This window comes from Pinus tabuliformis, chromosome 6 (genome assembly GCF_031772625.1).
Source record: "Pinus tabuliformis cultivar Carrire ecotype Pingquan chromosome 6, CPIR1, whole genome shotgun sequence".
Taxonomy (NCBI): domain Eukaryota; kingdom Viridiplantae; phylum Streptophyta; class Pinopsida; order Pinales; family Pinaceae; genus Pinus; species Pinus tabuliformis.
Window position 1 is genome coordinate 1,665,654,742 of NC_142292.1, and position 72,089 is coordinate 1,665,726,830.

Sequence of the window (72,089 nt, forward strand, 5' to 3'; positions counted from 1 at the left end):
CCAATTTTTCTTGCCTAACACAACAATAATTTCAAAGATACAAGCTCTGCATAATTGTTTGTTCTAGATCCTAGGTCAATTTTGGATTTAAAGTGTCTTTGGCTATTGAGGTGAATTATTAGATCACCCCCGCATCATCCCTAAGTATTGGATCCTCCATCAAAGTATGCTCATGGGATTTATGGATTGTTTTTTTCTTCTCTAATAACCCACGGAGCTTGAGTCGACTAGGAGTCTAGGATTAAAGAGTAAATTGCTACAATTTCATAGGCTATGAGAAAGGAGCCAAAGATTTGTCTCTAAAGATTTCTTTCTTTTTTTCCATCCATATCCCCCACCTTATTATGGTGGTACATTCCTTATTCTTTAATCTCTCACATCATTCCACCACATTCTCCAAGATTCCCCTATTTTTATACCTCTCCATTGAAATTTGAAATCAAGAAGACTCAACGAAGCTTCCCAAAATTTAAAATATGGTTAACCATTTATGAAATTATGGGTAACTATTTCTTCTTCATTTTTACACAACACACGCCAACCTAACCAATGTTTTTTTTCTTTTCTAAAGATTATCCCATGTTGGGACTTTGTTCCTAAGGAGACACCAAAGGAATAACCATGTCTTAGATGGGCATTCCAGTTTCCACAAAGGCTTCCACCACCAAAGTAGGTGGCCCCAAACTCTTCTTTCAATTTGATAGCTATAACCAAATCTTGTGGAGTAAAATCCTGGTGGTGCATGCACTCATCTGAGTCCATCTTCCTTATCCCTAATATTGACATGTGTTCCTTGTAATTATTTAATGTAATCCTTCCATGAAGCTTCAAGTTTTCATTTATATGTAGTTGTTCCATCGATTTCTAGTCTTGAAGGCTAGAGTAAGGATCCCTCCTCATCTGCTTCCTAGTGTAGGTAAAGGATCCCTCAATAATTTAGACATATGAATAGATCCCTTGGGAGTTCATGTTATGCTCTACACCCCACCCAAGGGTCAATACAAATTATAATTTTTTCTCCATTTCCTATGTGCCAAGAAATTCCACCCTCAATAACCCTGAAGGATTCCACTATAGGTTTCCAGAATATTGAGGCATTTGGAACACTCTTTTCCATCCTTCACTCCCACTCCTCAATTGAGAGTAGGTAGATGCATTTTATTTTGACCACTGATGTCCATAGGTTTTCCACAGAGATTATGTACCACCTAGATTTAGCTAGAATAGAACTAGAAAAAACAAGATTATTCTTAATCCCCCAACCTCCCCAAGCTTTTGGTAAAGCTATATTTTCCCATGCCACCCAGGGGAGAGCTCCTTCTTGCATTTCTCCTGCCCTTTGGGAATTCATGTGAGGGCTATCAAATATACAAGAATTTCCAGTAGGACTAATTCAATCAGTACCATCCTCCTAGGTCTCGAGATCCATTTAAAACTCCAATGTTTAATACATTTTTCAATCTTTGCAAAGATTCACTTCCATTCATGTTTTTATAGGAGTCATATTTTAGGTGGAACCCTAAGTATTTGAGACTATCCTTCATAAGTTTTGCTTCGAATGGAAGGAAATACTATGCCCTGTTGATTTATTCCTATGATAAACCTTCATTTACCAAAGTGGAATTTTTCTCATTTATACACATACTAATAGCTTCTAGGAATGAGTTGACAGTCTCTTTCAACTGCTAAAGTTCCCTTATGTACCCATCATTGAACAAGAGAATATCATCTACAAACAGGAGATGCATTATGAATATGTTTTTTGTAACACCCTTCCCTTGTGTGCTAAATTATTGTAAACCTAAGCTGAGTTAAAGTTAGGTGTGATATCCTCCCTTTTGTGTTAAATGATTGTAAACCTAAGCTGAGGAAAGCTAGGTGTGATACCCTCCTTTATGGGTTAAACTATTCTAAACCTAAGTTGAGGAAAGCTAGGTGACATGTAATATGAAAAGAAAATGTGCTATTACATAAATTAATAAAATAAATCACTTGGAGGTTGGAGCACCAAGAGAGAGGATATTTTTGCCAAATCCCATTGAGGAATGGGATAAACATGAATCATTCATGATAAAGCTTCTAGATGTGATTCTAGATAAGCTTGGATGGATTGGAGATCTATCAGATGGATGGGAGATAAAGATCCATTAGACATAAAAGCTTTGCAAGAGATAAAGGCATGCTTTTATGAGGAAAAACCTTGTGCAAGATAAAGACAAGCTTTTATGAAAAATACCTAGGAAAATGGAAAAGTCCATAAAATCGGGATGTTGCTAATGGAAACTAAATCATGAAAGAGGGTATTAAATACCCAATGCATTGATCAATTGAGGACAGTTGATCCTTGTCAAGAAATTTGGCTCGGGGGGAGTCCAAGGTGATTCATGGTTGGGTGGTGGTGCTCCTCCATCCAAGTGATTGTTTTACATGGATTCACATGCCTAGAATCTTTTGTATGTCAGTGTCTTACATTTCATGTGATTGTTTTATTTTATTCAGTATTGGATATGTTGCCCCGGCTTGTTTTATGTGTTAGTATGATGCTATCTATATTTATGTTATGGATTCTATTCTTATGCCTTTCAATGAGTAGGATATCAAATGAATCTAATGGATATCTTCATTGTGTTAGTGAAGAGTCCTTTAATGTTATATAAAGCCTCTTTTTAACATGGAAAATAGTGGTAGATGCTTGCAAATCATTATCATATAACGTAAGTAAAGGAATAGTCTATGATGGTTAGATTATCTATTGTATAGATAGTCAATGAGTCTAGATTGTATTTTGTGTGTTTCTTAGAACTTATCTTATTATGGAACCAATGGAATCTTACTATGCATGTGGTTAACTAATTGAATAGATTTTATATAGTTTATGCATGCATATGGTAATTAGGCATGAGATATAGATGCATGCAGAACCGTTAGGAGGTAAGTTCTATATAATCCAATAGACGAGGATTTCATTACCATGCATGTCACTAGAGGTTTGAGGACTGCATGTTATAGCTCCTTCTTCCTTCCAACTATAGTTGTGTTATAGAAATCATTCGATGAAGATAAGATGATGTGTCTATGGTATAAAGCTCCTTCCTAAAGGTGACATAGCAATTTGACTAGGGGAAAGGAACATCGAACCTTAACTATGTCTAAGAAAATTTAAATTTCTTTTAGGGGATTTGGGCTTATTTTCCCAATAGGCCATGGAGGTTCGTTACAAATGGTATCAGAGCATCAAGTTCAAAACTTGTGGCCTATGGGCCAATATACCTCCATAGGCTATGGACAAGTTTAAGCCTGAACTTGGCCTCACTACCACAAACTTTGCAAAGGGGTTATGGTATAAGTGTTAAATCTGGACTCCTTAAGATTTAATCTAAATATTAAAAATGTTAATTCCATATGCACAGTTATGGTTTCATACAATATTTATGTCTGTCATAAAAACGAATTCGTTAGGAAGGGACAACATAAATATATAGGTGGAACTGCTAAAGGGTTAAAAAAACCTATAAGGTAAAGTTAAGATTTAAATATGGGAATATATTGAGTTTACGAGTCCTTAAAAACAAAAAAATCAACACCCTCCCATATGTAAATTATAGATCGATATATTACGGATGTACATGTATGCATGATGGTATATATATGGTCTAAAAGTAGATAATCATAAACATCATAAGGATGATGAAAGCACTAACAATTGAATGGTAAAGTAATGTCATATGAATCTGCACTACTAAAGTAATGTCATATGAATCTGACTTGGCGAGGAAGGAAAAATCATATTGGAACCTAGAGAAGTCACAAAAACAAGAACCTGAAAGCTACGAAATCATTCAATTTCAGAGTATCTCATCAAGTGGAAGAACTTACCTACAGAAGATTCCACATGGGAGGACAATAATTTTATACAGAAGCATAAAGAACTACTTAAGCATTGAGGACAACACTTTTTGAATGAGAGGGGCATGTTAGGTCCCTATACTAATAGTGTAACCCCTTATTGTTATTAGTACAACCCCCTTATTATATCGTTGTGCCATGTAGTCCCCATATTATTATTATTATTGTGCCCTTACATTATTATTCTTATGTCAGCTCTGATTATATTATGACCCCTTAGACTCCTATATATAGGAACAAGGCCTTGTCATTTGTATCATCTAAGAATTGTTCATTTGTGTAATGTAAAGGAGGTTACCCCCTTGAAGAGGCTTATTTCTAAGGTGTTGATCTATATTTTCTATCTTTTTGTGAATTGATTTCATATCATTTCGTATCAGAGCTTTGGATTCTAGGGTTTCGCTACTTCAAACAGGTCATCGTGGCATTTTCTTTATAACTTTTTTTCTGCAATGTTTCAGAAGTGAAAAGAACAACCCATTTTATACAAAATTGTGTTGGGCATCCGATCCAAATTTCAGATCTTTTCTCGCTAAATTTTTGGAGATATGATCTGAGGAAGTTAGAGCTTAGGCAAGCTCCAAAATTTCATCTAAAACTGGTCATCGTGGAATTTTCTCTATGCCATTTTTGCTACAAATTTTCAGAAGCTAAAAAAAAAAACCCATTTGAGAAAAAATCAGTCTAAACCTCGAGTCTAAATTTTTTATCTTGGATCACTATATTTTAGGATATATGATCTGAGTAAGTTAGGGTTTTTGTAGACTCCCGAATTACATATTAAATAGGTGACCTTGGGAAAATCATCACAACTTTCTCTCTAAGCATTAGATTGAAATTTCGTAAGAAGTTACAGTAAGAGGACAGACTGTAGTTGTTTGTGTGTATTTTTCAAATCCGAAGCTCAAAATAGTGACACATGGCACTTCATACGAGTTCACTATTCTGAAAAGGTATATAATCAGGTCATCTTGGGAGATTGTGCATAACTATTTCTTGGAGAATACAATTTTGATCAGACTGGTGGCACTTGAAGGAGGAAACAGAGGGCTACTACAGATTGCAATTTTAGAACTGGAAGATCCAAAATTACAGAGTTACAGTAGTTTCAATATTGAGCTCCTAAAATCAAGAAAAGGCAATATGAGGAAGTTTGATGGCAAGGATCCGGTAAATTGGATACTACAAATGGATCAATATTTTGATATACATGAGGTTCAACTGTTACAAAAGGTACGTATTTCATCTTCATATTTAGAACTGGATCAATTTTTATGGTATAAAGGGATTTTTTCTCGTAAACCACTTGTTACGTGGTCAATTTTCATGGAGGAAATGATAGCATATTATGAGGATACAAAGAGAAACACCTTCTTTAGCAAATTTATAAATCTCAAACAAAAGTGTTCAATGATAGAGCACACTGAGGACTTTAAAAAATTGAATATAAGAGAAAATGATATTCCAGAGAGGTAGAGGATTGATGTCTCCATAGGGACTTTAAAGGATAACATTCAACATGAGGTTCGTCTTTGGGAACCTGATTCACTGGAGAAGGCATTCAGGTTGCCAAGAAAAGTGGAAAGCAAAATTATAGCAACAAGGAATTCTACCCCTCACAACTATAAACATGGAAGTGTTGTTTCTCCTAGCCTTCCACAATCTACAAGGGTGACACCACAACAATTGGAAGAAAAAAGAGCAAAAGGACTTTGTTACAATTGTGATAACAAATACATTAAAGGTCATAAGTGTACTGAGAAGAAATTATTTTACATTGATTGTGAAGAGGAGTAAGAAAAGGACCAAGAAACATCAAAAGAAGAGGATATACACCTAGAACCAACTCCAGAGAAAGAAGAAATGAATCGGACCATATATTGTAAAGAATTGGAAAGAATTACCACTCCTCAAACTGTCAAGATAGAAGGACATATCAAGAAGAAAAGGGTTCAAGAAGTGAAAGATCAAATCGAGAAAGAAGAAATGAATCCAACCATATCTTTTAATGCATTGGCCGAAATTACTACTCCTCAAATTATCAAGATAGAAGGACATATGAAGAAGAAAAATGTTCAAGAAGTGAAAGACCACATCGAGCATCAAGAAATGAATCTGACCATATCTTGTAATGCATTGGAAGAAATTACCACTCCTCAAACTCTCAAGATAAAAAGACATATCAAGAAGTGAAAGATCACATCAAGCACCAACAACAAGTTCTCCAACTTTTAAAGGATAACGCCACTTTGGTACAGAATTGAATGAAACAACAGGAAAATCAACATCACAATGAAAGAAGTTTTGATGTATGTGATTGGGTAATTTTACAAGTACATCTCAAGCAAGCTATTTATGAGAAGAACATGTTGGAAATACTACATGCACTTAAGAAATGGTGACCTTACCTAATGGGAAGACACTTCAAGGTAAACATGGATCATGATAGTCTTAAATACTTTTTAGAACAAAGATTATCTTTAGAAGAATAGAATAAATGGTTCACAAATATTTGGGTTATGACTTTGAAATCATCTACAAAAAAGGGAATAAAAATGTTGTTGCATATGCACTCTCAAGAAAGGATGAAGATGTGGAATCATTGCTTTCAGCTATTTCTATTATCCAACCAGATTGGATAAACGAAGCAAGAGATGAATGGAAGAAGGATGAAGAAGTTTGAAAAGTTACAGAAGATCCCAATTCAAGCAATATTCCCAGAACTTGAAGAGGAAGGAAAAATCATATTGGAACCTGGAGCAGTCACGAAAACAAGAACCCGAAAGCTACAAAATCAATCAATTTCAGAGTATCCCATCAAGTGGAAGAACTTATCTACTGAAGACTCCACATGGGAGGACAAGAATTTTATATAGAAGCATGAAGAACTACTCAAGAGTTGAGGAAAACACTTTTTGAAGGAGAGGGGCATGTTAGGTCCCTTTACTACTAGTGTAACCCCTTATTGTTATCAGTACAACCCCTTATTATATCTTTGTGCCCATGTAGTCCCCATATTGTTATTATTATGCCCCATAGAAGCCCACTATTGTTATTGTTGTGCCCTTACATTATCATTGTTATGTCGGCTTTGATTATATTATGACCCCTTAGACTCCTATATATAGAAAAGAGGTCTTGTCATTTGTATCATCTAAGAATTGTTCATTTGTGTAATGTAAAGGAGGTTGTCCCCTCGAAGAGGCTTATTTCTAAGGCCTTGATCTATATTTTCTATCTTTTTTTGAGCTGGTTTCATAACAATTTGTATTGCAAATTGCATGTCAAGATCAATGGAATAGTTCACCTAATCCTTAGTGGAACCTTCCTTGAACATATGTCATTTGACTCTATATTATAATACGTTGGGTATATGTTTTAAATGAAGATATGATTCAAGATGTGTCTTCATCACAAAGCCAATGTAGGCTACTAGAAAACCTAATTTATGTGATAACAATCCTAATACAAATTTGTCTTACAGCACTAGTATTAGCACATATAAGTGTATATATGTTATACTTCGCATATTGCAGAGCAGTGATTTACTTGGTTGTAGGGAGCATCTACTGGGTGAGAATCCTGAGCTCTTTGTGTTTATAAAGAGAGGATAGTGTAGATTGCAAGTCTAATATCGCCATCAAGAACATAATAGGGAGAAATCTAGCCAACCTTCAATAATTTCTGAGAAGCCATGTTCACTGGCACCCGTTTTCTCTAACCGAAAACATGCAATAAGATCTTCTTCACTTTGTTTGAATTGTCGCAGGTGATAACCATGTTCAAAAGATGGTGCAGTGACAAGGATCACCATGAACAAGATTCGGTTGAGAAACAAACAAAGGTAAACAAGGAATATCAGTTATCATTAAGGTTGGAATCATGAGGGATTTGAGGTGAAATTCACGGACTTTATGTGCAGGAGCTATGATAAAAGTCAACATAAGAGTTTATAATCCACAAATAATATATTCTATCAACATTAGCGTATGAAATCAGGGCTGCTATTGGGCCCATGTCTGGCCATAGTTGTTGTTTTGTTCAGATTCATGCCTATGACGATATTTGAAAGTGGTGACTCTTAGTTAAAATCTGGTTAACTAAACATGGGCAATATTGATGCCAATAGATGTTTAGATCAAGAAATAGAAGAGGCATTGATTGGTGGGGATATCAACTCGGTATGTAGCATGGATAAGAAGCTCCTCAATGGAAGAATGATCACCCTCCCATCCTTCCACATGACTCGATTCTTGTTACATAAGTCATGATCCTTTATTTCCTCCCGCACTAGTGGAGAAAGCAACATTTTCTTTGATTTCCATTGGAAGGCATGAACGCCAGCTTGGATGATTATAAACTATGTTCTTTGGGTAAAGTAACCACACACACTGGATTAAAGGAGAAATGGTCACAGCACTGTGGTTTCCTCTGTTCGCTTCTGCTTTATCGTAGGTATGCGAGTGGCCACCAAGCCAACAATATGTTTTCTATCGAAATATTGAAGAAAATCTAGTTTTTCCATTATGGTTAGTTACAGGAAGTAAGTTAGGATAATGATTATCCTCACCCTTAGTTAGAGTAAATTATCTTATCCCTACAATACACATAGATAGGGAAAGAAAAGCCGACTTTTTGGCTTGTGAATATAGCAATGTTATCCATAAAAAGCTGGTAAAAGAAGAATGTGTCATGGTGTGATAGTAATATAGTATAAGATTGTTATTTCTATTTTTTAAGCAGAATATCACCATGTTCGAGCAAAACCAAATGATGGGCTGCTTTCCCAGCAACATTTTTAACATTGTTCCTTTCATTAGATAGGGTACCTATCTGGTGGCGATAAGATGACGATTATATGTGGATAAAGATGACCATACATCATATCTTATTTCGGAGTCATGAATGGATAAGAGTGGGAAAGGAAAATTCAAATCCATATAGACAATAGTGTGGTAACACTCCTATGTGTTAGAGTAATGCATAAATAAGTTAGCTCAGTTTGGAACGAGCTATCTCGACCTCAAGCTGTGAGAGTCGAGCCTAAGTGAGGCCATAAGTAAGAGAATTCTTACCTTTGACTGTAAATATGAAATATAGAGGATCATGCAATTGGTCATGTGGAGGTAAAAATGGTGTGAATATCCTTCCTTTGAGGTTCATTCATTATTATAAATATGTATCGTCATTGTTAAAATATCAAAACTACAACATACATTTTAACAATATTCATATTCAACATATATTGTAAGATTTCATTTTTCTCCAACCATTAATAGGTGAATTCCAATGATTTATCCAAGCCAGAAAAATGAGGATTGAGGCATGGTGCAAGGAAATTTCCAGTGATGGATTTCAATGAACGATTAGAGTAATGAATGCCAAACAGCATGCATGGAGGAAAACACTATGGCGGTAATTTTTGATCTGCATATTATATGTTAAAATCATGTTTAGATCACTAGAAGCAGTTAAAAAGATCAAGTAAATATCATGCTAGGAATTGAAATTTGGCATTGCAGAACTACGTATCTTTTCTAGTTTAGACTGGCATGACTGGGGGAAGAGATTAAGAAAAAATATGAAAAAAATTTTGCGTAATGAGAGTGGAGCATTTTTTTTCTTAGTATCTAATTCTAAATGTGAGTTTTCCATGATAGGAAAAAATCCATACCATAAATTCTATTACAAGGAGATCTAACATCACAAATGTGATGTCTGTAACCATTTTGGATGTAGCGAGTAGTGGAAATGAAAAAAAAAATGTTTTTAAAAATCTAGAAGCCAAAACCAGGAGTCACGTATCTTGATTCATGTTTAGAATTCCACTTTAAATTATGCGGACATGAAATACAATAGCTAATAAAATTTGATTTCTTACTTTTGAAATCCCCCACAGTAAATTTTTTGATGCATTTAAAATTGTGGTTTTTATATAAGAATGACTAGATAGTCACCTAATGCTGTAATGAAATTGATTGTTTCAATGCATTCAGATATTGTTCTAATTTACACAAACCATATAAGATACTTGGGTATCTATAGTTCAATGATCAGTATCGTGAGATAAGATTTTTGATCTTTTAATATTCTACTACAAACAAAATCTATGGGCCAAGGTCCTTGAATGCAATAAAAAAAAAATCAAACTCATGCATTTATTAGCCTATCTTGACATCCATGAGCATACATATGCATTGAGAGCATTAGATTAAAGAATGGAAACTTGGGAGAGTGTTGATATTTTTTCCATGTAAATGGTGAAGCATAGAAAGATGGCACTATTAATATATAGCGTAGGACATATTTTTAATGTGATAACATTAAATGTGTTTAGGTTCGCATTGAGTTTATTCCTTAGTGTAAAAATTAGAGGCATTGGAGTGAAAACACTGCATTATTTTCTTAATATCAAATAGTGCATTCATTCTCTAATAGAGAAACATTGGCATTTGGGGTTTTATGCTCTAATTCATTGCAATGTTTATTCATTGCTACATGGTTTATTTAAGTTCATTAAGGCAGTAAAATGGTTTGATATGTTGGTCAGAAAGATTGGAGAAATATACAAACTCATTGTTTTACTATTCTCCTATATAATTAATGCAAGCTCTTTCAGACGTGGTAGAGGTTAAATTACGAAATAAGATTTTCAAATGGCAGTAACGAATGATGTATGGATCTATTATAACCTGAATGTAATTATAACCTATTCATGTTATATGAAGTATAGGAGCATTGATTTCATCAAGTGATATTCATAGTTGTGGCAATTATGGAGAAATTCATATTAGGAAATGAAATTTTATCCATGAAAAGAAACAAAAAGTGATATAATTCATATTTATGAGAGTTAGTGGACTTAATAAAATTGTTTGTCAACGATGTGGGTTCTTTTAGTCCATTTTTAAATAATAATGCATGCAGTAAAGCATATTGGCAAGTGTGGCTTGCATTTAAGACATGGACATTGCTTGGTTTCTTTTACGATAAATCTTCTACCAAAATTAAGCAATTAAACATTATTAGCATGTGTGAATTATTAGTTAATTATGATAATCCACAATTAGATGAAAACTATGAGAAATTCTCATATTTTAAACAATAGATTAATTACACCTTGAAAGGGTTACAGTCATATTGGAGGATTAACTGAGTAGTTATTAATTTCTACTGCTATATGAAAATTCTTATAACTAACTCATTAAGGCCTACTTAACTATCTTCCATAATAAACAAATGGCGAAAAAGGAAGATGCTATATTGGGAAGATAAATGCCATAGAATATTATACTTGTGGTGAGAGAGATGTGATGATGGTATGATAATCATTCACTCTCAAAATGTTTTATAGCATAATAAACTGTGGATACAGTGCAATTAACAAGGTAACTGGTTAATAATTACTATCATGTCAAAGGTTATGCACAAATTGTAGTCCACTACTATGTTTTTATCATAACATCTAATGTAAATATGGTTATCGAAGAGGTCTTACCTTGTTAGGTACTGACCATGAGCCTCTATAATAAGTATGGCCTATTGGTAAGATATGGTTAGTAGATGGTTTTTGAATGTGTTATGTATTAAGAGATGGTTATCTCAAGATGTTTATTGAGAAATATTGTGAGCATTTTAAACATTGATGTAATTGACATATATCATCAGTTGGCATCAATAGAGGAAGTCCATGTTGCATCATTGTTTTATTATTGCATGATACATATAGTCATGCATTTTCATGGATTGTTTGGTGTATTGTTATCATAAGCCTAGTTAAGGGGTCACCAAGATAAATTTGTTGTGGAAAGAATCATGCTAAAATCTACACATAATAATGAGGCATATTGATTTTCCATGTAAACACATGGGTGTACAATATTATAGCCTTATAGCAATATTGTAGTTGTCATTTGATTGGTGAAAGATTTCAAGCATCAATGGCATGAAAGAGTCTTGAGTTTAATGGATTGTTGGAATTATCTTGCAACCCATGATGAATTCCTGTATTGGTCTTGGTTTGTTGGGAAAATTACATAGAAATCATTGTACAACAACCTTAAAGATGTGGCTATTCCAATACCTATAAAAGGGGAGTAATCTGCAAAATAAAAGAACATGATTGACATACTAAAGTATTGATCCAACAATTATTAAACTATGAGTTAATAGTCTACTTAAGATGAAAATATGCATGAATACATACTATATTACTAATATTGTGTTACAATCACATGAAATCTGAAAATGATTTACACTTGAGAAAACTTTCTCTGATTACATAAATGAACCATGCTCATACAAATTCCTTTTCAAATGAGTAGAGTTGTTTTAATTGCTAGAAAAAAGATAAAATAATGTTTGGTGATACTAAAATGGAAGGAAAATATGTGGACAAAGATTTTGTCATGCAGGTGATACCATGGGAATGGTATGATGGGCTATAACATAGATGGTACTATGTACAACAGTACATACGGTACCTGTATGACTACATATGTTGCATGTTTGAAATATGATATGTATATCAGTGTGTATAATATACATTGTGTGCAGGTATGCCTGAAGACATTGGGTAGATGTCTGGCGAGACAACCAACTAGTTGGTTGCACAGAAGATGCAAAGTAAGAAGTGGTTCAAGGATAAGTAACCATGGTTAAGTTTGGCATACATACATATATGACAAATATATATATTTCTATGTGAACTAATTTGTTATGCTGTTGCAGACATATTGAATTGGAAAATATGCTAACAGATGTGTTATATGTAGAGAAACTGCAAGAAGAAGGTGTTAAAAAAAGAACAAAAAGGCTTTGAAGAATGCTAGAAGTGGACATGCACTCTTCAGATAAAATGAAAAATGAGAAATAGCTGCTTTAGTAATATTAAGTAACATATTATGATATGTATCATAGTTAAAATTTTGCATCTATAAATTCTCATTAATGGTTTGAAAACAATATTACAGGTATCTATGAAAGGAGAACACTCATTGATACCGATGTAGCTATAGAAGAGGAGAACTCTTTGTGACTAATTTATCTATGGAAGAGGAGCACTCTTTGTTAAAAATGTAGCTATGAAAGAGGGGTACTCCTTTTGACCTATGTACATCAGAAAAATTGCATCGAATGGCAGAGCCATTGGAGTTATTGATTCAGAAACCAGCTACCTATGAATGAGGACATGATGTAATTATATAGCAAGGACAATGTAAAATTTACGGGGGTGGGGGGGCAGTATGTAACACCCCTCCCTTATGTGATAAATTATTGTAAACCTATGATGAGTTAAAGCTAGGTGTGATATACTCCCTTGTGTGTTAAATGATTGTAAACCTAAGCTAAGGAAAGTTAGGTGTGATACCATCCTTTGTGGGTTAAAATATTCTAAACCTAAGCCGAGGAAAGCTAGGTGATATGTAATATGAAAAGAAAATGTATTATTAAATAAATTAATAAATGAAATCACTTGGAGGGTGGAGCACCAAGACAGAGGAGATTCTTGCCAAATCCCATTGAGAAATGGGGTAGAGATGAATCTTTCATGATAAAGATCCTAGATGTGATTCTAGATAAGCTTAGGTGGATTGGAGATCCATCGGATGGATGGGAGATAAATATCCATTGGAAATAAAAGCTTTGTGATAGATAAAGGCAACATTTTATAAGGAAAAGCTTCATGGGAGGTAAAGACAAGATTTTCCAAAAAATACCTAGGAAAATGGAAAAATCCATAAAAGTGGGACACCGCTAATGGAAACAAAATCATGAAAGAGGGTATTAAATATCTAGTGCATTGATCAATTGAGGATATTTCATCGTTGGCAAGAACTTCGAATTAGGGGGAATCAGAGGTGATTGATGGTTGGGTGGTGGTGCTCCTCCCTTCAAGTGATTGTTTTAGATGGATTCACATGCGTGGAATGTTTTGTATGTCGGTCTCTTATCTTTCATGTGATTATTTTATTTAATTCAGTATCGGATATGTTGCCCCATATTGGCTTATGTGTTAGTATAATGCTATCTATATTTATGTGATGGATTCAATTCTTTTGCCTCTGAATGAGTAGGATATAAAATGAATCTAATGGTGATCTTCATTATGTTAGTGAAGGAACCTTTAATGTTATATAAAACCTCTTGTTAACATGGAAAATAGTGGTAGATGCTTGCAAATCATTATGGTATAATGTAAGTAATGGAATAGCTTATGATGGAAGGATTATCTATTGCACAGATACTCAATGAGGCTAGATTGCATTATGTCATTTTTTTTAGAAGTTACCTTATTATGGAACTTATGGAATCTTACTATGCATGTGGTCAACTAATTTAATATCTTTTATATAGTTTATGCATGCCTATGGTAATTACGCATGAGATGTAGATGCATGCAGAACCGTTAGGAGGTAAGTTCTATATAATCCAATAGACGAGGATTTTATTACCATGCATGTCACCAAAGGTTTGATGGCTGCATGTTATATCTCCTTCTTTCCTTCCAATTGTAGTTGTGTTATAGAAATCAACTGATGAAGATGATATGATGTGTCTATGGTATAAATCTCCTTCCTGAAGGTGATATAGTAGTCTGATTAGGGGAGAGGAACATGGAACCTTAACTATGTATAAGGAAATTTAAAAAAAAAATTAGATGATTTGGGCTTATTTTCCGGATAGGCCATGGAGGTTCATTACATTCGTGGCTACCTCAATCTATTTCACATCTCCTCTGCATTTTGGTGCTAGAATCAACCAACTTAAACCTTTAGTAGACAACAAGAATAGGAGGGGTGATAAGGGCATCCTTGTCTTAGGCCTCTTTGAGTATGGAGGAAATGGGAAGCTGCCCCATTTATTAGAACTATGAAACTCGCATTTGTGACAACCCCATAACCCAATTAATAAAATAAATATCAAAACCAAAACGGCTAAGCAGTAGTCGAAGATAGATTCGAATGATTATGTCATATGTCTTGGACATATATTTCTTTTGCTATCATACATTTTCTTCCACTCTTTTTTAGGTTGTGCATTACTTCTTAAGCAACTCCTATGGCCTCATGAATTTGACGCCCATCTAGAAAACCAAAATGTTCCCTAGAAATGTTCTTTGATAAAATAGGCTTGAGGTTAGTAGCAATGATTTTGTCTATTATTTAATAGATGTTGTTGCATAGAGATATTGGTCTAAATTCCTGAAAAGATTGGGGATCATCATTCTTCTGGATTAAGTCCATGGATGGTAGAGCTGAAAGGATCCTATATTTGACCCTAAATCCTTGATTCCTCCACTATAGTGGGCTTCTATGGGGCACAATAGTAACAATATGGGCACTACATGGGTACATCAATATAATAAGTGGGTTGTACTAATAACAATAACGGGTTACACTAGTAGTATAGGGGCCTAACAAATCATCTCCTATTAGCTCAAAAAGTGTTGGAAAAACTCAACATTCCATCCATTAGGCCCTAGACTGTTATCTTTTTGCATGGATTTGATGACACCTTCCACTTCCCATTTTGTTATTGGGACAATTAGATGGTCATTGTCTTGCTCCTCCATGAACCTTGGGAAAAATTGGGAAATATATATTACTTCTACAATTTGTGCTTCTTTAGGTTCTCTTTAAAGGGTTTTGAAGTGGTATTTCCCTAATGAGGCTAATTCTTTAAAGGATTTTTCTATATACGACCATTTGTTCTTTCCATTTCCCAAATGGTATTTACATCATTTTTTCCTCTAGCAGAATTTAAAAAAAACATAGAATTTTCATCAGCACTAGCTAACCATATAGCTCTACTTTTCAATCTCCATTTCTCTTCTTTTTCCTTTAATATATTTCTTTTGTAAAATTTCTTGTTTCTTTATTATTTCTCTTCTTTCTTCTAATTAGTACTTGTCCCCCTCTAGGCTTTCCATTCTCTCCAATTCTTCTTCAATACCTTTTATATATTTCTCCTCCCTTAGCCTTTTTTGTTTCACCCAATTGATAGTTGCAGGTTACATTCTTTTGAGGTTATCCATAAATTTTTGGGATATGGAGGGTATTTGATTTTGGTTGTACAGATTCCAAGAAGCCTTTATTGTCTCATTCTAGGTCTCCTCCTAGATCCAAGAGGGATTAAACTTGAATGGACTTCTAGGCTTCCCACTGCTTCCTTTTAGTTCAAGAAAGATTGGGAAATGGGCATACTTTGTGCCCGCCCCCACCCATTGTTGGAAACGTGATATTATGTTACTCAAGTTTTTAGCCATGAGGAAACGATCCAACCTCTTGGGCACCCAAGCTAAGTCTTTGTGTTTGTTCCTCCAAAGTGGTTTATATTTGATTAGGTTTATATCTATCATCTTACTATACATTAGTTTTCTTATGAAGAAATCAACCGAAGGATAAACTTGTGCCTAAGTTCCCCATGTTTCAAATATACCCAAGGAGAAATTTGAATCCCATCCCACCACCACATCTGGGCCATTCTTGAAATATTTTGAAAAGAGGGAGTTCCAGAAAGAGACCCTATCTTTGCATGGGCCATAAATACTGATAAGATAGAGGTACATGCTTAAATATGAGTAGACATCCATGTCGAGAACAAGTTATAAGCCCCAATAATTTCTGAGCCTAAAACAAATAACTTTGAAGCCCATTTCTAGACCCACTTATCTTCCCTTCGCATCAGAGGTCATGAACAACCATCCTAGGAGAAATTTATTGAGTGAATCCAACATAATTTCCCTATTGCCTAAGGTTTCCTAAAGAATTATAACATCTACGACCGAGTCCTTAATAAGCCTTTTAATTGCTATCTTCTTGTAGGTGCTAGAAAACCCTCTGGAATTGAATGGAAAAACCATCATTTGGAAACCCCCCCAAGTTCTTGTGCCACTTTAAGTTCCCCTTTCATAGAAATTTTTTTCCCATTAGCTATATCATTTTTGGCTTTTAATTGGGCTTTAGAGATATTAGATGTTTTACCTCTAGTTTTCAGTGTTCCTATTGGAATTGGAACTTCTACAAGTCCCCCTACAAGATCACTAGATACCTCGTTCTTATCCCTGAGTTGAATATTATATTGAGAGGCCAAGGAGGACATGGGAGGGGATATAAAAGGCTTCCAGACATGATGGGGTATAACATGATGGTTTATAATAGGTATGGAGGTTATAATATTGTCTGAGCCATTTGACAGACTACAATGTAGAGAAATGTCTGTGATTTTCGTCCTATCAGGACCAAGACTTCAACCAACATCAATAAAGGAGTAAATAATAGAGGAAAAATAAGAGAATGGGTGTAAGATACTACCCAGTGGTTAAGGGTGAGGATCGAATGTTTTTTAGTAGCCTACACTTCAACTTGACAATAATTCCTGAGGACCTATTAGTGCAATATATCCTACAGAGTTTCAACTTCCACTTCTATCACGATGGGACAAATATCCCTCTATTCACCCACTTCTTGAACCCTATTGGCCTCTTTTTCATCGAGCTCTTCAACCCCTTCCTCTCTTGCAATGCTTCATTGCCTTATCCTTCTTAAAAATCCCGAAGGATAACCCTAAGCTAGATGGCTATGTTTGTGGCACTGCTATAAATGGAAGGGAAGTTATTCATAATATATTAGCTGAGATTCCATATACCCTTGAAGGTGCAGATCAATTTTCTCAAACAATCCTTCTCTCAGGTCCAACATTACTAGAATTCTAGCCACTATCCTGGTTCTTGTAACCTTGAAAAACATATCTACTTCTAAAAATAGACCCAATTTGTTTTTGATAGACCTAAAACCATCTTCTATCCAGAGTTGAGGAGGAAGGGATGGCAAGTGAACCCACACTATCACCTCCTTGAGTTTTTCTCATTTTTCATCGAAAAGGGGAGTCCATTTTTTGAATAAAATTGGAGAGGAACAAATAATTAGTTCTACTCAAGAACCCTTTCTAAAGCCTCATATTTGTTAAAATAAACCATCAACCATCCACGAGTTAAGTTCATAACCTCAGATTCATTTTCTAGGGCCTCCCCTCCAAGGCTTTGATATCCACTTTGCAATATAACTTTGTGTGAAATATTATCCTTTTCTCTCCCAACAATGATTAATTCAATTCAAATGTCAACCCTAAGGACTAAATTAGGGTTTTCTACCTTTTTTATAGTACATTTTCCCTTCCTCCTCTTCGATCAAATCTTTGGGAGTTCTCTTTCTCTACATCTCCTCACTGGAAATATTTCCCCTAAGATTAAATCTGACAATTTGAGGGTTATTTTTGTTGTGGGCCTCCTTTTTATAAAATTGGCCTTAAAAGCCCCCAATTCCCTTCAAAAATTTTCTCTCCCTCTTAGTGTTATCCAGAGATATCCATTGAAGCCCCCAGGAGGCCAATCCTTTTATAGTGCCCATTTTCCTTTCTTGAGATCACCTGACTAGTATGTCCTTCAAGAATAGCTCCTCTCACACTTAAAAACCCTATTATTCTCCACCCTTTGTCACTAAGAAATCTACCAACCTATCTTCTCATGAGAAATCCTTTGAGGTTCCTTCTAGTCAAGGGTATCTTACAACTGGGACCTCATTATGTACATATTTCAAAGAGAGTGGTCGAACGAATCATTAGGTTGCTCCCTTTCCCATAAAACTCAGAGAGCCAGGAATACAATTCTTTAGGTGCTCATTGTCCCATAAACCACAACTCTTGACTATGTCTTCTAAACCACCCGTAAACACAAGATCCTTAAAGTGAATGCAATAAATTTCGGTGGTTTTGTGGAACTTACCAATATTTTCATTTCTAAGAGAGATTGCTCCCAATATTTCGCTGGTATAACTTAAAAGTCATGTTGAGGTATGACTGCTTCCCATAAAGATGCCATTTTGAGAGAAACCTTACCATCATCCAAAAAACTAGATTCGCCTTCCACTAATAGCTCCTACCCAGAGAAAACCATTGCGATAACTGGGGATCTAGCTAGAAGCCTCACCTTGTCTAGGTTTTGTTGAGTAAGCTCTAGTCCCAAAATCATAAAAATATCATCTGACTCAAGTTCCAAGTTTGAAAAACTCTTTAGGCCACCATTTTCCCTCTTGTGTAAAACATATTTTTACTTCACCACCTAAGACCTTCCTCTAGCAACCTATGCCTTTTTCGCAAAGTGAAAATATCGAAGGTATAACTGTTCTTTTCCAAAAGCTAAAGGCGATTCACACTACAAATGATGTTTGTGAAAACCCTGAAGCCACCGTCTTCCCACCTCTTACCATGCGTAGATAAAGTTCTAATGCAATCTACCAGCTGTATTGTTAGAAAAACCATGTTGCAATAAACCCTAGGAGTCTACTATAGGAATCCCCAAGCCCCATTTTTCTTCAAGACATTTTTTCCATCAATATCAATATAATTATTATTATTATTATATATTTATTAATATTAACATTAATATTAATGTAAAATCCATAGCATAGACATCCATCAAGGTATATCAACCACATTTACTAATGTGGTCATGTATGTGATTGATATATGCCTATCTGCATATATCAATCATTTTTATTAATAAATGTGGTTGATATTTTATTATATTAAACATTTAATGCATATTTTAATATATTAATATTTATATTAAATTAATTAATATATTAATATTTATCTTAATATTTAAATTAATATTTATTTATATAATACTTAATACATAATTAATATATCAATATTTGAATATGTTTATTATGAACATTTAAACATGTTTTTATCCCATTATATTCTAACAAAATTTGGAGATGAATCTCATAACTACATCTTCCTACTTATTTTTTAAATATACATGTATTTAATTTATATGTTAATACTTTTTATAAATAATAATAATAATTTAGAATAATATTATTATTTAATTAATATAGGCTAGATTAGTATAATGTAATATTTATGCAAATAGTCAACCCAAATAATGAAGAGAATAAAGAAAAGTTTTATTAATTTTTTATTAAAATCATGAAAAGGTTTTGGTAAGCTTAAACATATGTAAATATTAATTGTTGGCATATTAAGTTCTAAAGATCATATTGATATGTTAATTTTTAGAAGGAAATGTGAGCTTAGTTGATTAGGTTGTAGTTTACTGATTGGATGAAGCGTTCTCGTGTTTCGAATTGTGTGGGGTGAACTAAATTGAATTAAGTAAACTCAAATGATATGGTTAGGGAAAATTTTAAGAACCACTCTAAATTTATATGTATAATAAATGGGCGAATCCCCAAGATACATAGGAAAAATGGGAGCTAATTTTATCAATAATATAATATGTGTATATAATTTTTTTGGTGAATCTCTCACTAGATTATATTATCTTGTAAAGTCATGGAAAATCTTTCACTAAATTATAAATCTTGTAAGATCTTGGCAAATATTTCACCGAATAATAAAACATTTGTTAAACTATGAAACCATATATGATAATAGGAAAAAATATTCATTAAACTGTAATATACTAACATACATGTTTGGAAAAAAGAAACATAATTTTCTCTTCCTACAAACAATGTTGCAAGTTTAAGTGGCCATGTTTGTCAAGGTTCTTACTGTAGACTCTTTCATATCCTTCTATTAGTTTTGATAATATTCCATAACAAAGTTCTTGTAGGTTTTTATCTTGACCACAAGTTTTGTCAAGGTAGGAGAGATTAATCTTTTCTCTACCACTTTTTTCAAACTACCAATTTTGTCAAGCTATTAAATTTCTTTCTTATTCCATAGACTCCAACCACGACATAAAAAAAAACACATCAAGTTTGTTTACCCCAACACACAAACAAGTAGCAAGCCCCAACTATATAATATAAGAAAGTAGTAGGAATCCCAAATGCTTGAAGGGGATCTAATCGAAAGAAGTGACCATTGTTAGAAGCCTTCCAATCACTCTATAAATGTAGATTTATTATTATTTTAATTGGAAATCTTCAATTAAATAATAAAATTTAATTACGTCTCTCCCATTCTAAATTTCTTATTAGCATAATTCACTACCTTCATACATCTTGCATTTTATAATAGCGTTGTAACATGTGGATTAATTTCCCTTTTTGGTGCACAATATGTGCCTTTTAGGACAATATGGTGCAGCGGCCCAACCCCTACAGATCATTACGACAAACTAAGAATAGAAAAGAAGATGAAAGGTTGTACAAACCAACATATTTTTCAAACAACTAATCCAAAATCAGTACCTTAACGTTTTCATGAAGATATCATATTGAGAACGTTTGAAAAATGGTGGGAAATCTGGGCAGCGACTATCTCTCTTTTACAAGGGTGATGTAGAAAGAGTGACAAGATTTCACTGTTTTGAATTTTTTTTGTTAAATCAGAAAAACCAATATTAATGGAGATATTGGTATTTTTTACTAAATTTTGTGAAGTGACTAAATGTAGCTTTTACCATTCACCTTAAGATGTTTTTTACAATATAATTTTGTAAGTCTATTTAATATCTTCATGATCATAAAAACCAACCTATATCCATCTTAACTCCACATCTGCCACTCTTAGATGGATGAAATTTATTTATCCCTCTTAGCACTTGGTAGAACCAAAATTAACATGGATCTAAGTTGATATAATTTCCCCTCTAAATAGTTTATGCTCACATGAATACCATGGTATTACCATGGGTTATCATAAACGAGCTTAAAAACTACTATTAGTAATTTATAAAATTAATAAAATTAATAATTGATTTTTTATTTTTTTTTTCATTTATTTTAACTAAGTTAAAATGTTTAAGTGACATTAAATTACAAGATCCATTTTTACTCTTGATCTACCAAGCCCCGAGAGGGATCAAATATTTTTCACTCTATGCTAGTTTGCAAATCACGATATTTGATCCCTCTCGGTGCTTAGTGTATCTAGAGTAAAGATAAATCTATGATGGTTTAATTCCCCCCTCTAAATAGGCTACATTCCATGTGAATACCATGGGTCAATACCATGTGCAATATTTATTTTTATTAATACAATATTAGGGTTAATAATAATTTTTTGCATGGTATTAATAATAATTTGGCCCATAGGCTTCACCTAAATATAACACATTTTTTGAGTGTTCGTATTTTATTTATTTACCATACCTCTGGTTTATTTATATTTTTATTAATTTACCATACTTCTTTTATAAATATCCTATTTGGCCCATAGGATTCACTTGAATAAAACCTCTTTTTTGAGCATTCTTAAATAGAAAGAGGGTTATGGACTAAATATAAAAAGAGGTTTTATTTATTTACCATACCCCTAGTTTATTTATATTTTTAATTATTTACCATAACTCCACTTTATTTTTATTTTTATTTATTTACACCATTGTGTTTTCATAAATATAAGATGACTTATGGAGTAAATATAAAAAAAATGTTTTATTTATTTACCATACATCTAGTTTATTTATATTTTTATTAATTTACCATACCTATTTTATAAATATGGTGTTTCGCCCATAGGATTCACTTAAATAAAACCTCTTTTTTGAGCCTTCTTAAATAGAAAGAGGGTTATGGACTAAATATAAAAAGAGGTTTTATTTATTTACCATACCTTAAGAGTAAGTATAAAAAGAGGTTTTATTTATTTACCATACCTCCACTTTATTTATATTTTTATTTATTGGAACCAAATACAACCTCCCAAACCACCTCCCAAACCAGAAAATGGGTGATTGCAAATGAATTTCACATTACAAGGTAGAAAATTAGGTGATTGTGATGGAATATAACCTCCCAACATAGGCAAATCAGGTCAAATGAGTCTTTTCATAGTTTATCCGCCCCTTTTTTTGGCTAAAATGAAAAAAATATTTTTTTTCTAAATAAAAGTTGGGCTAAATATATGAAATGGGTGTTTTATTAAAAAATTGCCCCTCTAAAATGAAAAACCCCTTTCGCCCTTGGGCTAAAATTCACCCCTAAAATTTACCATGGATATGGTGCATATTAACATGCTTTCTAAGTCGAGGGATGAGGGTTTGGATGGGCATTGTCAATCATAGCTAGAGTTTTGTACGCCTCTTCAACTTTCACGTTTTTTAACAACAGTAGGATTGACACTCCTTACACACAGAATAATGTTTCCTCAGGCTAACAGCTTTAGGTCTATAATCTTGATAGTGTAAATCGTATTAGGAGAACCCATATGGAAAACCATGCAAATAACTAAGAAAACTTTCATTGGAATCTACAAGGGTGGTTGACCAAGAAAAATTACCAAAATTGAGTATTCAATATTTTTTTGTGATAAGAGCTTCGTTACTTGAATTTGTCTCACCTCTCTTTGATGCTCTGGCATGGACAAGCTTCGATATATATTTGGAAATATAGTGAGACAAAATTTCTGCAATAAAAGTTAGGTTTGTTAATTTGGCTAATCATTTTTTCAATAGAAAAAAAAAGTAACAGCTTCATTAATAAGTGTTTGATGCAACAAATAGTTGATATCAATCCTCTATAGACTACATGCATATTCTTCAAAGGATCAATAAAAAACCTTACGAGAAAAGCGAGGATAACCAGCTAATTTGGCGTAGATACATGCATAGAAGTGGACATTGAAGCAAGAATCTAGAGCTAAGTATTAACAAGTAAACTCATATGTAAGCTTGTCTATTGTTAACATTTATTAAGTTATCAGACCTGTTGTCCCAAAACACTAAGAAGAAATGCTCTTTTTGTACTAAGATTTTTTTGGTATAATTTTATCTTTTACATTAACCACTATAGTAAAATAGTTTGAGTTAGGACCTCATTATTCTCTTTTTCACTAATCTTTATAGTAAAATAGTTTGACCTAGAATTTTGTAGAAAATTACATTTTTCATAAAGAAACAATGAAGGTTAGATGTATAGGTGAAGATTGAGACAAGTCCAATTTGTAAGTCATACTTTTAATCCTTTGCAACACTTTATAGGGGCTATAATACCTTGATCCTAATATTTTGTTCCTTGAGAAATATATGTTTATATGGTTGTAATATCCCAAATGTACAATCCCTCACTTGAAATTCCCTTTCACTACCATGTTAATCTCGTTGTTGTTTCATCCTCTTCTACATTATAATGAAGTTATCCTTCAATGGTTTTGAGAAACTCTTGTTATATGGTCCTTCATTTCTTGATTTTTTACAATCCTTTTGTTGACAGTGCTGGATCCACTAACATGTAAGGGTATCTCCCCAGTAAGAAGTCACAGTTGGACCTCAGACCATTTGGTGGAGGAGTCCTAGTAGTGGGTCGTACGATAATTCCTTGACAGCGATTTCACATGGAGGCAAGTAGGATAACTCTATTGGTAGCAAGGGTGTTACAACTGTAATGAGCCAAGGAAGGTGCATGAGAGGATCTAACACATGGGGGTTGAGAAGAATGCACCCCTTGGAAACCTATGATAGAACACAATTAAGAAGGGAACACATGAGCGAAGATGCATCACAACATGGAAGGCAAGTTAGCAAGCAATCCAAAGTGATGGTTAAACCAAAAAATACATTTCAGAAAAATTCATACATACATACATACAAATATAGATATACATGCATGCACAAGAAAAACATTACATATATCATTTAGGGTAAACCAGATAGCATAGAATACAATACAAAATATGCATGAAACGTGCTAGATCTTGTTATATGAAGAAGTGTAATTTCCAGTCATACAATAAATCCATGTCCAACCACTAGTTCCAATAGCAGAACATTACAGCCACAACTACCTGCTCCTCCAAAAAGATGTACTAGCCCTGCGTAGTGGAGAAGCCAAGGCTCATTACAATATTGTACAAGCTCTCTCTAAGATAGTCCTATCAGAAGCTTGTCTGACCAAAAGCCTTTACAATGAGTTATGAGGTTCTATTTAGAGCGAAGGGTGGGGTGACCCTTGACATTCCCCTTTGTGACAACTCATCTACCCTCATGACCCTTCATCTACTCTATGAATGTTACATCCAACTATCGACACTTGAACTTCCACTTAACAAGACGTTACATTACAATGCACATGTGTACATGTGAGACAAAATGGCTTGAGCAAGCCATGCAAGACATCACTGACACTCAGTTTGTTGTGGTGAGACCAACTCTTTGAAAATCTTGTGATGGTGAAGGTGGTGAGTTGATGCCAATCTTGGTCATCCGTGATGGTGTGCATGCACTCCATGATGACATCTTGCTGAAGAAAATTCTTTACTCCATTGCATATGGGTGCATTAGTGTGGCTAATCCATCCAACTCATCTACTAACATGTGCATGGTCTTCTTGGGTGTGGCCGCACCGACAACAAGCTAATGCATAGTGTCTATGTTGATCTTCCAATGTGTGTTAGTGGTCATGCGATCAATTATCAACTACATGTTCATCTCCAGTTGAAATTACTTCTTCTCTTTGCCTTGGTGAGTGTACTGAATGGGCGGCATCACATGCATGCACACGATGACATGCATGCTACTGAATTCCCTTACATGAGATCAACAACACTGCTCACCATGTCTACTCTATGCCATCTAATGGGATGGATCTATAACTTGTATGGGGAAGTTTCATCCATGAGTGCATGTTGCACCCCCTCGTGTGCCTATTTCTGCTGCAACTCATTCACTTGTCTATGCAGCTCAAGTTCTTCCTCGAGTTGATGCTTCAGCACATGTAACTCCTTCTTTGTTCCATTCTCTGTCTTCACATGATCTTCATGTTGCTCCATCACCTAATAGCCTAGGTATCTAAAGTTGTTTTCACCACAAGTGGATTTTCTTGAGCTTGCAACTTTGTTCTACCTCTGTGTTGTTAACAACTTCATCTTGCATTCGTTGAATCCAGTATTCTCTCTTCAACTGTTGTTCATGATGTTTCTCATTATGATACTGCTTCTATCATATCTTGATGTAGTTATCTATGAAAAACTTGATGTGTTTGTGGGTAGGCAAGTCCATAGACACTTGATCTACTGCATCCCCAAGAGTGCTATGAATGGTATCTTTGACTCTCCTCTCTTGGAAACCATTGTACTTGTACTATTGAGAGGAAGATGAACACCTGTGATACCTGGAGACATGGAAACACTCATGGAAAGAAATTCGTCAATCAAAAACCAAAACGAACTTGAGAATTGACTTGAAATAGACATATGTGACTGATCATGAAGGTTGCACAATTTTCGTTGGGAGGTTGGGAGACTGACTACCAAGACTACACAAGGCACAATCTGGGTTACTGGGAGGCTAACTAACTACTGGAATTGCACAATAAATAGTCTGGTCTGGCTGCTAACTGTTGGAATTGCGTAATGCGCAATATCAGCTAGCAATGGTTGTAGGCTTAGTGACTGCATTATGCAATTTTTTGTGCCAGCGGTCACTGTCCTTCAAAATTGTGCAATGCATGATTGGAGGAAATTCATTGGGAAAAAATGCACATTTTCCTTCCCTCTCAGGATAGCGCAATGTTGTCTTGGTGAGGCAGAGTCGTGGGCAAGGGTGCCCAAACTCACCAATAGGCAACATGAAAAGTGAATGTGAATGAGAATTCATGGTGATACTGAGTGTAAACATAAGTGAATGATTGTGCATCCAAATGGTGAATGAAAGATTCAAAAAATAGAACAACATGCATGTGGGTGAGGCAGGTCACCAAATCGATGACCATTCGTGAAAAATAGTTTCATGCATGCGACATCATTGAGATGTTAACAGAAAATGAAATTGTGCTAGTACAAGCTAGTATGTATCAAAATGACAACAACTGCTCACTGAAATCAAGAAGACAACATTCATACGAAGTGAAACACAAAAAGTGCCAGAAATGCAACACAAGACAAGGAATGTAGGCTTACATGATCTAAATGTGTTGAAGGCTCCTAGATGCGATGTGGAATGTCATAGATGCAAGGTTGATGTCGGGAATGAGCTCTACAATATCTGGTTCATGAGTTTTGATCAAATCGAGGTTGCAACGTGCATGACACGAATCTAGGGAAAGTGACACTTGGTGGGAGGTTTCTGAAATGATCCTTGCATGTAACCTCCAACTGCTAAAAATATATCCTTGAAACAAGGGATGCCTTTGCATGCTGCCTTGGGAGAAGCAGCCAATGCATGCAAGTTAGTTTTGCTCGGTCCTATAGGGAATCGGTCAACTGAATTGCACATGCAACAGTCTACTCAGCTAGGAGGAAAAAATGTGCATTCTTGGGAGGGAGTTGGGATGGCTGCTGAGGAGATTTGCACATTTTTGGGCAGAGCACCTGACTGTTGCCCAGGATTGCGTAATTCTTGGGCTGAACAGCCCTACTTGGAAGAAATGTGTAATTTTCTGGATGAAGCCTAACTGACATAGTTGCGTAATTATGGAGCCTAGCAGGTGTCCAGAAATAATTGTGCAATTTCTGGAGGGAAGATTGGTTTCCCTCCAGAATCCCTCAATTAATTGAGGGACCTGCTCAGCCTACAACTGGACCAAGTTCGGAGGAATAGCTTGTGAGGGGAATGTAACAACCTCTGATGGAAAAGCTATCATTCTGCAAGAAAATCACTGAAGCTTGTGTACTTGATGAAGCAAGACATGCTAATGTGAAAGGTTGGTATGAAGGCTCCAAAGCGAAGCTAAGGAAAAATTTTGGAGGGTGGTTGTAGCCACTACAATACTTGGTGACACACTGGTAGAACTCTAGCTCTCTGAATGGACCTTGTTCGTGAAGAGAAAGCCTAACGCCTTAGAAAGTATTGTTGACTTCTTAGTTCATCTTGGTTTTACACTGGCTCGATTGTAAGATGTAGCATTTGCAAAGCTCTTGGTCAATTGACACACATTCCAAGTCAAGGAAACACAGTTGTTTCGATTGGGGTTGAGGGGTATATTGATGCACAATAAGTATAGTCGTAAGAGTCTTAGTTTCATCTCTGGTGTTGCTCCACTGCTAGCGGGCCTGGATAGTACCCCGGCAGAGTCACATAGGAACGTAAGCATGGATCTACTACCAATGAGCCTGGTCAGTGCCTCGATGGAGTTACTTGCATCACCTCTCTCCAGGAAGCCTTTCTCTTCTTCGCCTTATTTATTTTCATTTTTCCCATCATTTTACTTTTTCATTTTTTATATTTTTCATCTTCGTAACTATGCATAGCACTTATTCATTTCATAGGCAGAAGAGGTTATTCCTACAGGGAATTATTTTATGTATACCTTTGACGTGATTTTCAAGGTTCCCCCCTAATCTTACTCTACCTGATTGAGCTGACAAGGATTAACCCAAAAAAACCGACTAGGGTAGGTGATAATAGTTAGTGCACAAGCGTTTTGTTTTCACCAATGTTCACTTCGAACCGTACGCATTTTGAATTGATCTATCATGGACTGAAGATAACAAGTTCTTACATAAGAGAGAAAACAACAGATAACCAAATGTTGATATTTGTACATGTCCTCTCATACTTTACCCAGCTTGTTTCATGAGTCATACATGGTTTCATGTGAAAATAACCTACGAATGAAACAAGAAAACAAAAAAAACAACAAAGAAAATAAGAAGCAAAAGCAAAAGTGAAAGCAAAGCGAGTAATGATCCAGGTGGATATTGGTGGCCACCTACCAAGTCCACCTGGACCCCCACCATTGTCTTTCTCAGCATTTTCAGTTTCCTTAATTGTAGCACAACTTACTATTTTTAGCAGTTTTTCGGGTCCTGAACCTCCGGAGCCGTTTTGAGGCCCTAAACGACGTTTTTTGGGGAATCCGGGGGCAACATGGGTCCATGTTGCCCGTTCCAACAATGATAGTGCTCGGATAGATCTTTCTAATGAGCTATTGTACGCGTCAAACGGAGATCATATGCCAAAGTTACGACCCCGGGAAGTTGATGTACCAACTTACCCCCAAACGGGGCCCACAGTTTGGCGTTTCATCTCCTAGGGTTAGGTTTTGGAATGTTAAGGGTTTTCCATTGTTTCTCAACAATAAATAGGCCTTCGAGCCTCATTGTAACACAGTTCAGAGGCATGCAGCCATCACATCTCTTCTCAGAGATAAGCTACCATCGCCCTAGCTGGTTTATTTCCATTTCTGGTTGTAAGCATATTTCAGTATTTTCCATTAATGAAATGAAGTATTATTTCCGCTACATCTTTGTGTATATGGTTATCTCTGTAATTTGTTGCGTTCCTGTTTAAATCCAGATCAGTGGTATTAAAGCGGTCTGCTTTTTCTCTGTTTTTCTTTGCATGTCCCCAACAAGGTCGGGATATAAGGAGTTAGGGCTTGAACTGGTTGAACCTTTGCAAGACCAGCCTCGCAAATCCCGACGGCCTCCCATGGCGGACGAGAAGAAAGACGAGGGGGCAGGAGATCCCATCAAAATCTTGCTCGAAGAAGCCCTCGAGCGACAACGGAACGCGATGATGGACAACTTTGCCCAGATCCTTCAGCGGCTACCCAGAAGCAACGCATCGGCTTCCAGCAGCTACTCTGGAAATGCCACACCCTTTAAGGTACATGTTAATTTTGAAATCCCCATATTCGAGGGTCAGATAGACGCAGATGCCGTAGATAAATGGTTAAATCTGCTAGAGGGTTATTTTTCTGTTCATGAATTTTCGAGTCGGGAAAAGATTGTTTTTGCTCTCCTCAAAGCAGCCCCCCACGTCAAGGACTGGTGGGAAACCTACTGCGAGCAGAAGGATGAAAGTACTGGCTCACTATTTTCAGCCGCACCCACCTGGGATTCGTTCCGGGATGCCATCAAGGAGCAGTACTACCCTGTCGGGAGCTATGAGGATGAATACATAAAGTGGACCACGCTGCAGCAGGGAAGGGACCAAGACGTGCCGGAGTTCACCAATCTTTTCCATACCCTTCGCACAAAGTTGGGTATCAAGGATTCGGAGCAACATTTGATACTCAAATACCGTGGCTGCCTGCACAAGTACATCCAGGAAGAAATACAATTCCTAAACATCCCCTCGCTCGGCGCAGCATACCGGTATGCCGTCAAGGTCGAGCAGAAGTTTAAACAAAAGAAGCGAGACTTTGGATCTGTGAATCCAAAGCAGGGGAAAGGTGCCCCTAAACCACAGAACAAAGGACAAAGCCAAGGCGGGACAGCCCAAGACAACCAGCCGAAGCTGCAAGCAAAGAACAGCGCCGCGAAGCCGAGAAAGGACACTGGAAAATGGTGCGAGTTCCATAAGAGCTCCACTCACAACACAAATGAGTGTCGGGCCAAGCAGTCACTGGTGGCTGAGCTAAAGGTTTCAGAATCAGATGCATGTTCCGACTCTGAGTCAGAACCCGATAAGGGGTATGAAAAAGGGAAGCAGATCATTGATGCGGACCCCAGCGCCACTGTTGCTACCGCAAAGATCCAGAAAAATGAACCCGAAGATCCAGAGGAGGAGGAGCGTCTCTTCCACTCCCAGATGTGGGTAAAGGGCTCCCCGATACAGTTCATTGTTGATAGCGGGAGTCAAAAGAACCTCATTTTGGCAGAGGTCGTGAAGCGATTGGGCTTACCGACCACAGCACATCCACAACCATACACCATTGGGTGGCTTCACCAAGGACGAGATCTTCGCGTGAGCCAGCAATGTCGCCTTCCATACAACATCAAGCCCTTCACGGATGAGGTATTGTGTGACATTGCTCCCCTTGAAGTTTGTGATGTATTACTAGGACAACCATACTTGTGGAAGCGACATGCTGTGTATGAATCAAGGCCCCGTGCTGTTATTATTACATTGGGAAATAAGTTGTTCAGGATACCAGAGGTAGCACCACCTGCCGCCCTCTCTTTGATTACTGCAAAACAATGCAGTAAGATCATTTCCAAAACCAAGAAATTTGTTTTCCTGATGATACGCCCTCAAGGAAAGAAGAAGACAGTGGCCGCGGCCTCCAAACGGGGCCCCTCTGCACGACAACTACAGATGGACAAGATTGTGGAGGAGTACGAGGACATCTTCACCTCCTCGGCAGGGGTTCCTCTGCACTGTCAAGTCAAGCACTCCATCGATCTGACCCCAGGTGCGCCGCTACCCAATGGACCAATTTATCGGCGCTCCGTTCTGGAGAATGATGAAATCAAGAGGCAGATTCAGGAGCTCCTACAGAAAGGTCACATCCGTCCGAGTTCATCGCCCTGTGGGAGCCCGATCGTGTTGGTACAGAAGAATGATGGGACGTGGAGACTCTGTATTGACTATCGGGCGTAGAACAAGATCACTGTCCGTAATAGGTACCCGATCCCGCGGATTGATGACCTCCTAGACCAACTAAAGGGGGCGAAATATTTCAGCAAGATCGATCTGAAGTCAGGATATCACCAGGTACCAATCGAACCCTCCGATGTGTGGAAGACTGCCTTCAAATCCAAGGAGGGCCTCTTCGAATGGTTTGTCATGCCTTTCGGATTGACGAATGCTCCTGCAACCTTTATGAGGCTAATGGATGACATCTTGCGGCCATTCACCAACTCCTTTGTAGTAGTATACTTGGATGACATTCTGATCTTCAGCCAGAGTTGGGAAGAGCACCTCCACCACATCCGACAGGTTCTCCAAACACTGCGGCAACACAAGCTATGTGCCAATTTGGAGAAATGCACTTTTGGCATGACCCAGGTTCAGTATCTGGGATACATCATTGATGAACAGGGGGTGCATGTCGATCCAGCCAAGATCCAAGTCATTCGGGATTGGCCCTCTCCAACCACTCTAACAGAGCTCCGCAGCTTTCTAGGTCTTGCCAACTTCTACCGCAGGTTTGTGTTGGGGTTTTCTCATATTTCTTGGCCCTTGAGTCAAGTCACCAAGGGCGGGGCGAAAGAAAAATTCTTTTGGTCTGAATCTCAACAGAAGGCATTCAGGGAGTTGAAGGATCGCCTCTGCACGGCACCAGTGCTCGCGTTACCAGATTTACAACAACCATTTGAGGTCGAGACAGATGCCTCTGACTATGCTATTGGGGCAGTCCTTACTCAACATGGACATCCAGTGGCATATCACAGTGAAACACTTTCAGACACAGTCCGGAAGTACCCCACTTATGATAAAGAGATGTATTCCATTGTACAGGCCTGCCGACAATGGAAGCATTACATTTTGGGGAAGGAAACGGTCATCCACACAGACCACCGACCTCTGCAGTTCATACAGACCCAAGGGAAATTGCAGAATGATCGCCATCAGAAGTGGTCTACATACCTGCAACAGTTTCACTTGAATATCAAGTATAAAAAGGGCAGCACCAATAATGTTGCAGATTGCCTCAGTCGACCACCGATCATGGCGCTAACCACCGTGCTCAACTCTTGTGGGCACGAGACTTCTGATTGGCCACTTCTCTACAAAAGCGACCCAGAATTCGGCCACACATACCAGACACTCTTGGAGGGTCGGCAAGTTGCAGATTTTCACCTCCAGGATGCCCTATTATGCCACCTCGGTCACCTTTGTGTTCCTTCAAGCGAGCGTGCCAAGATGATTTGGGAAGCACACTACAGTCGGGCTGCTGGGCATTTCGGGGTCGAGAAAACAGTGGCAGTACTGCAAAATTATTTCTATTGGCCGAATCTTCGACAGGATGTTGGGAAGTACATCCGATCATGTACTGCCTGTGCCATTGCCAAACCGACCATTAAGAAGCACGGCCTCTATACCCCGTTGCCTACCCCTAGTCGACCTTGGGAATCCATCTCCATGGATTACATGTCAGGCCTTCCTTCCACTAAGCATGGAAATGACTGTGTTTTTTTGGTCGTCGACAGGTTCTCGAAGATGGCCATTATGGTGGCCTGCAAGAAGAATATCACAGCAGAAGCCACTGCTAAACTCTTCTTTGAACGAGTGTGGGTGCACTTTGGGATCCCACAGTCTATCATCTCAGATCGGGACAGTCGGTTCCTCAGCACATTTTGGTCCAGTCTCTGGTCAATGCTGGACACCAAACTCACAAGTCCACAGCCTTCCATCCTCAAACTGATGGCCAGACAGAGGTTGTCAATAGGATGATTGTGCACATTCTGCGCATGTATAACTCAAAGCATCCACGCACATGGGACGAGAGCCTCCCCTATGTTCAGCACAGCTACAACCGAGCTCTTCACAGCTCCACTGGCCATAGCCCTTTTCAGGGGGGTTTGGGATTCCAGCCACTATGCCCCATTGATGTGGCCATGCCACTTGCAGCTACTCACATGAATTCAGCTCATGTCCAGTCCGAAACAGATAAGGCCACCAGCTTCATTGAGCGCATCCAACATATTCGCCAGCAGGTCCATGACATTCTTGAGAAATCAAATGCCAAGTACAAGCAGCGACATGATCAACATCGGGTGCCACACAAGTTTCAGGTGGGCGACAAAGTCTGGTTGCATTTGCAAAAGGAACGCCTTACTGGAGCCTATCGGAAATTGAGACCACTCTGATATGGTCCTTACACCATTACTAAGGCTATGGGAGACAATGCATTTGAGCTCAGCATTCCCCCATTCCTTGGCCTGCACCCAGTGTTCAATGTGGACCGCCTTCGGCCATACTTTCCACCATTGCTAGACACATCCGACATTGCAGAACAGCTCAAACCCACAGAATTAAATCCAGATTGCATGGAACAAGCTGCAACTGATCGGATCATGGACACACAGATCAAGAACACTCGCCAACAGAATATCCAACTGTATCGAGTTGTCAAAGCAGGCCAACTCCTTCAGCAGGGCAAGTGGCTCACCAGGGAACAAGTTCAGCAGAAGTTTCCTCATCTCATGGAGGAGCTCAACGCAATGGGGACCATTGCTTCCTAAGGGGGGAGGAATGATCCAGGTGGATATTGGTGGCCACCTGCCAAGTCCACCTGGACCCCCACCATTGTCTTTCTCAGCATTTTCAGTTTCCTTAATTGTAGCACAACTTACTATTTTTAGCAGTTTTTCGGGTCCTGAACTTCCGGAGCCGTTTTGAGGCCCTAAACGACGTTTTTTGGGGAATCCGTTCCAACAATGATAGTGCTCGGATAGATCTTTCTAATGAGCTATTGTACGCGTCAAACGGAGATCATATGCCAAAGTTACGACCCCGGGAAGTTGATGTACCAACTTACCCCCAAACGGGGCCCACAGTTTGGCGTTTCATCTCCTAGGGTTAGGTTTTGGAATGTTAAGGGTTTTCCATTGTTTCTCAACAATAAATAGGCCTTCGAGCCTCATTGTAACACAGTTCAGAGGCATGTAGCCATCACATCTCTTCTCAGAGATAAGCTACCATCGCCCTAGCTGGTTTATTTCCATTTCTGGTTGTAAGCATATTTCAGTATTTTCCATTAATGAAATGAAGTATTATTTCCGCTGCATCTTTGTGTATATGGTTATCTCTGTAATTTGTTGCGTTCCTGTTTAAATCCGGATCAGTGGTATCAAAGCGGTCTGCTTTTTCTCTGTTTTTCTTTGCATGTCCCCAACAAGGTCGGGATATAAGGAGTTAGGGCTTGAACTGGTTGAACCTTTGCAAGACCAGCCTCGCAAATCCCGACGGCCTCCCATGGCGGACGAGAAGAAAGACGAGGGGGCAGGAGATCCCATCAAAATCTTGCTCGAAGAAGCCCTCGAGCGACAACGGAACGCGATGATGGACAACTTTGCCCAGATCCTTCAGCGGCTACCCAGAAGCAACGCATCGGCTTCCAGCAGCTACTCTGGAAACGCCACACCCTTTAAGGTACAAGTTAATTTTGAAATCCCCATATTCGAGGGTCAGATAGACGCAGATGCCGTAGATAAATGGTTAAATCTGCTAGAGGGTTATTTTTCTGTTCATGAATTTTCGAGTCGGGAAAAGATTGTTTTTGCTCTTCTCAAAGCAGCCCCCCACGTCAAGGACTGGTGGGAAACCTACTGCGAGCAGAAGGATGAAAGTACTGGCTCACTATTTTCAGCCGCACCCACCTGGGATTCGTTCCGGGATGCCATCAAGGAGCAGTACTACCCTGTCGGAAGCTATGAGGATGAATACATAAAGTGGACCACGCTGCGGCAGGGAAGGGACCAAGACGTGCCGGAGTTCACCAATCTTTTCCATACCCTTCGCACAAAGTTGGGTATCAAGGATTCGGAGCAACATTTGATACTCAAATACCGTGGCTGCCTGCACAAGTACATCCAGGAAGAAATACAATTCCTAAACATCCCCTCGCTCGGCGCAGCATACCGATATGCCGTCAAGGTCGAGCAGAAGTTTAAACAAAAGAAGCGAGACTTTGGATCTGCGAATCCAAAGCAGGGGAAAGGTGCCCCTAAACCACAGAACAAAGGACAAAGCCAAGGCGGGACAGCCCAAGACAACCAGCCGAAGCTGCAAGCAAAGAACAGCGCCGCGAAGCCGAGAAAGGACACTGGAAAATGGTGCGAGTTCCATAAGAGCTCCACTCACAACACAAGTGAGTGTCGGGCCAAGCAGTCACTGGTGGCTGAGCTAAAGGTTTCAGAATCAGATGCATGTTCCGACTCTGAGTCAGAACCCGATAAGGGGTATGAAAAAGGGAAGCAGATCATTGATGCGGATCCCAGCGCCACTGTTGCTACCGCAAAGATCCAGAAAAATGAACCCGAAGATCCAGAGGAGGAGGAGCGTCTCTTCCACTCCCAGATGTGGGTAAAGGGCTCCCCGATACAGTTCATTGTTGATAGCGGGAGTCAAAAGAACCTCATTTCGGCAGAGGTCGTGAAGCGGTTGGGCTTACCGACCACAGCACATCCACAACCATACACCATTGGGTGGCTTCACCAAGGACGAGATCTTCGCGTGAGCCAGCAGTGTCGCCTTCCATACAACATCAAGCCCTTCACGGATGAGGTATTGTGTGACATTGCTCCCCTTGAAGTTTGTGATGTATTACTAGGACAACCATACTTGTGGAAGCGACATGCTGTGTATGAATCAAGGCCCCGTGCTGTTATTATTACATTGGGAAATAAGTTGTTCAGGATACCAGAGGTAGCACCACCTGCCGCCATCTCTTTGATTACTGCAAAACAATGCAGTAAGATCATTTCCAAAACCAGGAAATTTGTTTTCCTGATGATACGCCCTCAAGGAAAGAAGAAGACAGTGGCCGCGGCCTCCAAACGGGGCCCCTCTGCACGACAACTACAGATGGACAAGATTGTGGAGGAGTACGAGGACATCTTCACCTCCCCGGCAGGGGTTCCTCTGCACTGTCAAGTCAAGCACTCCATCGATCTGACCCCAGGTGCGCCGCTACCCAATGGACCAATTTATCGGCGCTCCGTTCTGGAGAACGATGAAATCAAGAGGCAGATTCAGGAGCTCCTGCAGAAAGGTCACATCCGTCCGAGTTCATCGCCCTGTGGGAGCCCGATCGTGTTGGTACAGAAGAAGGATGGGACGTGGAGACTCTGTATTGACTATCGGGCGCTGAACAAGATCACTGTCCGTAATAGGTACCCGATCCCGCGGATTGATGACCTCCTAGACCAACTAAAGGGGGCGAAATATTTCAGCAAGATCGATCTGAAGTCAGGATATCACCAGGTACCAATCGAACCCTCCGATGTGTGGAAGACTGCCTTCAAATCCAAGGAGGGCCTCTTCGAATGGTTGGTCATGCCTTTCGGATTGACGAATGCTCCTGCAACCTTTATGAGGCTAATGGATGACATCTTGCGGCCATTCACCAACTCCTTTGTAGTAGTATACTTGGATGACATTCTGATCTTCAGCCAGAGTTGGGAAGAGCACCTCCACCACATCCGACAGGTTCTCCAAACACTGCGGCAACACAAGCTATGTGCCAATTTGGAGAAATGCACTTTTGGCATGACCCAGGTTCAGTATCTGGGATACATCATTGATGAACAGGGGGTGCATGTCGATCCAGCCAAGATCCAAGTCATTCGGGATTGGCCCTCTCCAACCACTCTAACAGAGCTCCGCAGCTTTCTAGGTCTTGCCAACTTCTACCGCAGGTTTGTGTTGGGGTTTTCTCATATTTCTTGGCCCTTGAGTCAAGTCACCAAGGGCGGGGCGAAAGCAAAATTCTTTTGGTCTGAATCTCAACAGAAGGCATTCAGGGAGTTGAAGGATCGCCTCTGCACGGCACCAGTGCTCGCGTTACCAGATTTACAACAACCATTTGAGGTCGAGACAGATGCCTCTGACTATGCTATTGGGGCAGTCCTTACTCAACATGGACATCCAGTGGCATATCACAGTGAAACACTTTCAGACACAGTCCGGAAGTACCCCACTTATGATAAAGAGATGTATTCCATTGTACAGGCCTGCCGACAATGGAAGCATTACATTTTGGGGAAGGAAACGGTCATCCACACAGACCACCGACCTCTGCAGTTCATACAGACCCAAGGGAAATTGCAGAATGATCGCCATCAGAAGTGGTCTACATACCTGCAACAGTTTCACTTGAATATCAAGTATAAAAAGGGCAGCACCAATAATGTTGCAGATTGCCTCAGTCGACCACCGATCATGGCGCTAACCACCGTGCTCAACTCTTGTGGGCACGAGACTTCTGATTGGCCACTTCTCTACAAAAGCGACCCAGAATTCGGCCACACATACCAGACACTCTTGGAGGGTCGGCAGGTTGCAGATTTTCACCTCCAGGATGCCCTATTATGCCACCTCGGTCACCTTTGTGTTCCTTCAAGCGAGCGTGCCAAGATGATTTGGGAAGCACACTACAGTCGGGCTGCTGGGCATTTCGGGGTCGAGAAAACAGTGGCAGTACTGCAAAATTATTTCTATTGGCCGAATCTTCGACAGGATGTTGGGAAGTACATCCGATCATGTACTGCCTGTGCCATTGCCAAACCGACCATTAAGAAGCACGGCCTCTATACCCCGTTGCCTACCCCTAGTCGACCTTGGGAATCCATCTCCATGGATTACATGTCAGGCCTTCCTTCCACTAAGCATGGAAATGACTGTGTTTTTTTGGTCGTCGACAGGTTCTCGAAGATGGCCATTATGGTGGCCTGCAAGAAGAATATCACAGCAGAAGCCACTGCTAAACTCTTCTTTGAACGAGTGTGGGTGCACTTTGGGATCCCACAGTCTATCATCTCAGATCGGGACAGTCGGTTCCTCAGCACATTTTGGTCCAGTCTCTGGTCAATGCTGGACACCAAACTCACAAAGTCCACAGCCTTCCATCCTCAAACTGATGGCCAGACAGAGGTTGTCAATCAGATGATTGTGCACATTCTGCGCATGTATAACTCAAAGCATCCACGCACATGGGACGAGAGCCTCCCCTATGTTCAGCACAGCTACAACCGAGCTCTTCACAGCTCCACTGGCCATAGCCCTTTTCAGGTGGGTTTGAGATTCCAGCCACTATGCCCCATTGATGTGGCCATGCCACTTGCAGCTACTCACATGAATTCAGCTCATGTCCAGTCCGAAACAGATAAGGCCACCAGCTTCATTGAGCGCATCCAACATATTCGCCAGCAGGTCCATGACATTCTTGAGAAATCAAATGCCAAGTACAAGCAACGACATGATCAACATCGGGTGCCACACAAGTTTCAGGTGGGCGACAAAGTCTGGTTGCATTTGCAAAAGGAACGCCTTACTGGAGCCTATCGGAAATTGAGACCACTCTGATATGGTCCTTACACCATTACTAAGGCTATGGGAGACAATGCATTTGAGCTCAGCATTCCCCCATTCCTTGGCCTGCACCCAGTGTTCAATGTGGACCGCCTTCGGCCATACTTTCCACCATTGCTAGACACATCCGACATTGCAGACAGCTCAAACCCACAGAATTAAATCCAGATTGCATGGAACAAGCTGCAACTAATCGGATCATGGACACACAGATCAAGAACACTCGCCAACAGAATATCCAACTGTATCGAGTTGTCAAAGTAGGCCAACTCCTTCAGCAGGGCAAGTGGCTCACCAGGGAACAAGTTCAGCAGAAGTTTCCTCATCTCATGGAGGAGCTCAATGCAATGGGGACCATTGCTTCCTAAGGGGGGAGGAATGATCCAGGTGGATATTGGTGGCCACCTACCAAGTCCACCTGGACCCCCACCATTGTCTTTCTCAGCATTTTCAGTTTCCTTAATTGTAGCACAACTTACTATTTTTAGCAGTTTTTCGGGTCCTGAACTTCCGGAGCCGTTTTGAGGCCCTAAACGACGTTTTTTGGGGAATCTGTTCGAACAATGATAGTGCTCGGATAGATCTTTCTAATGAGCTATTGTACGCATCAAACGGAGATCATATACCAAAGTTACGACCCCGGGAAGTTGATGTACCAACTTACCCCCAAACGGGGCCCACAGTTTGGCGTTTCATCTCCTAGGGTTAGGTTTTGGAATGTTAAGGGTTTTCCATTGTTTCTCAACAATAAATAGGCCTTCGAGCCTCATTGTAACACAGTTCAGAGGCATGTAGCCATCACATCTCTTCTCAGAGATAAGCTACCATCGCCCTAGCTGGTTTATTTCCATTTCTGGTTGTAAGCATATTTCAGTATTTTCCATTAATGAAATGAAGTATTATTTCCACTGCATCTTTGTGTATATGGTTATCTCTGTAATTTGTTGCGTTCCTGTTTAAATCTGGATCATAAGCAAACAAGAAAGGAAACAAGAAAACAAACAAATCAAGAAAACAAGCATGCAAGCAAACAGATTGAAAGCAAACACTACTCCTACTCCTAAGCTAATGGTGCATGGGCCTCATCATGTGAAGTGATATTTCCAATGCAACCATCGGTGAATTGGTTGACCCATGTTGGTGAAGGCTCCATCCATGAGCAACCCGATTGTGCAAACCAGCAAGCGTGAAATATATAACGAGGAAGATGGACACACTCCGAGCTTACAAGCGACCATTGAACAAAGATGAGTGAAAGTGCATGACATGCATTCTATGGAGTTTCCATGGTGTTATGCTACAATGCGTGCAGATGTTGAGTGTATGCATTCTCTCTATTGTGACATGCAAACTAACATGAGAAAGGTAGACCACTTATGTTGTGCATGTGTTCTTGCTATGTAAGATTCCTCCAATGCATGAGCAATGGGATCATGTAGTTCAAGTGGAGGAAGTGAAATCTAGGTGTTTGGTTTATTTTTAATGCAAAGAAGAGAGTGATGAGGAGCCTTGAGTGCTTCAACAATTTCTTGATTAGAAGTGAAACCAACCTCAGGACAGCGAGGGCCTGACATAACCATCAGCTCAGGCTAAAGTACCTTAACAATCTGGGGGTTTTGACTTCATTGATAGATAGATCATCATAGAGTTGTGTCTTAGACAGATTAAAAATGATTGAATCAACATCGTGATCAGATGAGGAAGTAGAGAGATCATGACAACCAAGATTAGAAAATTTAGGATGTTTGTCGACATCCTTATGATTTGATGAATCGGATAGAGGGGTAGATGAGAAACAAAGATGTTCACCCTATATGTTTTCAAAAATGACAAACTATAGATTGGATGTATTTCCAGAGGAGGATGTGTCCTCTCCACACTGTGATGACAGACTGACATTCGATGTGTCCTATGAATGATCAGATGTAGAAACATCTAGAAATGGGTTTTCACAGGAGGAAATCAGTAGTGGCTGAATCGCAAGGGATGTCAGGATGAATCGGATGAGGCACAACTAGAAGGGAGTCATCCTTTGCCGTGGATTCTTCTTTAGATTCCTACACACACTCATCATGAATGATGGTGCAGGTTGGTTTCATAACACCAAATCTGTCGACAACTTCATCCTCATTCACAGCAGGTGAGGAGTCTAGAATCGGAGAACACAAGATAGTATAATCTAGAGGATCAATAGAATGCGAGGATGGAGGTTGAGGGAAAGAATCCACATGACAACTAAGAGGATTGCAAGCCAACTCTACGTAGATATCAAGAGCAGGTTGGGTGGGAGGATGTGATATTTCAACAGAGGTGTGTGCATGTTCTCCCACATCACTCTACAGTGGTGCAGGTGTTTGATAAGGTAAAGGAAGACAGTCACTTGTGATAGTAACTGTGCCTACCTGTGATTGTGAAACTCCATCACTGAAGTGTGTTGAGCAGGGTTTGGATATGTGAAGAAGATACTCAAACCTTCCATCGAGAAATTCCAAATCAATATCATCTTTAGGGAATCAGTGTGCAACATTACCAAAGCATGTGTAAAATTGTTCAATGAATTCATCAGGTGCTTTTCATAATTCCATAATTTCTTTGTTGAGTGCTTTATAGTTAAAGTGATTGAAAGCATGATATATCTCTATGACCAAAAGAGAGAGAGAATGAATAGATTTTTCGGGCAGTGTGGCACACCACTGCATTAGGTGCCCTCGAAGCGTGTAGACGAACAATGCGCAACTCATGTATTCTTCAAAGAATCCATGTCTTTGGCATGAGCCTACAATGACGACCACATGCCTAACCAAGGATATGTGGCCTCCTCCATCATATGTTTTATCATACAAGTTATCCAAGAGCTTTTCCAAGATGATGAAATCGTTTCCATAAGATATACACTCCATAAGAGCAACTGGGTAGTTAGTCATGACAGATATGTAGATATTAAAAACAAATGTGAGGACTCATCTTGTCATCTGGTCGTCCTTCTAGCGCCAACATTTTGATGGTGCTGGACCCACCAACATGTAAGGGGATCTCCTTGGTAAGAAGTCAAAATTAAACCTCAAACCATTTGGTGTAGGAGTCCTAACAGTGGGTCATACGGTAATGCCTTGACTGTGATTTCGTACAGAGGAAAGAAGGATAAATCTATTGGTATCTAGGGTGTGATAACTGCAATGAGCCTAGGAAGGTGCATGAGAGGTTCTAACATATGGGGGTTCAGATGAGTGTGCCCCTTGGATACCTGTGATAGCACGCTGTTAAGAAGGGAAAACACAAGCAAAGATGCATGACAACATGGAAGGCAAGTTAGCAAGCATTCCAAAGTGATTGTTAAACCAATAACACATTTCAAAAATATTTATACATAAATACACAAATAGCTATACATGTATGCATAAGTAAACCAAGACATATATCATTTAGAGAAAACCAGATAGAATAGAATACAATACAACATATGCATGAAAAGTGTTGGCTCTTGTTATATTAATAAGTGTAAGATCCAGTCATACAATACATCCATGTCCAACCACTAGTTCTAATAGTGGAATGTTACAAGCACAACCACCTACTCCTCCAAAAATATGTACTAGTTCTGCGTAGTGGAGAAGCCAAGGCTCGTTACAATACTTTCCAAGCTCTCTAAGATAGTCGTATCGGAAGCTTGGCTAACAAAAGCCTTTAAATTGAGTTATGAGGTCCTATTTATAACAAGGGGTGGGGTGACCCTTGACATTCCCCTTTGTGACAGTTCATCTACCTCATGACTCTTCATCTACTCTATGAATGTTACATCCAGCTATTGACACTTGAACTTCCACTTAACATGATGTTACATTACAATGCACATGTGCCATGTGAGATAAAATGGCTTAAGCAAGCCATGCAAGACATCATTGACACTTGGTCTGTTGAGGTGAGACCAACTCTTTTACATGCTTTTGATGGTGAAAGTGGTGAGATGATGCCAATATTGGTCATCCATGATGGTGTGCATGCGCTCCATGGTGATATCTTGCTGAATCAAACTCTTGCCTCCATTGTCTCTAGGTGCATTGGTGTGGCTCCTCCATTCAACTCATCTTCTAAAATGCACATGGTCTTTTGGGTGAGGCTGAACCAGAAATAAATTGATGCAGAGTGTCCGTGTTGATCTTACAATGTGTTTTGGTGGTCATGTGCATCAACTGTAAACTACATGTTCAGCTCCAGTTGGACTTGCTTCTTGTCTTTGCCTTGGTGAGTGTGTTGAATGGGTGGGATCACATGCATGCACAAAATGACAACACTTCTCACCATGTTTACTCTGTGCCATCTATTGGGATGGATCTATAACTTCTACGGGTGCAATTTCATCCGTGAGGGCATGTTGCAGCCCCTGTTGTTCCTGTTCTTGTTGCAACTCATTTGCTTGTCCGTGTAGCTCAGGTTCTTCCTTGAGTTCTTGCTTCATCACATGTAACTCCTTCTTTTTTCCATTCTCTCTCTTTGAGCGATCTTCATGTCATGCCATCACCTCATAGCTTGGGTCTCCAAAGTTGTTTTCTCCACAAGTTGATCTGCTTGAGCTTGTAACTTTATTTCACCTCTATGTTCTCAACAACCTTCCTCTTGCATTCATTGCATCTAGTACGCTACCTTCTATTGATGTTCATGATTTTTATCATTGTGATGTTGTTGTTGTCATCTCTTGATGTCCTTGTATATGAACAACTTGATGTCTTCATGGGTAGGCAAGTCCATAGACACTTGATCGACTGCACCCCCAATTCTGCTCTAAACGATGTCTTCGACTCTGCTCTCTTGGAAACCATTATACCTATACTATTGAGAGACAAATGAACACCTGCGATACCTAGAGACATGGAAACACTCATGGAAAGTAATCTGTCAGTCGAAAATCAAAATGAACTTGAGAACTGAACTGCAACATACTCGTGTGACTGATCATGAAGGTTGCATCATTTCCACTATAAGGTCAGAAGACTAACTAGCAAGACTGTGCAAGGCATAGTTTGGGATGCTGGGAGGTTGACCAACTGCTGGAACTACACAATGCACAGTCCAGTGTGGCTACTGACTGCTGGAACTACACAATGCACAATCTCAGCTAGTAATGGTTGTAGGCTCAGTGACTACATTGCACAATTTTTTGGGCCAATAGTCACCACCCCTCAAAATTGTGCAATGCAAGATTGGAGGATAGTCATTGGGCATAAATGTGGATTTCCTAAGAGGAATACAGAGCCTTCCCTCTCAAGATTGACCAATGCTCTCTTGGTGAGGCAGAGTCTTGGCCAAGGTTGCCCAGACTCGCTGATGGGCAATTGAAAGCAAATGTGAATTTGAATGCATCCTAATACTAAGTGTAAACATAAGTGGATGATCATACATTAAAGCGGTGAATGAAATATTTAGAAAATGGAACAACATGCATGTGGGTGAGGTGTGTTGCCGAATTGGTGACCGTTCATGGAAAACAGTTTCATGCATGTGACAACATTGCAATGTTAATGAAAACTGAAATCATGCTAGTACAATCTAGTATGTATCAAAATGACAACAAGCACTCACTAAAATCAAGCAGACAACATTCATATGAAGAAAAATTTAAAAACCACCAAAAATGCAACACAAGACATGGAAAGTGGGCTTACAGCAAAAAGTCTTAGCTGAATGTGTTGATGGCTCCTAGATGTGATGTGGGATGTCAGAGATGCAAGGTTGATGTCAAGAATGACCCTTGTAGCGTTTGGTTCATGAGTTTTGATCAAACAGAGGTTACGACACATATGTCACAAATCTAAGGAAAGTGACACTTGGTGGGAGGTTTCTGAAATGATCCTTTCATGTAACCTCCAACTGCTAAAAATAGATCCCTGAAGCAAGGGATGCCTTTGCGTGTTGCCTTGGCAGAAGAAACCCATGCATGCAAGTCAGTTTTGCTTGGTCCCAAAGGGAACCAGTAACCTCAACTACACATGCAACAGTCTTCTCAGCTGGGAGGAAAAAATGTGCATTTCTGGGAGGGAGCTAGGTTGGTTTCCATGAATATTTGTGCAATTTTTGGGTAGATCAGCTGGCTGCTACCCAGGATTTCACAATTCCTAGGTTGAACAGTCCTGCTGAGAAGAATTGCACAATTTTCTAGATGACACCTGACTAGCAGAATTGCACAATTCTAGAACCCAGCAGACTGTCAGACATAATTATGCAATTTCTGGAGGGAAGGTTGGTTGCCCTCCAGAATTGTAGAATTTCTTGAGGGAGATTCTTAGCCTGCAACTGGACCATGTCCGGAGGAGCACCCTATGAGGGGAATGAAACAAGCTCTGATGGTTAAATTCTCATTCTACAAGAAAATCACTGAAGCTTTAGTACTTGACGAAGCAAGACATGTTGTTGTAAAAGGTTGGTAGGGAGGCTCCAAAACGAAGCTAAGGAGAAAATTTTGAGGGTGGTTGTGGCTAATACAACACCTTTCAAGGATGATATGATGGATGGAGAATAATGTTCATAACATAAATAGGAACATTTTGATTTTTGATGAAACTCAGAAGTATGTGGAAAAGAAACATATATGTATTTTATTCATAGTCTTAGTTTGTCCATTGAATTGAGGATAGTGAAAATTAGGTCTCTAACATTTACAATGATCTCGAGTATTCTGCACACCATGAATGCTTCAACCACTTTAAATGCTCTAAAATGATGAGAAAGAGAGGTCAAAAATGGCTATAATTCATGATTTGATCTACCGCTACCATAATCATATTCTTTCCTTCCTATTTGGGTAAATTGGTAATAAATTCCATTGAAACTTCTTGACAATGCTATTTTTATATGGATAATGTTAGAATAACACATGTTTACCCACTTTATTTTTCACATTTTCTTTGAGAAGACTCAAAAAAATTCTTTAATGATCCTAGGATATGGTCTTAAGAAAACTAAGTTCCCTACTATAGGAGAAGTGTGTAATTCCAAAAGGACCTTCTATTTTAGTTGAGAATTCTTATACAAGTATAACTCATCTTCATACCACATCAAATCATTCTTCCACATGAACTTTTATAGTACATTTGAGTCCTCCACCTGTAGTTTCTAAATTATATTACATACATTTTTGGAATGGAAATAGTGCATATTATAACCATTGTGTCTTCCACTTTCCTTTGACAGTTCATCTAGAAAATCATATCCAAACCATCTTTGTAACCCATTTTTTTACTCTTTTGAATATAGTCATTGTTCCAATAAGTAATTCAAACTATCGTGGTCTATTTTTTCTTTGAATGATATTCTTATTAGATATGGGGCCAAATTTTCTTTTTCATAGAGAGTTTATGCAAATTATTTCCTTTAATTCACTATTTTCAAAGGCATGGGGCATTCCTTCTTCATGCCATGGCTTGAGGCATCATACTTCACAATGAAGGTTTTTGTGAAATTAGGCATACCCAATATGGCAGTTGTATGCTCATTTAAAAAGATTTGGTTTCTTCTTTAGTCCAATAAAATGCTTTGTTTTTAATAAATTTTTTAGAGGTGATACTATTTGACTATTATTCTTGACAAACTTGTGATGATATATAGTCAATCCTAAGAACCCTCTGATTTTCTTCAAGGTCTGAGGAGCTAAACATTCATTTATATCTTTGATTTTGTTAAGGTCAACTTTAACACATTCATGGGAAACAATATTACCCAAATATTTCACATTATGAATCTCAAAGCATCTCTTCGAAGGCTTTTCATATAGCTTGTTCTCTTACAATAGTGCTAAGACTCTCAACATGTTGTACGTGGTCTTCTTGAGATTTACTATAGATTAGTGTGTCATCAAAAACTAATTAAACAAATTTCTTAAGGAATCATTTCAAATAGAATTCATCAAACCTTGAAACATTGAAGGTGCATCAATAATTTCTCTATAGAGATAGCATGATCTTCTCTATAACTATTAATGACGAAATTTTTAGTAGCCATATTTTTAATTTCAACTTTTATTTGGGAGATAAATGCATGTTCTAGTGATTTATGTTTTAAGAGATGCACCTCATGTTATATGATTTCCTTTAATTTTCCCATAAAAATTTCTAAAGAATTATTCTTTTAAATATTATTTAACATAACACTCAACTTTTGAAATTATTGAAAGTGTTATCTAATGTCAAAGTGCCAAGGGGAGTGCAATTGGATCAACATAGAGTAGCTTCATCATTCAATACACAATCCATCATACAATGATTTATCATTGACATCTATGCCACAAGAGTGTGTTTTAATATGCAAGCAATGAAATGGAAATTGATGTCGATCAACATAACATGGAAGATAGATTACCCTTATTCATTTTAGGGAATATCAATGTGCTCAACCATTCACCACAAGGGAGGTTGAAAATTATGTACATATCAAGGGAACATAGAATCTAATGAATGGATTTTCCTTCCCTCCTCCTTCATACCATAGTATCTGAACCATATGTATCTAAATTTCACACGATATTTTAAAATATTCTTTGTAGTAGCTATAAATTAAAAATTGAGATTTATGTAGAAAGTAATAATTCTCTTTTTACCTTTTTAATTAAATTGATTAATTTAAAATTTTCCATATCAGTATTTGGACATATTTAATTAAATTGATTAATTTAAAATTTGTCATATCAATATTTGAATATGTTTATTATGAACATTTGAACATGTTTTTATAGCTTGTTGAATATGTGGAATTAAATTATTAGTAATTTATGACATTATCCCATTATATTCTAACAAAGTTTAGAGATGAATCATATAATTAAATCTTCCTACATAATTTTTTTAATATATATATATATATATATATATATATATATATATATATCTATATATATATATATATATATATATATATATATATATATATATATATATATATATATAGATATATATATATGTCAATACTTTTATAAATAATAATAATAATTTAGAATAATATTATTATTTAACTAATATAGGCTAGAGTAGTATAATGTAAGATTTATGCAAATATTCCACCAAAATAATGAAGAGAATAAAAAAAAGTTTTATTAAAATCATGAATATATATTGGTAAGAATAAACATATGTAAATATTAATTCCTGACATATTAAGTTCCAAAGATCATATTGATATGTCATTTTTAGAAGGAAATGTGAGCTTAATTGATTAGGTCGTAGTTTACTAATTTGGATGAATCATCCTCCAGTTTGGAATTATGTGGGGTGAACTAAATTTAATTAAGTGAACTCAGATGATATGGTGCATATTAACATGCTTTCGAAGTTGAGGGATGAGGGTTTGGATAGGACTCTCAATAATATCTAGGGTTTGTGTACACCTCTTCAACTTCCATGTCTTTTAACAGCAGTAGGACTCACACCCCTTACACATAGAACAATGTTTCCTCAAGCTAACGGCTTTAGGTCTATGACCAAGAAAATCGCATAAGGAGAACCCATATGGAAAACCATCCAAATAACTAAGAAAAATTTCACTAGAATCTACAAGGGTGGCTAACCAAGAAAAATTAGCAAAATTGAGGATCCAATATTTTTTGCCTTAGCTTCATTTTGGAGCCTCCCTACTAGCTTTTCACAGCAACTTTCCTTGCTTTGTCAAGCTTCAATGTTTTTCTTGCACAAGGGTAGCCTGTCAATCAGAGCTCTATGCATTCCCTTGATAAGCTAATAACCTGGACTTGGTTCAGGTGTAGGCTAAGAAGATCCCCCAAGAAATTGCACAATTATCGAGGGAAACCAGCCTTCCCTTGAGAAATCGTGCAATCATGATTGGCTACTTGTTGGGCTCTAGAATTGTGCAATTCTGGGAGTCAACACTCATAGTAAAAATTACGCAATTTTCCCAAGAAGGGCTACTTAGCCCATAATTTGCATAAATCTGGGCAGCAGTCAGCTTCTCTGCCCAGAAGTTGAGCAAATCTCCTAGGCATCCAACCCAGCTCCCAACCAAAAATGTGCAATTTTCCCCAGCAGTCGAGTAGCCTCTTGCATGTGCAGCTCAGTTGACTGGTTCCCTTCGAGACTGAGGAAAACTGACTTGCATGCGTGGGCTACTTATCCCAAGGCAGCATGCAAAGGCATCCCTTGTTTTTGGGATCTATGTTTTGCAGTTGGAGGTTACATGCAAGGATCATTCAGAAACCTCCAACCAAGTGTCACTTTCCCTAGATTTATGGCATGCATGCCACAACCTTGTTGTTATAAAAACTCATCAACCGGATGTTGCAGATCTCATTCCTCACATCAACCTTGTAGCTCTCACATCCCACATCACATATAGGAGCAATCGGCACATTCAACTCAACTATTTTGGGGTAAGCCCACTTTCCATGCCTTGTGTTGCATTTCTGTCTCTTTTTGTGTTTTTTCTTTGTATGGACATTATCTGCTTGATCCAAATTAGTTATTGTTGTCGTTTTGATACATACTAGCTTGTACTAGGATCGTTTTAGTTTTCATTTCTATCTCACTGTTGTAATTTTCATGAATGGTCACCAACTCGGTGACTCGATTCACCCACATGCATGTTGATTTGTTACTTGAATCTCTCATTCACTGTTTTCATGCAAGATCAATCACTTCTATTTTCACTTAATGTTGCCATGAATTCACTTCCATATTTTCTTTCAGTTGCCCATCGGCAAGTCTGGCCAACATTGGCCCGGACTCTGCCTCACTAAGAGCCTCATCAAGAAAACATTGCGCAATCCTGAGAGGGAAGGCTATGTCTTCCTCTCAGGAAATGCACATTTCTACCCAATGACTATCCTCTAGGAATGTTTTGCACATTTCTAAAGGACAATGACTGTTGGCCCAGAAAATTATGGAATGTAGTCACTGAGCCTACAACCATTGTAGCTGAGATTACGCATTGCGTAATTCCAACAGTCAGCAACCAGACTGGACTATGCATTGCACAATTCTAGTAGTCAACTAGTCTCCCAGTAGCTTAGATTTTGCCTTTCACAGTCTTGGCAGTGAGTCTCCCAACCTCCTGGCCAAAATTGCGCAACCTTCATGATCAGTGTCACAAGTATGTTGAAAGTCAGTTCTCAAGCTCATTTTGGTTTTCGACTAACATATTTCTTGCCATGAGTGTTTCCATGTCTCCAGCTATTGCAAGTGTTCATCTACCTCTCAGCAGTGCAGGTACAATAGTTTCCAGGAGGGTAGAGTCGAAGACACTGTTCAGAGCACACCTGGAGATGCAGTTGATCAAATGTTTATGAGCTTTCCTACTCACGAAGATATCTAGTTGTTCATAGACAATAACATCAACTTATCATAGTGAGCAACATCATGAACAACAGCTGAAGGCAACATACCGAATGAAATGAATGTAGCGAACGTAGTGAATGTAGTGAATACAGCGAATGCAGTGAATGCAGCGAACGCAATGGATGCGGTGAATGCAAGAGGAAGGTTGTTGACAACAAAAAGATGGAACAAAGTTGCAAGATCAAGTAGATCCATTAATGATGAAATAAACTTTGGAGACTCAGGCTATGAAGTGACGCGACATGAAGATCACATGAAGACAAAGAATGGAACAAAGAAGGAGTTGCATGTGCTAAAGAAGCAAAACAAGGAAGAACATGAAGTTGCATAGACAGACGAATGAGTTAAAACAAGAACAGGAACAATAGTGGGAGAAACATGCACTCACAGATGAAACTGCACCCATACAAGTCAAAGATCCATCCTAGCAGCTGGCATGGAGCAGACATGGTGAGTAGTGCCATTGATCGCATGCAAGGGATTCATTAGCATGCATGTCATTGTGTGCACACATGTGATCCAACCCCTTCAACACACTCACCAAGGTGAAGACAAGACGAAAGTCCAACTAGAGCTGAACATGTACTTCAACAAGTTGATGCACATGATAGCCAATACACACTTGAAGATCAACATGGACACTATGCATCAGTGTGTTGTTGGTTCAGCCGCACCTAAGAAGACCATGTGCATGTTAGCAAATGAGTTAGATGAAGGAGTTGAACCAATGCACCGGTTGCAACAAAGATAAGAGTTCGCTTCAGCAAGATGTCACCATGGGGTGCATGCACTCCATCACAAACCATTGGCATCATCTCACCACCTTCACCATCACAAGCATGTCAAAGAGTTGGTCTCATCACAACGAACAAAGTGTCATTGATGTCTTGCATGGGTTGCTCAAGCCATTTGGTCCCACATGGGAACATGTGCATGTGTAACGTCATGTCAAGTGTAATTCGAGAGTCGGTAATTGTATGTAATAGTCATAGAGTAGAAGAAGAGTTATGACGGTAGATGAACGGTCACAAAGGGGAATGTCAAGGGTCACCACACCCTTTGTTATAAATCGAACCTCATAATTCATTATATAGGCTTTTGGTTAGCCAAGCTTCTGATAATACTATCTTGGAGAGAGCTTGGATAATATTGTAACACGCCTTGGCTTCTCCACTGCACAGAGCTAGTTCATCTCTTTGGATGAGCAGGTGAATGTGGCTGTAACGTTTCACTATTTGGGTTAGTGGGTTTACATGGATGTATTGTATGATTCGAGCTTACACTTATTTATATAATAAGAGCCAACATGTTTTCATGCATATGTTTTTATTGTAGTTGGAGTGTTCCAGTTGCCTTAGAAATGTATGTTGTTTAACTTACGTAGTCATCTATGAACTGTTTTGTATGAAATTATATGAATCTTGTTGCAGATGTGTTGTTGGTTTAACCATCACTTTGGATTGCTAGCTGACTCACTTTCTAGCTTGTGATGTCTCTCTGCTCGTGTGTTCCCTGCCAAGATGAGTACTATTATAGGTTGCCAAGGGGCGAACTCATCTCATCGCACCTGTGTTAGAACCTCTCATGCACCTTCCTTGACTCACTGTAGCAGTCACACCCTTGCTACTAATAGAGTTATCTTACCTTCCTCTATGAGAAATCATGGTCAAGGCATTACCATACGACCCACTACTGGGACTCCTACACCAAATGGTCTGAGGTCTAATTGGGACTTCTTACCGGGGGTATCCCCTTGACATGTTGGTTGCTCCAACACAATCAACACTACCATGTTAATCTGGTTATTTTTTCATCCTCTTTTACATTATAATGAAGTTATCCTTCAATGGTTTTGAGAAACTCTTCTAATATGATCCTCCATTTCTTTAGTTTTTACAATTCTTTCAAGGATTATATGATGGATGGAGAATAATGTTCATAAGTGTAATAAATAGGGACATCTTAATTTTTTATGAAGCATAGAAGGATGTGAAAAAGAAACATATATGTAGTTTATTCATAATCTTAGTTTGTCCATTGAATTGACGATAGCGGAAATTATATCTATATCACTTATAATGGTCTTGAGTATTATGCACACTGTGAATGCTTCAACCACTTTAAATGCTCTAAAATGATGAGAAAGATACAAAAAATAGCTATAATTTGTAATTTGATCTACCACTACCATAGTCATATTCTTTCCATCCTATTTGGGTAAATTGGTAATAAAATCCATTGAAACTTCTTGACAATGCTAGTTTTCTATGGATAATGTTAGAATAACACATATTCACCCACCTTATTTTTCACATCTTCTTAAAATGATTTATTTTTAATAACTTTTTTAGAGGTGCAACTATTTGACCATTATTCTTGACAAACTTATGACAATACATCGTCAATCCTAAGAATCCTCTAATTTTCTTTAAGGTCTTAGGGGACTGAACATTCATTTATAGCTTTGATTTTGTTAAGGTCCACTTTAACACATTCATGGGAAACAATATTACCAAAGTATTTCACTTTATGAATCTCAAAGAAACTCTTTGAAGGCTTTTCATATAGATTTTTCTCTTCCAATAGTGTTAAGACCCTCAACATGTTGTACATGGTATTCTTGAGATTTACTATAGATTAGTATGTCATAAAAAACTATTCAAGAAAATTTCTAAAGGAATGATTTCAAATAGGATCCATCAAACCTTGAAACACTGAAGGTGCATCAATAAGTTCTCTATAGAGTGAGCATGATGTTCTCTAAAATTATTAATGACCAACCTTTTAGTAGAAATATTTTTAATTTCAAATTTTATTTGGGAGATAAATGCATGTTCTAGGGATTTATGTTTTAAGAGATCCACCTCATGTTATATGATTTCATTTAACTTTCACATAAAACTTTTAACAAATTATTATTTTAAATATTATTTAACCTAGCACTCAACTTTTGAAATTATTGAAAGTGTTCTCTAATGTGTCATTGATGTCAACATGCCAAGGGGAGTGAAATTGGATCAACATAGAGTAGCTTGGATCATTCAATGCACAATGCAACATACAATGAGTTATCATTGATGTCTATGCCATAAGAGTGTGTTTTAACACACAAGAAATGAAATGGAAATTGATGTAGATCAACATAACATGGAAGATAGATGACCCTTATTCTTTTTAGGGGCTCCCAAGGTGTTCAACCATCACCACAAGGGAGTTTAAAAATGATGTAAAATATCAAAGGGAACATAGAATCCAATGAATGGATTTTCCTTCCCTCCTTCTTCTTACCGAGGCTAGTATCGATCCTACCACCATGAATTATCTTAATGAAATAAGAATCTAGACATAGGTGTTGTGGTAATAATGGGTCTAATTCATTGTTAATTAATGAAAGGAAAGGATGCCATGAAGTGTTGGTCTATCTACTAGATGCTTGGAGCATCAAATGGTTTTCAATGCAAGATTTCATGATATTTCTTGATATTCGATATGTTAAATCCCCCTATACATGTCATTTATCACAAAGGTCCAAAATTAAAAACCTAAGCACTAATATCCCTTGAGCACCCAAAACATTGGATGTCGAAATGTCTATGAATTTCTCTAATAATTGAGATGGTTGGCTAACGGTCAAGCCACTAGTCATAGAGTGCTTACCCGTTATTGCTTAAGGTCTAAGAGCTCTTGAGCCAAACTTTAGATCTACAAATGTCTATGGATTTCTATAATACCTAATATGGATGGCTCCTCGTCAAATTGTTTATAGTACAACACTAGGATTTAGTGCATAATATCTATAAGCTTTCAATTCCTCCAAATAATGGATGTGAAAATGCATAAATGCCAATAGTTTTTTCCAATACCTAATAAGATTCACCCCTAGAGAATATCTTCATCACACAGCACAATGATCTAGTTCCTAAGGGATAAAATCCTCATCAAGCCCCTAAAACATCAAGTATGTAGAATTCAAAGGATTTTCCCAATGGCTAGAAGCCTAGGAAATGCCAGTTGGACAAGTTATGTGGCGTGCTATGTGGAGTAGGTCACATGGTAGTAGATGAGATGTGTCATAAAGATTTAGTATATTTTGATGGTCAAATGTTAAATACCTATAATACTAGTGTAGCCCCTATATTGTTATTGTAGTGCCCCATAGAAATTCACTATAGTGAATTTTGTGTTGTTACATTACAACTATTATGTAGGACCTAATTATATTTTGACCTTTGGGATACTATATATACCAAGGTGGTCTTGTCATTTGAGCCATCCAATAATTTTTCATTTATGTGATGTAAACGGAGGTTTCCTCCTTGATGTGGCTTATTATATAGTTGTTTATCTAGATTTTCTTATGTTTCCATGTTATTTTGATCTCAATACGTAACACTTGGTATTAGGACTCTTGATTCTAGCATTTTGTTGCTTCAAACACGTCATCATGGATTTTTTGCTATAATTGTTTCTATGAACCATGAACTTGATACCATGAACTTGTTACCATGTCTAAAAGGAATCTTGATGAAAATCTTATTACTATTTCATACCTTTTTCAATAAATTTTTGGAGATATGGTACAAGGAAGTTAGAGTTTTGTACACTCTAAAATTATGTCTCAAACAAGTGTCTAAAGGAAACTCATCATGACTTTCTCCTTAAGCATCAGATTTGAATTCCATAAAAAGTTACTATAAGTAAGAAGACTATAGTTTTTTGGTTATATGTTTCAGGACCGAAGGTTAAAACAATGACACATGGAAATCTGTATAATTTCACACTATTAAACGAGCTCATAATAAGGCCATCATAGGAGATTTGGTATAACTTTGTCTCAAAGAATCCAATATTTTTATAACCTATGGGGTTGGAAATAAAACATAAAATTATACCTCAAGACAAAATTTTAGACCTTGGGATATCAAAATAACATAGATGTAATAGTTTCAATGTCAGCTACATTTACAAGCTCAAAATCAAGCTCTTAAAAGGTGTGTATTTTAAACTTTTCATAACGTTTGTTTGAAAAATAGGTTTTAAGTGATTGAAAGGGCATAGTGAAGCATAGAAATCATTAATTGGTTCCAAAATTTCTCCCAAACAAAAGAATGCTACAACCATTAAGCCCATAGAAAGATCTATTATGATGCAAGAAGAAGTGGAATAAATGTAGCATGATATATCAAAATTGTGGGAACAAGTGCAACATTTTTTGCTCCCACAAAGAGAAGCCAAAATTGAATTGGAAGCAACGAATGTTAAGATGGATTTTTTATAAGAAAAAATAAAAAGTGACATGGAAGGTTTGAAGCAATGTTTGACAAAATTGCTACAAGAAATGCTTCCTAGTGGTGGTAAGGTGTTCCATGAAACTCATGATGAGAAAAAAATTAGGAATGTGAATCATGATTTTAGAGGCTCTATCTTTTGGTTAAATACCAACCATATTCCAAAGATCAACATGAGGAAGTGTGATGGCAAATATCTTTAACATGGATATTATTGATGGAGAAGTTCTTTAATCTACACGATGTGCAATACACACAACATTAAGTATGCATTTCATCTTTATATTTAGGACCCAACCAATTTGTGTGGTATCTATGGCTTTTTTCTTGTAAACAACTTGTAACTTGGACAATTTTTATGGAGGAATTGATATAAAATTATGAGGATACAAATATAAATACCTTCTTTAGCCAACTCATAAATCTCAAACAAAAGGGTTCAATTCCATAGCACATTGAAGACTTCCAAAGATTGAATGTCAAGGTAAATTATATTCTAGAGGATCATGTGATTGATTTCTTCATGGGGACATTAAAGGTAACATCCAACATGAGGTTCACCTTTGGTAACCTAATTCATTCGAGAATGCATTCAGGGTGGAGAGAAAAATTGAAATCAAAATTATTGCAACAAGGAGGTATACCACTCATAATTATAAATATGGAAATGTTGTCACTCCTAGCCTCCCAAAACCTACATGGTTGATACCACAACAACTCGAGGAAAAAACAGAAAAATGGATTTGTTAGAGTTGTGATAGAAAGTATAGTAAAGGTCATAAGTGTACTGAGAAGAAATTATTTTACACATATTATGAAAAGGAGGAAGAAAAGAAACAAGAAACATTAAAATAAGAAGACATACACAAAGAACCAACTTCATGGGTTAAAAAGAAGAAATAAATATGACCATATATTGTAATTCATTGGTTAGAATTACACTCCTCAAACTGTCAATATATAAGGATATATCAATAAGAAAAAGGTATTATTATTGATTGATTTGGGTAGTACCCATAATTTTATTCATTATAAGATAGACGAGGATTTAAATTTATTTCTATATCCAGTGCCAAAGTTTCAAGTGATGGTTGTAGATGGAGGAACTATATATTTCTTGGGGAAGTTCCATAATAGTCCAATGATTTCCATTCCAATGGGTGGTGATAATGTTGTATTAGGAGTCCTATGTTTACAATATTTGGGGATGGCAGCTTTTAATTTTCAAGAACTTTTCTTCAAAAAATTCTAGGAAGGAAAATAAGTTGAATTAAGAGGTGTATTAGGGAAACCTAGGATGAAAATCAACACTAATGGAATGAAAAATCCTTTGAAGAAGGAAAAATGAGGGGTAATAATTATACTCACCAAATGTTCAAACATCTAAGCCATCCATTTCTCTAGATCTCCAAAGAGTCTTTGAAAACCATTCCAAGGTATTTGAGAGTCCCAAAGTGCTCCCACCTATTCGTGATCATCGTCTTGCTATTCACTTGTTTTTACGAAATGTTCCTCAAAACATGAGACCTTATAGATATCACTATGCCCAGAAGAGTGAAACTGAATATATGGTTGCAGAAAAGATAAATACATGTATAATCAACCTAGCAAAATTTACTTCTCTTCTCTAGTAGTATTAGTGCATAAGAATTATGAATCATAGTGTATGTGTCTAGATTATAAATAGCTCAGTAAGATCACTATTAAATATATATTTCTCATTCCTTTCATTGATGAATTGTTGGATGAGCTATCTGGAGCAATTTATTTCATCAATTTGGATCTTCGTTTAGGATATCATCAAATTAGAATGAATATAGAAGACATTCTGAATATAGAATACATAACTCATGAAGGTAATTATGATTTCTTTTTCATTCATTTTGGCCTTACTAATGCACCTTCCACATTTCAAGGTTTGTTGAATTCCAGTTTCAAACCCTTATTAAAAATTTGTTTGTATTTTTTGATGATATGCTAATGTACAAAAAATCTTGAACTGATCATTTTCAACATGTTGATAGGGTGATCAAACTATTACATGAGAAAAAATTGTCTAAAAAACCCTCCAAATGTTCTTTGGGCTATAGGAAGTGGAATATTTGGGTTATATTGTATCTCACAAGGGTGTTAAGGTAGATTGTAACAAAATCAAATACATTAAGGAATGGAAAATCCCCACAACATTAAGGAATGTTAGAGGATTTGATGGGTTGAGAGGGTATTATCACAAGTTTTTCAATAATTATGGGAATTTATAAGCACCTATAACAACATTATTGAAGAAATATATATTTTTTTGGGACTCTAAAAGAAACTAAGGCCTTTGAACATCTTAAAGAGGTAATGTGTTCAAATTCATTCTTAGCTACATATGACTTCACAAAAACCTTTGTTGTGGAATGTCATGTCTTAGGAAATGTCAATGGTGTTGTTTTAATGCAAGAATGAGGACTCGTTAATTTTGAAAGTCATCCAATCAAGGGAAGGAATTTACATAAACCTATTTATGAGAAGAAAATGTTAGTTATACTACATTCCGTGAAACAATGATGCCCTTACCTAATGGGAAGACACTTCAAGGTAAAAATAAATAATGATAATATTAAATTATGAATGGAACAAATATTATCTTTAGAGGAGAAACAAAAATGGGTCACAAAGATGTTGGGTTATGACTTTGAAATCATCTACAAAAAAGGAAAGTAAAATCTTGTTGTAGATGCACTCTCAAGAAGGGATGAGGACATGGAGGCATTGCTCTATGTCATTTATATTATCAAACCTAATTAGATAAATGAACCAATGGATAAATAGAATAATTTTGAAGAGGTGTGGATACTCATTCAAAATTTGCAGCAAGATCGCAGTGCATCTGGTACATTTATCTGGAAAAGTGATTCATTGTGGAAAGATAATCTATATATATTGAATAAATCCCAACTCAAATAACAAGTTGTTTTGGAATTTCACACCTCTCCTATAGGTGGGAAGTGAATATTTTTACAAACCTACCATGGGTTTAAGAAGGAATTTTTTCTAGATGGATTTAAATCTTATATTTGGAAGTTTGCAGAATAATTTTTGGTTTGCCAACAAAATAAAGTCGAGACAATTAGACCCTGGGTCTTTTACAACCATTAGTCATTCGAAGTTGACATTGAGAGGAGGTACCAATGGAGTTTACCATAGGTCAACTCAAGTCTAAAGTAAAGTGCTTCATCATGGTGGTAGTTGATAGACTTACTAAGTATGCACGCTTTTGTTGACTATTTCATCGTTTGAAATTCAGTACAGTAAGTAGATAGATCCCAATTTCACTAGAAATTTTTGTATAGAATTATTTTATTGTCCTGGTACTCAATTAAATCATATCTCATCTTATCATTGTCAATATAATGATCAAATTGAGATAGTGAACACATGTTTGGAAGGATATCTTCATTGTTTTGCATCTAAGAAAAAAACACAATGGGCTAGGTGGTTACCTCTCATAGAATAGTGGTATGAAAATTCCTTCCATATCACATCAAAATGAAAAAATTTATGGTGCTTTATGGATATCATCTACCATCCATCACATCATATTTAATAGATAATTCTAACGTTCAATAAATTCAAGATCACATCAAGCATCAGTGACAATTTTTCCAACTCTTAAAGGATAACCCGACTCGAGCACAAAATAAAATGAAACAATAGGAATATTAGCATTGCAATGAAATAAGTTTTGACATGTGTGATAGGGTATTCTAGCACCTAAAACCATTCAAACAAATGTCCCTCAAGATTGGTAAAAAGTATAATAAATTATCACCAATGTATTATGGCCCTTACAAGTGCTGTAAAGATTGGTACTATGGCATATAGATTTGAGTTTCTTGCATATTCATGAGTACACCCAATTTTCCATATTTCATGCTTAAAGAAGGTTATAGGTGACAGGATCTCATTAAAAACTATATTTCTAGAACTCGATGAGGAAGGAAAAATTAGATTAGAGCCTGAAGCAATAACGGAAACAAGAATCTGACAACCACATAATCGATCAATTTCAGAGTATCTATTTAAGTGGAACAACTTACCTACTCATGAATCCACATGCGATGATTAGTATTTTATAGAGAATCATCCATAATTAATCAAGAATTGAGGACAACATTTTTTTGAAGGAAAGGGGCATGTTAGGTCCCTATAATAATAGTATAGCCCCTATATTGTTGTTGTGTTCCCCATAGAAGCCCACTATCATTATTGCTGTTCCCTTAGATTATTATTGTTATGTAGGCCCTAAGTATATTTTGTCCCCTTCGACTCCTATATATACCAATTAACTCTTTTCATTTGAATCATCTATGTATTCTTCATTTATGTGATGTAAAGGGTGGTTTCCCCCTCTAAGTGGCTTATTATCCATTCATTGATCTATATTTTCTTATGTTTTGTGTTATTTTTATCTAGATACATAACACCAACTATGTAAAGGTGAATGCCACATGGCATGTTTCAATAAATCTGTATGGAATATGACATATTAGAATAAACGACATGTCAGACTATCAGTGGTTGTTGAAAGAATGTTGTGGAATGTTGAGCAAACCTAAAAGCCCTAGAATCCTGAAGTAGTGTTTCTCTATTAGACAACTCAATACCCTAGGATCCATCATTTGATAATCCTAAGAGATGGAATCAATAAAAAATAATGGATGAAAAAAATGGCGTCATTTGGTCCTTAGAGCCCTAAAATCCTAGAGTAGTGGTTTGATATCACCTCATCTGATAGCCTAGGATTCGCTAGTTGACAAGACCAAGAGATACAATAAATTTACAATAGTTAATGAGAGTTTCTCCATCATCAGGCCCTTGCATCCTAGAATCATGGTGCAGTGTCTTCAAAAGATTTGATATCTTGAGGGACCAATAACATTGAACCACAATCATAGGGCCTAATCTCAAGGGATTGATGTATAAAACATGAGGACTTAGCACTCTCAAGATTCTATAATTCTAAGGAAATGTTTAAAAAGGAGTGTGTGTATGGTCTTAGTATCATATGAACCAAATATTAGAAGCCCTTTGTACCAATGTATGGTCCTAAGTGATTGTTGATTTAATGCATGAGTGCTGAACAATGTGTCTATGGTGTTTTATTTGGTAGTCTAATAGACTGATATCAATTGGTTGGGGGTCTTAGGGGACAGAAATATGGCCAACCCTTAATATAAAATGTTTTTCAATAAAGGTCTAAAGAACATTGATTTTACAAAGGATTCCTATAATAATAAAAAAATTGGTTATTCCCTTAATTCCCAAGCATTTCTCGAGTTCCTTATAAAAGTTGAATGCTAACATTTGTGTGTTGGTTAAACCATTTCCAAAATACTTTAATTCAAGGGAGGGACCATAAAGAATAAGAAATATTATATGCACTAGCTTAAGAAATCCTTTGAGTAAGGAATCTCTATAAATTTAAATTATATATATATATATATTGTGAGAGGCAAGTGCGGTATTATATGGATGTGAAGAAGCACACTATAATGAGGATCAACATAGAAGGTTTCTAAATCATATGAAGAGAAAGAAATAGTGGTTCAAAAGTGTAAGAGTAATGTGGAGTGCAACATTATTCTACAATAAAGTGTGATATATGTTGTGTAGGGCATGAGAGGTGCACTATTGAAGTTGTGAATGTAAGATAAGTATTAGACAACAAAGAGATATGATCAATGAAGAGGGATATGAACAATATTTTGGAACAAATATGATTCTAATGAGGTAGCTACAATTAACTAAAGAAGTGAAAAATTGGACCAGAGAAAATAATATTGCAATTTAAGTTGTAGAGGGTATTGATGTCTCCCTTAGGTTGGTGGCTATGAAGTAGTAGAGAGGATCAGTGCCTCTTGTAGGTTGTGCCTACAAAAAGGTAGATGAGGTTATTGTATCATGTAGGTTGGTGCCTCTTAAGTAACAGAGGGTATTGGTGTCCCATGTAGGTTAGTTCCTATGAATAAGTAGAAGCGATTGGTGTCACCTATAGGTTGGTTCATACAAAGTAGAAGAGGGGATTGGTGTCTCATATAGGTTGATTCCTAAAAAGTAGTGGGGATTGGTGTCTCCATAAAGTTAGTTCCTACTTATTATTAAATGGGAATGGCGTCTCATGTAAATTGGTGACTAAAAGATATTTTATATAAATATGTTTTGTGTCTTTTCTCCTATAAGGGTTTCCATGTATATCTTATGTTATTTGTTTAGTTTATGATATTAATGCTTTATGATATTTGATTGGTCTTCATAAGTAAAAATGTTTCATGATATTGATTCACCCGTATAACTATGAAACCCAACATACAATTGATGCATAATAATGTGTTGGACCTATTTCAATTACATCATTGGGTAAATCTATGCACGATGTCTCATTTATATGTGCATTCTCAAGGAATACATGACTTTGTTTCCTCTAGAGGAATTCTGAAGTCTTTTGAAAACTTAAATAGTTTAATATTCTAGTAGAAAATAAAACAAAGAAGAAAATCAAGTGTTGAAGACATACAATGGTAGGGAATTCTTCAGGAATGGATTTGAGTAATTTTTTTATTAGTGTGGTATAGAAAGGAATAAGAAAACAACTTACACACCTTAATAGAATGGGGTTGCAAAAAGGATGAATAGGATATTGATGGAAAAATCGAGTATGCTTAGTGGAGTCAAGCTAGGAAAAAAATATGGGAAAGGATAGTAGGTGGTGCTTGTTACCATGTAAATAGATCATGCTAATTAGCGTCAAATCACAAGACTTGACATGAGGTAGTGACTAGTAAGAAATCATCTCCTAAACTTATTACGATATTTGGTTTTGATGCTTATGCACACATTCCAAAAGATAATATGAGTAAGTTATGTAATAAATATGAGAAGTGTATATTTATTGGCTATAAATATGATATGAAAGGTTATATGCGTTGGAACCTAGAAACTATTTTTTATTATTAGTCGAGATGTCGTATAAGAGGAATCAAAGACACTAGATAGGAAGTCTTGTCAAGGGAGAAAGTTCCAAATAAAATATAGTTTGAAATGAATAATTATGAATCAAAATATAATTAATAATATGTTGTGTAACCAGATCACAAAATAGAAGAAAGGATAGATCAAAAAATTCAAAATCATCATCTTCGAGGGAGAAGCCTCATTTACATTACACAAATGAAAAATTATTGGATGATAGAAATGACAAAACCTCCTTTCTATATATAGGAGTCTAAGGGGTCACAATATAATCAAAGCTCACATAACAATAATAATAAAGGGCACAAAAATAACAACGATGGGCTTATATGGGGCACGACAATAACAATATGGGGACAATAGGGGCACAATAATAACAATAAGGTCTAGAATGACAATAGTAATGGGGGAATCACTAGTATTGTAGAGACCTAACAATGCCCTCTCCTTAAAAAAAGTGTTGTCCTCAACTCTTCAGTAGTTCTAGATGCTTTTGTATAAAATTCTCATCCTTCGATGTGGAATCTTCAACGGGTAATTTCTTCCACTTGATGAGATACTTCGAAATTTATCGATTTTGTAGTTGTTGAGTTCTTGTTTTTGTGACTGCTTCAGGTTCCAATATTATTTTTCCTTCCTCGTCAAGTTCTAGCAATATTGTTTGGATGGGGAGCTTGTCACCTATAACCTTCTTTAAGCATGAAACATGGAAAACTGGGTGCACTCAGGAAGCTGCAGGGAGCTATAATTTGTATGCCATAGTACCAATCTTTTGCAACACCTTGTACAGACCATAATACTATGTTGATAATTTATTATCCTTGTTAGCTTTCTTGAGGGGCATTTGTTTATATGGTTGAAGCCATAGGAATACCCAGTCACCTACATCAAAACTTCTCTTACAACGATGTTGATCTGCACGTTGTTTTATTCTATTCTATGCCAAAGTGAGGTTATCCTTTAAGAATTGGAGAACTCGTTATTGATGCAAGATGTGATCTTCCACTACTTAAACTGTAGAATTTTTTCTTAAATATGATGAGATGGATGGTGGATGATATCCATAAAGTGCCACAAATGTGGTCATTTTTGCTGCATTATGGAAGGAAGTGTTATACCACCATTCAGCTAGAAGCAACCATTTGACCCATTGTGTCTATTTATGATATACAAAGTAGCGCATATATCCTTCCAAACATTTGTTTACTATATCCATTGTCCCATCAAATTGAGGATGATAAGATGAGCTATGAGCTAACTGAGTACCAAGAAAAGAAAATAATTTTGTGCAAAAATTTCTAGTGAAAATGGGATCTATGTCACTTACAATAATCTTTGGGTTTCCATGTAGCTTTTGAATTGTTTCCTTTAATGCAGTAGAAATTGTATTGGCTTTAAATGGATGAGATAATGCACAAAAGTGTGCATACTTAGTAAGTCTGTCAACTATCACCATGATGACACTCTTTCCTTCAGATTTGGTTAAACTTGTGATAAAATCCATTGAAACCTCCTCCCATCCTTGGCTTGGAATGGATAAAGGTTGTAATAGACATGGGGTCTTAATTGTTTCAACTTTATTTTGTTTGAAAACCGAACATTTAGCCACAAGATTTTGAATATATTATTTAAGGCCATCCCCAAAAAAATCCTTCTTAACCTTGTGGTAAGTTTTTAACAATATTGAGTTCCCTCCTAAGGGAGAGGTGTGCAATTCCATAAGAATATTTTTTTGAGATGGGAATTATTACATAGGTATAAGCGAACATTGTACCATAATTAATCATTTTTCCAGTTAAATGTATCAAATGCACTGGGATCTTGTTGTAACTTTTGAATGAGTGCCCACACTTCTTTGTAATTCTTCCATTCATCCCTTGATTCGTTTATCCAATCTTATTGGATAATAGAAATGGTGCAAAGCAATGCTTCCACATCCTCATCCTTTCTTGAGAGTGCATCTACCACAACATTTTTCTTCCCTATTTTGTAGATGATTTCAAATTCATATCCTAGCATCTTTGTGACCCATTTTATCTACTCTTCCGATGATAATCTTCGTTCTAAAAATTATTTAAGACTAAAATGATCTGTTTTTACCTTGAAGTGTCTTCCCATTAGGTAGGGTCGTCATTTCTTAAGTGCATGTAGTATTGCTAGTATTTCCTTCTCATAAATAGCTTTGTGTGAATACTTTCCTTTGATTGGATAAATTTCAAAAGAAATGGGTCTTTCTTCTTGCATTAAAATAGCACCAATTCCATTTCCTGAGATATCAAATTCCACAATAAAGGTTTTTTTGAAGCTTGGCATAGCTGAGACTAGTGCTTGGCACATTGCCTCTTTAAGATGTTCAAAGGCCTTCATTGCTTCTGGAGTCCATGAAAATACATCTTTCTTAAATAATGATGTTAGAGGTGATGTTATTCTCCCATAATTCTTAACAAACTCGTGGTAATACCCTGTCAAGCTGAGAAATCCTTGCAAATGCTTTATGGATGTCAAGATTATCCATTCCTTAATGGCTTTAATTATTCTAGGGTCTACCTTAACACCTTCATGAGATACAATGTGACCATATATTCCACCTATTGTACTCCAAAGAAACATTTGGAGATTTTTACATATAATTTTTTCTCCTCCAATAGTTTGAGCACCCTATCAACATGTTGAATGTGATCCTTCCAAGACTTGTTGTAGATTAGTATACCATAAAGAAATACTAAGACAAATTTTCTAAGGAAGGGTTTGAAAATGGAATTCATCAAACCTTGAAAGGTAGAAGGTGCATTGGTAAGGAAAAAAGGTGTGACCAAAAATTCATAATGACCCTCATGAGCTCCAAATGTTGTTTGTGGAATGTCTTCAGTCTTCATTCTAATTTGATGATATCCTGAATGAAGATCCAACTAGGTGAATTAAATTGATCCATGCAACTCATCCAATAATTCATCAAATTAGAAGGAATGATAAATTTATCTTTAATAGTGATCTTGTTGATCTCCCTATAATCTGGACACATGCACCATGATCCATCCTTCTTATGCACCAATACTACCAGAGCAGAGAAAGAACTTTGACTAGGTTGAATTATACTGGCCTCTAGCATTTCTGCAACCATACGTTCAATTTCACTCTTTTGGGCACAGGGATATATGTAAGCCCTTATGTTTGGAGGAACACATACTGGAATCAATCAAATAGCATGATCATGATCACAAATAGGTGGGAGGCCTTTAGGAGTCTCAAATATCTTGGAATGATTGTCCAAGACGTTTTGGAGATCTGGAGAAATAAATGATTTCGATGTGGGAACATCTAGCGAACATAATTGTGCAATTACGCCTCATTGTTGCTTCTTTAGAATATTTTTCATTCCATTATAGCTTATTAACTTTCTCAGTTTCCCTATGATACCCATTAATTCAACTTCCTTTCCTTCTGAGAAACATTTCTTGAAAATAAAAATCTATTTTACCCAAGGATTGTAGCCATTAGACTCCTAGTACAACATCAGCAACACCCATTGGAATGGAAAACATTGGGCTATTGAATACATATTATCCCATGGATAGCTTGATATTATGGCACTTTTGAGAGCAATTTATGGGTCCTCCACTTACAGCCATCACTTGACACTTTGGTGTTGGATATAGGAAGCAATTAAATTCCTTGGCTATCTTATAATGAACAAAATTATGGGTAATGGCCGCATCAATCAACACTATTACATTTTTCTTCTTGATATGTCTTTCTATCTTGATAGTTTGAGGAGATGGTAATTATGGTCAATGCATTAAAAGATATGGTTGGATTCATTTCTTCTTTATCTAGGGTTTTTTCCTGGTGTATATCCTCCTCTTTTGACCTTTCTTGTTCCTTTTCTTCCTCCTCTTCACAATCTATGTGAAATAATTTCTTCTCAGCACACTTACAACCTGTAATGTATTTTCTATCACAATTGTAACACAACCCTTTTTCTCTTTTTTCTTCGAATTTTTGTTGGTAGGATTGGGGCAACAACACTTCCATCTTTATAGATGTGAGTGGTAGGCTTCCTTATTGCCATAATTTTGCTTTCCATTTTTCTTTGCAACCTAAATGTGTTCTCTACTGAATCAAGTTCCCAAAGGAAAACCTCATGTTGGATGTTATCCTTTAAATTCCCTATGAAAACATCAATCTTATGCTCATCTAGAATATCTTTTACCCTTATATTCAATTTTTGGAAGTCCTCAATGTGCTCCATCATTCAACCCTTTTGTTTGAGATTTATCAATTGGCTAAAAAAGGTGTTGCTTTTTGTATCCTCATAATGTGATATCATTTATTCCGTAAAAATTGTCAAAGTGAAAATTTATTTACGAGAGCAAAGCCATCAATACCATACAAACTGATTTGGTTCCAAATATAAAGTTGCAATGTGTACCTTTTGTGTGTTTTGCACATTATGGAAATCGAAATATTGCTCCATCTGTAGTATCCATGTTACGGGATCCTTGCCATCAAACTTACTCATATCAAGCTTTGAAACATAGTGGGTCTTCAATCCAATGTTAGAGTCTATGAAAACATGATTAACATTTATTTTGTTCTCATCATGAGTTTCCTTTACTACCCTTTCACCACTAGTCAATAGTTCTTGTAGCAACTTCGTCAAATATGTCTTCAAATCTTCCATGTTTCCTTTAAGTTTTTATTATATACAATACATATTAACTTCCACATATTTCTTTACACCATCCATCTTAGCTTCAATGCCTTTATTTAAACCATCCATCTTACCTTCTATTACTTTTTGTGAGAGTGAATTTTGTTGCACTTGGTCTCGTAATTTTGATATATCATGTTGCATTTCTTCCTCTTCTTTATGAGTCATGCTAGAGATTTTAGGTTGCTTACTACGTGTTTCCATTTTTTTTCTTTCAAGGCATCAATTAATGATAATTATTCTTCACTATGCACTTTGAATTCCTTCAAACTTATTTTTCAAACCAAACTTATGCAAAATTTAAAAAAAACTACACACATTTTTTCACTTTGTAGGAGCTCGATATTGAATCTGTTGTATCTCCGTAATTTCGAATATCCAAAGTCTGAAATTTCATCCTACAGTATACCTCTAAGTCCTATTACAAACCCCACAAGTCTGATCAATATTGGATTCTCCAAGGAAGAGTTATGCCAAATCGCCCACGCTGACTGGATTATAGACTGGTTCAGTAGAGAAAATTTGTACGAAGTTCCACAGGTCACTGTTTCAACCTTAGGACCTGAAACTGATACACATAAAACTATAGGCCGTTCTATTTCTGTAACATATTATTAAATTTGAATCTAATGCTCAGATAGAAGGTTATGATGATTTTACCCAGGTCACTTATTTGCGATATAAATCGTGAGCCTACAAAAGCCCTAAATTACTCGGATCATATCTCTGAACATAGAGTGATACAAGATCTAAAATTCATACCCAAGTTCATTGTGATTGCTTCTCAAATGGGTTTTAATTTTAGCTTCTAAAACATTTTATCAAAAAAGTTAAAGCAAAAATTCCATGATGATCTGTTTGGAGCAGCAAAACCCTAGAATCCAAAGCCTCTAAGACCAACTGTTATGTAACCAGCTCACAAACTAGAAGAAAGGATATATCAATAACTTCAAAATGAGCCTCTTAGATGGGAAAACCTCCTTTACATTACACAAATGAACAATTATTGGATGATACAAATGAAAAACCCTCCTTTCTATATACAGGAGTCTAAGGGGTCATAATATAATCAAAGCGGACATAACAATAATGATAAAGGGCACAATAATAACAATAGTGGGATTCTATGGGGCACAATAATAACAATATGGGGACAATAAAGGTACATTAATAATAATAAGGACTACAATGACAATAGCAATGGGGTAATCACCAGTATTATAGGGACCTAACAGAATAAAAATCAGAAGAAGAAGAACCACATACTCTAGCATAGAGGAGATTTGTTTAGGAAAGAAGGAAACTAGAGAGGTATAATCCACCTATTATTATCCTAGAAATATTAGGGAGGAAATGGATTCATAGGATGGAAGACTTTGGGAAAAGGCCATGGTTGAATAAATGACATCCTCAAACATGAATGTGGCTTGGGATCTAGTGTAGTTGTTGATTGGAAGAAATCATCACAAGAAATGGGTGTTAAAAGAGAAGTTGAATGAATATGGAAAAGTGGAGAAACAAAAATATTTGTTAATTGAAAAAGGTTAATTTTAGGTAGAGGAATTCATTGGTGAAAATATTCTTATTTTTAAGTTAATTTCTATTAGATTTATTTTATATCATGTTGTTTCTTTTGATTTTGAAGTAAAGCATATGGATTTGAATATGCCATTCTTCATGGGAAGATGGAATAACAAATGTACATGAAGTGACTATAAATACTTGTAGTGATGTAAAAGAAATATATGGAATGGCGTTTAAAACGACCCTTTTGTGGGTTAAATAAATCACCAAGGATGTGGTATCAAAAATTTGTTACTTACATATTTGGACTTGGATTCACAAGGAGGAGGGTAGATCATTATGAATATTTCAAATTAGTTGATGATGATTATTTATTTGGTCTTGTATGTCAATTATATGCTTTTTATTGTAAATGAGAATGAAATCACTTAGGATGTGAAAAATCAATTGTCATCAAAATTTCTCATGAATGATCTTGGTGTTGCAACTTTCATTTTAGGCATGGAAATTAAAATTTAATGGAAAAACAAAAAACTTTGGTTAAATCAAAGGAATCTTCTCGTGACAATATTACAAAGGTTTAATATGCAAGAATGTAAAGTGATAAAGGTACTTATTCATGCATGTGTAAATTTATCTAAAAATTATTGTCTCAAGACACGAGATGAATAATTCGACATATCCTATATTTTGTATACTAGTACAGTTGATAGTATAATGTATGTAATGGTTTATACTAGACCATACATCACACATGCACTTTGTGTATTCAGTAGGTATATGTTAAAATTAGGAAGGAGCATTGGGCTCCAAAAAATAGGGGTTTCAGGTATTTGTGTGGCATTTCTAGTTATGGATTGTGCTATCAAGGAATATCAATATTAGATAGAGTTTTAGGCAGACATGGATTTATTGATGCAAACTAGGCTAGATATTTATATCATATACGATCTAAAAAAGGTATGTGCTTAACCTATTTGGAGCAGCAATCAATTATATGAGGAAGTGAAAATCTATTGTGGCATTCTTAAATACACAAGCTAAATACATGGTATTTTTCATACATATTTGAATTTAGAGAAATGTGAATCTTGTCTTATAGATCCCACCTCACGATATACCAAGATGTAGATAGACAACTAAAACAAATTTCATTAATATATTCATGCACACTATCCGTTCATATAAAATATAGAAACAAAGGGTGAGACACACACCTATTTATCCTCACATGCCATTGCAAACTTGATTCAATGGCTAGAGATCCCACTCTTCAACAAAAAATTTTACTCCATGAATTAAAACTTATCACTTACACACAAGCATGAAAAAACAAAGATGATATTGGTCTTTAATGGATATAAGATTACTGAACATAGTAAGATATAATAATAACATATGAATATACATTATGATCTCATATATAACAATAAGTAAGAGATGGAAAACTCTCATTAATTATATAAATGAATGATAAAACATGTAAAATATACCTTAGAAGTAGTGTTCTCTCCTCCAATTCCTCGATCCTCGATCTTCCTTGTCAATCATATATATATCTATATATATATATATATATATATATATATATCTATATATATATATATATATATATATATATATATATATATATATATATATATATATATATATATATATATATATATATATATATATAACAAGGAAAGGTCTTATAGTAGCATTATCTAGCATAAAAATGAAATGCACTAACTCTATCTTCCTCCACCCTTGATAGGCTTTAATCATATATGATCTTCCATGATCGAAGAGGATGCATGCCCATGTAGGGAAAGACCAATTAGGAAACCTCTTTAATAATTGACCCTAAGCCAATTCATGACACCCTCATTCAAGTTGGTCATATTGGAAAGGAAAAACTCTATAAAAATACTGCATCATCACTCCATGCACCATGACATCCTATGTAGTTTTAAGGATACAGAACATGATGTACACTGGTAGGGAGTGATGCTATATAGGTTGATAAGGGAAAGGTCTTACAGTAGCATTATCTAGCATAAAAATGAAATGCACTAACTCTATCCTCCTCCACCCTTGATAGGCTTTAATCATATAGGATCTTCCATGATCTAAGAGGATGCATGCCCATGTAGGGAAAGACCAATTAGGAAACCTCTTTAATAATTGACCCTAAGCCAATTCATGACACCCTCATTCAAGTTGGTCATATTGGAAAGGAAAAACTCTATAAAAATATTGCATCATCACTCCATGCACCATGACATCATATGTAGTTTGAAGGATACAGAACATGATGTACACTGGTAGGGAGTGATGCTATATAGGTTGATAAGGGATAGGGAATGATGGAGTTCGTATTGGAAAAAAAAAAGGTTGAAAGAGATGCACCTTAGCATGCAGTTGATCTAAGCTAACATATGGTTTCTCTCAATGCAATGGAATGGAGAATAAGTGTCGAACTAAAAGTTGAACCTATGGGAGTCAATCACATGGACTAACCACCACCCTGGGAACATGGGACTATCCACCCACTCGAATTAATGGTAAGGGTTTAAAATTTTAATAATTCCTATTGGTTTTAGTGTAATGGAAAATTCAAACATGTTATCAGAGCGATAACACTCGATTTTAAAACTCACCTAGTTCACATTTGGGTAGATATTGTTGGACATTGGGTTCAATGATCCTTTTGTGTTTTATGACACGAACTAACCACCTTTTATGGATCTTAACTTGTGCAATTGTGGTATATATTAAATCCTATAGGTTTCAACCTAATGGAAATTGTGAGTCTAACACATGGTATTAGACCCTTGGACCGAGTTTGATTTTCCTTACTAGTTTCAGAGGGGGGAATTGGACTAACTACCTCACCTCACATAATCGATCATGTGAACTAACAACCACCCTAGGAATATGGGACTAACATCCCACTCAAGGTAATGATAATGGTTTGCAAAATTACTAATGTTTATGGTTTTTGGTGTAATGGAAAACATCAACAATATGATTGTAGTATATGACCCTTAATGAATGGGGTTAGTAGAGAACATGAAGGAAAAAATTTATTACAACTATCAAGAAAAATGCAAGGAAGGATTTAAGAGCCAAGGAACCAATTTGGATAAACATTGACAACCAAGTACCAATCATAGGTATATCATCCCCTAGGAAGACATACCCATACTCAACATAAAAAGAACTAAAATTAGAATTTAATACTATACATTATGGATCCATGACATGAAATTCTATCCCATGGCCATGAATAAATACAAAATGGATCCATGCAATAAATAAAGAGATCATAGACACCAGGTAATACAATGTGGATCTATGTCATAGTATACATTAGTAGGAATATGGACACATGGAATAGACGTTTCACAACATATTCCTCGAAGTAAATGACATGGTATATACTCCATTGTATCTTAGGAAGGGTTATAAATAATATTGATACATCCCAAAACCAAATTTATTCATCCCAAACCTGATTTTTTTAATCTACATCATCTGAATAGGTGAGTTATTTTTTAGCATGGTAGAAATTTCTTGATTAGCGTTCATTGAGATATATGTTAACAGATGTGAGGGGATCCACAAATTATGAAAATTTGACCCAAGGT